This window comes from Micropterus salmoides, unplaced genomic scaffold (assembly GCF_014851395.1).
Source record: "Micropterus salmoides isolate LMB-PRFRI ecotype aquatic unplaced genomic scaffold, ASM1485139v1 Ms_hic_scaffold_9, whole genome shotgun sequence".
NCBI lineage: Eukaryota > Metazoa > Chordata > Actinopteri > Centrarchiformes > Centrarchidae > Micropterus > Micropterus salmoides.
The window spans coordinates 10,379,938-10,452,026 of record NW_024044681.1 but is presented as its reverse complement, the minus strand read 5'-3'; the positions used below and the strand labels follow the sequence as shown (position 1 = coordinate 10,452,026).

General features: G+C 40.2%; 1 protein-coding gene across 1 annotated transcript; it reads right to left on the bottom strand.

The window, feature by feature from the left end:
- Positions 1–44,554: 44,554 nt before the first annotated feature.
- Positions 44,555–66,661, bottom strand: LOC119894895 (protein sprouty homolog 3). Its single transcript, XM_038707604.1, has 2 exons — positions 65,828–66,661; positions 44,555–51,323 (listed from the first exon to the last, which is right to left on the bottom strand). Exon 2 carries the CDS (start codon positions 51,235–51,237, stop codon positions 50,317–50,319), a length of 921 nt encoding a protein of 306 aa, XP_038563532.1. The 5' UTR covers positions 51,238–51,323; positions 65,828–66,661; the 3' UTR covers positions 44,555–50,316.
- Positions 66,662–72,089: the final 5,428 nt, after the last annotated feature.

The window sequence follows — 72,089 nt, the reverse complement described above, 5'->3', positions numbered from 1 at the left end:
TTTCAGTCACAGTAAAAAAACATGAACAAAACCCCATCAAAACTGGAGGAAAGATGTTTTTACTCCCCCACCACTCAGGACGAGATTACTCCATTAATGGACCTGCCTGCCTCTTTTTCTCTCTCTCCCCCACCAACACTCTTGCAGTACTCTTCCAACTAGTGAATTATGAATGGAGGGGCCCCTTGTTTTTCTGCCTCTGGCCGGCCTGGTGTCCACTCAGTGCACTCTACTGTACATGCACACATTACATTTAAACACAGAGCAAAATGGGATGGCGTGAGGTATCAGATCAGATCAATGGTGATAAAGTTTGACCCACGTCTGAGACAAAGGTCAAGATTTGTATTTTTTTAATTTATTCCCACGGTATCTGGCTGTGGCTAGGACTTGAGATATCCGCCTTCAGCACAACTGGACACACCCCAGCACAATGGAATCGAACTGAAGCTTTATAGAAAAACAGTGTTGTTGATAGATGTAACTGTGAAATGATTACCAAAACTGTCCATTGTAAACATCCATCACAGTTTACAGACCAACTTCATGGTTCATTAACTAAGTAGTGTATTTTTTTGCTAACTATAGCTGGGAAAACACTGTAGGGCCACGGCATAAAGCCTCACCTAGTCCAAGTTTAAATTTTATACCAATACCATGAAAAATTTTTTGTATTGTTACACAATTTTTTCTATGTATTGTTTTCTAAAACTTGGTGGCAAGCTGCTGCTGCTGCATCGCTCCATATTAGCTGGTAGCTTGACGCAAGAACTTCCTAGTTAAAGCTGGATATCGTTTCTTTTTCACAATTTTATTGGCTACACGAAGTGCCAGTCATCAGCACAACTGGTTGCAATTGGCTCGGCCTAACCACGAAATAATAAGGGCTGGCCCCTCCCTTACAGCACAGGATTTTGTTGGCTGTTGTAGGCTGTGAAAGGGACATAATGGGTCGAATTAGGTGTCAGTCGAAAAGGTCAGAGTTCAGCAGCTAATTTGAATTCAAGATATTGTAGTTGTTTACATTATAATGTTATAATGACATACTAGTCACGTCTGCCGGCAAATATGAAACAATGCAGCAGCAGTCCCTGGGGATTTATTGATGTAATAATGTGTTTTGGACTAAATCTTTGATCGTCTGGACCTTTGACAACATAACAAGACCCTTTTTGTTGGAATCTAATCAATCGGTGGATTACTATGAGGCTTAATAGGTGAGTTGCGTCAATTTTGATTGTACTGGCTGGTCTGACTGAGGCGCTGATTATACCTGCTGTGGTGATTGTATCTTGAAATGGTTTGCATTGGTCCAATCACGAGGATTTTAGCTTTCAAACGGTGTATCATATGAGTATGAAGTTAACATATCAGCTGTGTGCACATACCGAAAGCTGCCGCCAGGGCAGATAAGAGGTTAAGAGGACAGATACAAAGATGGAAATAGAAAACTCAATAAAATTGTGCCTCAGTGGTTGCCATTATGTTATTTCATCTGACTCAAAGTGTCCTCCTTTAACGAGGCCCCTGCAGCGCTAATGATGAGCCGTAGCAATAATTAGCGTCATCAAAAGGACTTTCAAAGTGTTTAGCTTAATTAACTTTGGTATGTACCGCCTGTGTGTGAGTTTGCAAGCACAGACGCACACAAGAGTGCACTATCACACACAGACACACAGTAATACACATGCACACTCAGTCCTTGAAGACCCGGCCTCAAGCTATTACGCTAACGAGCCTGAGAGTTCACGAAAAGCTGATGGTTTTAAAAGTTAAATGCCACTGTGTAAATATATTTCCAGGGGATGTCCAGGGAATAATCAACTTTTAATTTAGCTGCTAATTTAGTTAGTTGCCACCGTGCTCGACTGCCTCCCTGAAGTGATTTGAAGGAAAAGAAGAGAGGAAGAGAGCTGAAAACCTTATCAGGAAATTTGAAAAATCACTATCAGAGGTTTCTTAGATTTTCTGTCCCGGGGATATCTGTACATTTGTGGAATTACAATAAGGGGGAAAAGCTGAAAAAGAAGGGGAAAAGGCAATGAGAGAGGGAGGATTTTGAAGAGTTCTGCCTGCAGAATTGCTTTTCCCTCCCTTGTTAACTACACTAAAGTTGATGCAATAGCATATTAAGTCAGTCAGTAGACTTTATCAATGCCAGGATCCATTAATAGACAATAGCCGGCAGCACAAACTGCAGTGCGAAAAAAGCTTCACACATATATTTGGTCTAATTTGATGTGCTTGTGTTTTTGTCATTTCCAGAATGAGAAACAAGAGAAAATAAATGTTTTTGTGTTTATGTTTGTGAATATCCTCAGTCATCCAGGTCATGGTTATCCAAGGAAGGTTAAAATCAGGGGCAACTGGACGTAGTTAAAGATACTCAAAGACGTTTCGCAATCTCATCCAAGGGGCTTCAGTTCTGACTGACTGGTAGGCACCACAACAGCTGTCATTACAACAGTCAGGAGCAAATGAAGCACGCGGTACCCATCACCTTGATAACTACCTCGCAGAGGTTTAATGGCTGAGATTCTCTCCAATGATGAACATAAGCTGAATGCACAAGCTACTTTACTTGATGAATGAATCTTGTTAGAGAACAATAAAGCCATACCTGGTGCACACTGTAAAATAGCAAATTTCATTCAATTTAAAATTAAATTGTTTCTTAAAATAAGAATATTTTTTTCTTTAATTTCATGTAAGCGGTGGATTTAGACATAAACACACAGCTTTGCAAACAGACTGTTAATGTGTAATACAATCCTGTTTGAATAATTGTTTGTGTTGCTGTGGAATACGTTACAAATTGCACATTTCAAAAAATGTTTCAAACAACCTGTACATGATCACCAGACCCCTCCCATTCCCTGTGATCTCATGCAGTTTTGATTAATAGGTGGCTTAATGGGATTAATGGCACACTGATAGTAATAAGGAAATTCAATTAGCATAAAGCAGCCCGAGTTGAAACAGCTGGTGTTGTGGTTATTCAAGGCTCCTGGATGGCGTGTTGCTTAGGAATGCACAAATCAAAGACTGTGGGTGAACAGGGATGTGTGTGTGTGTGTGTGTGTGTGTGTGCAAGGGAGAGAAAGCATTGGCCTTTCTCAGAGTGTGTTCAGCTCCTCAGAGGGACGAGAGTGGAGCATTGGTGGTGAAACGATGGAAGGAGGATTGAAGAGATGAAGGTGAGGATGAAGATACAAACGCTGCAAAAAATGAGGGAAGAATGATTTCATCATCAAGTCGTTTACTCCTTTGATTTAAGCTTCTCAGCATTTACCCAGAATTGGGTAAATCATCTGGCTATATAACTGTGGAACTACTGAGAGGACATGAAAGAAATTAAAACTGTAACATGGCATGCATGGGCAATATTATAGGCACAAATCAAGTTTTTTAAATTAAAATTCTTCTTTTTTTGTTTGTCTGTTCTCACAATTTTTTCTAGCTGTTTTGCAGATTCAGAGTACTTACAGTTGCTTTGCAGAAATTGTATGTATACTACTTTGCATCCAAATGTTTTGTCCACCCTGTTTACGCTAGTGACGTTAGATTATATAGTATATAGAAACACCTCAACGATATAGTTCAACGGCAACACAAATTACAGCCTCCAATATGGTCAGCACAATAACTGAAACTGGATCGTGCTTTTGGATGAAACTTGCATTAAGGTAGAATTTACTGCAGAGCTGTTGTATCAGACTGTGCTAGTTTAATCTAGGTGTACTATGTGTGTATGTACAATATGTTGTACAGATTTTAAAGCCAGCTTGGACGAACTTGATGTTGGGCTTCATAAATAAATGTGGCTCGATACAAATTTCAAGCAAAAAAGAAGGACACATGTGGCTGTTACAAGGGTTCACAAGAGGATTAAGAAGATATGGAAGAAGATAAAAACACATATTTCTGTCACATTTTCCAGACTACAGTAATCTTTTTGTTTTGTTTTGTTTTGTTAATTGTTTTTCAAGCGAAATATACACCTCTAAAAATAATCCAGTCTGAGAGAGGATCGTGCTTTTGGATGAACAGCTTAAAACTCACAGGCATCTAACTGAAAAAGTTGGAAAGATCTGCAGATTCTGTGATCAGCTAAATCTGATAGAAATCTCGCTCATATCTTGACATTTTTTGCAGCACTTTCAGTCCAGCCTCCGGTGAAGAGGCCAGGGGCTTCATTAGAGAGATCTGGAGGCCGACCTTATCAGCCTGGGGGCACACGGGAGGGGGGCGGGGGTCTATACCAAACCAAACGCCCATCTCTCTACTGGAGACGATCAGGGCTCCCCTGGGCTCCCCGCGACCGACCTCCTGCTTCTGTGGATGGGCCAGAAAAAATCAACGGCATTCCCCTTTGAACAACCTCCTCCTCCTTTTCCTGCTGCTCTGTCTTTCCTTCATACTCTCTCTCTTTCTCCCTTCACTCCCTTTCTCTGTGGACCTAATGAATGATTCATTTAACCCCTCCACCACCTCCAGCACCACCCAACTCCTCGCCTTTTCACCCAACCACCCATCTACCCGCCTTCTGCTCCTTAACACTTTACTTTTCGTTCTGTTCTCCTATTTTATTGCAAGTAGAGTAAAGTAAAAGTGTGGCTAGGGTGGCAGCACAGTTGTGGTGGGCAATAAAGGAAACAGAGGGAACAACAAAGGGAAGAACAAATGCCCATTTGTGTCACAGATTCCTCTGTGTATCCCATTAAAGGCAATGTTTGACAAATCACTTTACACAGCTTGAATGTTGATTTGCCGTGTGTGTGTGCTCAGTGTGTGTGAGGGTAAGGAGATGAAGCACTTGTCAGGCACACACTCTACGCTGAACCGCTAATGAGGGCAAGATAGTCGAAAAGCCCTTTAAATGAGGTGTAACGACACACTAGAGCTGCAGAAGAAGGAAGCCTGGCTACCCAGATAAAATCAATTACAGCCCTTATTATCTTGGAAGAGTCATTAATTTAATGGAATAATTGGTCGGGACACGAAACAGCTAATTGCCATGATGAAACCAAATTTCTAACATGAAAGGGCAAGTAAATGAATCTAGATGGTGCACTTGAAAGGCTTGCAGAATCTGGGGACAGTTTCAAAGATGGGTTTTATATTTCGGATTCGTTTTCCCTGGGCTCCGACTCACAGGCTGCTGTGAGGAAAACAGGCATGATTCAATTGGAGAAGAGATCTCTCTTAACTCTGTGTCAGCTAGAGAAAATAGAACGCCTCCTACAAGAGGAGAAGAAGAGATAGCAGGAAGGAAATAGAGCTGGGTTTGTGTAGACCGCTTTGGAAAAAGAAAAAAAAACACACACACACACGCCACCCTTCAGTGAGGAATTGTGATCACAGCATTGTAAATATTTAACATAATTATGAAAAAATGGGGGAAAAGAAAGGCTGTTTGAGAAATTGAAGATTGTTTTGCCAGACTTGGAAAAATAACGCAGACGAGTGGACAGACGAGAGGGAAGAAAGAATATGAGAACAAGCTGTATGACCTCTCAATACAAGACATGTTCATGCATTCTGTATTCAAATATATCATGAAAGAAACCTAAATGTTTTGATGCCCCAAAATGCCACACAAGTTTAAAGACATGACACAACTCCCCTGAAACGTTTGAGGATATTTTCTTGTCCTGAGTATGACATTGCAGAACACACAAAATCATACATTGATTTTTGTTGTCAGCTGCGTGGCAATGCTGTTCTCACAACATAAACCACATAATCATCATGTGTACAGTTTGTGTACAATTAAGAAAATACAACCTCTCCATGTTTAGGCAACATATATCACACACTTAATTGCTCCAGTTTTGGAACCGGTAATGGATACCTTGCCGTAGGCCTGCCTGATTTTCAATTCTATGTAGTTGCTTGTTGTCTGTCTTTCTGTAGAAGTAAAACATGTTCCTGGGGCCTACTGTCCATTTTTTAAAATACATAGTATACTACAATACTTGTTTAGCTTCGTTAAAATCATGAGGGATTTAAAAGGGTGTGGAATTCTATAAGCAACAATTTCAGTAAAACACTTTAATATATATGTTTTGTAAAGTATTTATAAGCAGTGTATACATACTATAATGTAGTTGTAAGGAGATTAAGAGGGAGGTAAGGAGTTTTTTTAATTTTAAAACATTACATGGTGTATCAACAGATCTTAAATGACATAGTAAAACCCAGTTGTAGAAACATAAAATATATGATAATAATAGTTAGAATTGTTGACAATACACCACTTGAAATGTAATTATATTTGCACACAGATACATTATAGTGTAATAAAACATATATTAAATGTGTATATTGCTTATAGATGTTAGGGTTAAAGTAAAGTCTAAAGAAACTCTACACTGTTTCGTCCTCTAACTCACCACTTGACTGGGTTTCGTCTGTTAAGCTGTTGAGGCTTAACCCAGGATGGTTTTGGGCTTGATGTGCATTTCTCTTTGTAGAAGATAGTTCTGTGCTGAAAAGAGACAAATGGGGCTGAAATGCACAAAATACTGTTGAGCAAGGTTATGTTGTGGGACTGGATTTTTAGGTTTCTCCTTTAGATGTCACTTTGGTTTTCTGTAAGAAGCTTGTTAACTTGCATATGCTTGTTGTATGTCTGTATGTGTTCCGGTTGGCAGCAGTGTTTTCTTGTGAGCAGGCAGTCTGTGTAACGTTTGGCAGTGACATCTGAGAGGCTCAAGAGACACTAGACACAACAGTCTCAGCTCCCTCCCTCCATCTCTGCTTCCTTTGGAGCAGTCGGAGCCTGAAGACGGCTCCGAGGCCAAGTGGCAGCACTTCAGAAATCAAGATGGTGGCCTGCCCCTCCTATCCTACCTTATCATAATGCCAAAACTTGCTATCAGGAGAAAAAAAAAGATTCTCTTCATCCTCCCCCATAATCAAAACACACTCCTTCATGTTGACACATAAACATGCAGACAGACAAGCACACATATTTTCTTTTGAAGAAAAAACCAAGGCCACCATTTGTTTTCCACAAGCAGCAGTTGCACTGGTGTAAACCCAAATGCAAGCACAAGTCTGATTTCAGTTTCAGGTGTTCAGACGTCCAGACTGCCTGAACAGCAGAGTGAGTTGGCACCAACCAAACGTCAGACCCGCTCAAAGCAGGCAACAACAAAAAAATGTAATAAACTGTCCCCGGTTTGTGCTGGTCTGAGCATACGGCTGCCCTCTAGAAGTTTCTCCTGATTGATGTGTGTTTTCTTCCTTTTGATCAGTGATTATCTGGGATAAATAATTTAAAGTACTAAAAAGTTAATAAAGACTCAAGAAAATCTTTCCAATTTGGACTTCTGAGACGACGGAAGAGATTTGATAGACATGAAGGATGGACTTGTGGTGTGGATGGAGAGGGGATGGGTTGCAGCTGGGGAATTATCAAAAAAAAAAAGAAATTACATGAAAATGGACAGAGGAGGAGTGGAATAGATGCAAGAGAGGAAGAGAAGCGTTGTAAGAGGAGGAGGAGAGGTGTGGCAGAACGGGCCGAGGGGAACCCGCCCCCCTAATTGGTACTTAAACACCCACGCCGAGCAGAACTGTTGCTATCATAAGAAATTGATGAATTAATTGAGTGAGAGAGATAGGCAGAGAGAGAGCAGGAGACTGTGGGACGGCAGAGAGAGAGAGAGAGGGTTCTGAATCTTTTAAGAGGATAACTTACTTGGGCAAAACAGCTGTTTATGCATTATTTGTGCGGCGAGCCATTTACCACCGTTTAGGATGAAAACCTTGGTTCCCGGGCTGCAGGAGTTGCCCGCGGGGACACTGAGGGTTTTGGGAGGGACCCGGCGGCCCATCAGTCACTGATAAGAAAGAATGAAAAATTTATTTGCTGGTAGTTTCATTTTAAAGACTCAAATATCGGCCTGTCAGTCTGCGAGATTTCGTTTAAGTGACAAACAGGCGTGCGGGGATTCAGGCAAGAGGAGGAGAAAACAGGAGGATGAGGTACGAATGGATGGATGGAAACTTTGTGGGCAAGAGAGGCTGCACTCTCTTTATCAAGTATTTCAAGAGACGTTTTTCCATTTATTTATCTTCTCAATCTTTATTCTAATGCTTCAGGTACGACTGAAGTGCAACTTAGCATCACGCATTTTTCAGCTTACGCCAATTGACACCGGAAGCAAACGCCAGACACATACCAACAGACGATGTGGTGAAGATGCAGCAGCCGGCTGTGTTGATCTAGGCAGCAAATGTCACAAATGTCACAAAAACATTGTGTTGACACGTCACAGTGGGTGCAGGTGTTTTAAGTTCTGTCGTTGTGTGCTGCACTTAAGCTGGGTCTTCTTCTTTGCATAATTTGTTAATAAAGATTTAGATTTTCTGTTGGTTCGACACCTTCTGATAAAACACATCCCTTTTGCATGGTAGTGCTACCAGTGACAGCGTTTACATGCACACTTGTATCCTGTTTATGATTTTCTGCATTTTAAGCATCAAATGATGGTTTATAGAACTTTGCAAAAGCCCTTCATCCTGGTTAAGAAAGCCCTGAATATGTTAGCTGAAGTATCTGGATACATTTGCATGTGAACACTACACCCAGATTTCTGATCACTGTGTGCCATGTTAACAGATGTGTTCTCCCCTCAGGTTGGGTGGTAGGTAGAGTAATTTGACCTGGGAGTGATTGCTGATTGTACTCATTCACAATGAAGACAAAAGCCACATCTTGGTGGTTGTTAGTGAGTTTTCTGTCCAGTGTAAAGGGGCTACAACATATGTTTCATAGAGTTAAGATAACAGCTTCTTTAGTACAGAGTAACATATTAGAAATGTTGGATTTAATTGATGCAAACTGCGAAAACAACTACAGGTGAATTAAGGCTGAGTGGAGGTGTGTATGAAGGAATGTACTGATGGATGGATGGATGATGGCCTCCTTAAACTCTGTCCAGAAGGACGACTTGACATCATCACTGTTTCACTTTGATCACTTCAAAGAAAGCCTTGAAGTCGACGCTGGAGAATCACACGACAAGCGCTATTGCAGTAAATCAGCCGCTATCACTTATCTTCAAATACCATCGCCTGTCACTCAAGTCCAAACAAACAGCGAGAGCCATGGCCCTGCGTGAAAACAACAAGACCAGAGAGCAAAATGAAAGTTGACTGGTAAATGCAAGAAAACTTCAGGGTTACAGAGTTTGAGTAGACCAAGTCTGCTGTTTGGTCTTTGTGAGTGAATCTGTTGAACTCATTGTAGAGTGTGTTATGTGATAACTGAATGTTTACACTTTTCATCATACATGCACACCTGATGACCCTGAAGTGCTTCTATTATCTTGATTTAAAGCACACTAGACTTCTGTCCCCAGAGTCAAAACAAAACATGGAGAAGCAGCGTTCAGTTTTTCTGCTTCATCTATCTGGAACAAATTCTCTGAAAACTGCAGGTCTGCTGAAACCGGGTCTGCCGTTAATTAAATCATACTTAAGGCTGTAGATTGATAACTTACACCGTACTGTAACTTCTACTATCCTGCTTTATCCTGTATTTTTTTCTATTTAACTCTTTTAAAAATTGTTTGTTTTGTGTCATGTTTTTATTTTCTATTTCTCCCTTTTTAAAAAAAATTGTATTTCAATGTCTTTTAAATTTCACCATAATGCATTTATCTTCTATGTAAAGCATTTGAATTGCCTAGTTGTTGAAATGTGCTATAAACCTGCCTTGCCTTCCCTAGATGCCAGGGCTGTTGTGTTACACGTCACAATTCTTTTGCTTCCAAAATCAAAAAGCAAAGTAATGACAGTTCTCCTTTATAGCAGTACTGCAGAATCTCTGCTTGGAAATGGCATATATTTCTACACTTACATGACCAAATTGGTTCAGTTTCATGCAGGAAAATCCTTAAAAGTGATCACATTTTCAGATTCTCTAAGCAGCGTTTAAGGGTCAAGTTGAGAGATTTAGGGAATTAATGATGAGCCTCAAAAGTAAACCAATAAAAACAAATGTCTGCCTATATACATGGCGGTCTGTGCAGGTATAAGGTTTCCCTTCTTCTGTCACCTGCCCTCTCCTCTCATCCTTTCTCCTCTCCTGTCATCAATCCTGTAAGCGTGGCGACTGCCTCAGGGCGACAGACACTTCCATGTCATGTTGGGATGCTCTGATGCTGATCGGTCCTGATGGAGAGAGCTTTGTCCCTGTTTGTTCACCTGAAGCAGTGGCACCGACATGTCACAGCACCACCCGGGAAGGAAAGTGTCTCTCATAGACACATGCACACACACACACACATTCTTGATACAGTAGCCTACTCCTGAAGATTTTGGCAGCTCTTGATTTTACATATGTTCAGTGTTGGGTAAGTTACTCAGAAATTGAGATATATTACTAGTTACTTATTACTCCTTAAAAAAGTATTATTATTACTTAACTTATTACTGGTTGATAAAAGTTACTAGTTACGTTACTATATTACTTTCCAGTGTTTCCCACAGAATGACAGGGGGGAAGGAGTCAGGAGGTGCTGCAGGAATATATTCTCCTCAATGTAGCTTCTTAATCAATAATGATTTTAATTACGCCTGGTAAAAATTTGGAAAATCAACATGTGATAATTATTCAAATTATAGGCTAATTATGGGAAACACTGCTTTCACTACCCCCACCCCCCCTCACCCCCAAACAAAGCAGTCTCTCCCGACTTTTGAACTAATATCATATTCATAACAGCGGCAAGGAGTTTGGTTTTTACAAAGCATATAGACTAGGCCTGACGTTTCTTAACGCCACTGGCAGAAATAAAAAATAAAGCAAGTAAATCCCGACTTTTAAACAGAGGTTTTACTGCACATGTAGCCTGTTTATAAGAGCAGTAGCCTATTCAGTAGTTACGAAACGTTGCGTTGAAGCCACTCTCTCCTGACGAGTCCAAGTATCAGTGGCAGTAGCTGTAACTTGTAAAAATAACTTGTTTTGTAATTGTTTTATGATGTTGTCCAAATATTTACATCCATTACTGTGGACAGAAACCCCAGGGACAGGTCTGGTTTGTAGAGGAACTAATAAAAGAAACCTTCATATACTAAAATACTTTGAAACCCAGAAACTAGTGGAGGTTAACCAAGAAGGATGTTAACCAAAAGACACCATAAGAAACAGTAGAGTTTTGAAATTTTTAATCTATTCATTCTGTACTTGCATGACTCAGATGAAGGATTTCACCCTAAAAAACCTCTGTGAATTCTGCTCTTGCATCTGACCAGCTGCTAGCTAACTAACTCGATTGCTAGCGATAGATAGATAGATAGATAGATAGATAGATAGATAGATGCACGACTAGCGGATGGACAGATAGATAGATCTATCAAGTCCTCTCACATACACACTTTGACTCTCTCCTTTTCCCACATAATGAGAGTTGGGTCCTAATGGAGGAGGGGTGGACTTTGCACAGCATATCATCATTCAAGCCGGGCGCACAGGGTGAGTCGTGATTAGCTGGCAATTTATTCTGGCGGGTGCGATTGAGAGGAAGGGGCCCTGAAATGGTAATGTGTTTAAATGTCAGAGGAAAGGTACGGTTCTCATCAACCTTTGGTCACCCGTCCGCTTTGAATATTCTTATTGCCGTCATGTATTAGTAATGAGAGTTGAAAAGTAAGTAAAATTTAACCTTCGCTGTACCTGAGGAAACTATGAATATTAACGAGGCCTATTATGTGTACCTGATCTGAAAGAATTTTAACCCCACGGCTGGCTGGCTAGGTCTCCCTCCCCAATTTCTCTATATCCATCTTCTTGCACTCCTTTTGTCTATCCCCCACAAATTCTCAATTTTTCTATACTCACTGCTGTTTTCTGTTTCCATCTTTTCCCCCTTTTCATTCTCTCTCTCTCTCTGTCTGTGTTCCCTTCACACCTTTGTTTCTCCTAAACCACTGCTCTTTTATTTTCTCATGGAATCTGTCTTCAGTCGCCATCTATCTCCTAAAGTAATTACTTTTTTGCATTCAAACATAGGTCTCTATTAAATGAAACGTGTCTGGACTGTTACAGAGAGAGACGCAAGGCTTGAGCAATAGCTGACAAGTGGTGAAAGACAGGTAGCAATGGCAGTTTTCCAACACATCGCAAGTTTTTGGGTTGAATAACTCAGTGTGCCTTACTTACAAAAATGACCAATGTGACCTTGGGGGACACTAATATTTGAACTCATAAATGCATCATAAGCTTTATTAGTATTTACATAATTCTTCTGCCAATAGACCTTTTTCAACAGCAACACAACATAACTTTTTGGCATGTCAGGAAAAGCATAGGTGCATTGGATAGCATGCCTTTAGGTCAGCTAGTTCTAGGATCCCGGTATTGTGCATGCTGATTCACTGGCGTGGCTTACTGGGACACTTGATGGAAGTGAGCCATCGTTTCACACGCGCATTTCCTGCTATCACAACTCAACATGGCCGCAGTCAAAAAGGTCTTTTTCCCTTCAGTCCGACGATGTTATAAATGACTGTAACTGTATCTATCAGTTCTCTAACAGATGGTCAGACAAAGGAAACAATAAAAAGACACATAGGTAAATACAATAAGTGATACGTGAGTGAAATAAGATTTGAAAAAAGAGATAAATTGATTATAAAATCATTTTTCTTCTTGTAACTAATAACGATAATGATTTAAAATGGACATTTTGTAAGTATATGTGGAGTAGTAGTAGTGATTTATTGTATTATTTGATAAATACTTCTCATTGCAGTCTAGATGTGTGTTAACAAATCAGATTAATGGATTTGAACAGGACCTGGTACTGATTTGACTCTTGCTCTCTCAGATTCACTTATTTTGCTCTCTCCTGATATTCTTCCCTCTTTCTGTGTCTGTTATCACTCCTTGTCTTCTCATTTCTCTCTGTCATGAGAGGGGAGGAGGCTGTTTACCATGCAGAGATGGTGTTTGCATAGATCAGGCCAAAGTGGGACATGTGTGTGTGTGTGTGTGCGTGTGTGAGTTGGATGGAGGGGGTGTTACTCCGTGGATTAAGGCTTGATCAAGGCACCATCAACACACACATTCGCACTCCCACCTCCCCCATGAGGGCCCTGGGTTTTCGGGGGGGGGGGTTGACACATCTGTCTGCAATGGACAACAAAGACAGACGAGATGTTTGCTGAAAAAAATTACAGTCTCTCTTCCACCCTCTCCCTCTTTTTTTCTGTCACTTATGATCTGTACATGTTACATCTTAAAAAACTATCAGGCAGCGAGATTACTGTTTTTTTGCAGAGATGCTGAGATGCCGTATTGTATGTTTATTAATGTAACTAGATGTCATGTGTGTGTGTTGTCATGGTCCAAGAATCTGTGGGTGCTTGAGTATTTGCAGAGGTGGCCATCAACATGTTCATGTATCAATACTGCTTTTGTACTGAAGCAAATTCCTTCTTTCATGCTGCAGAGAAAAATCAACAAAAGCTGTGTTCTTCAATAAAACCATTACTACAGACTCTTCTTTCAGACTTATTAGGGTTGGAAATAGCATTTTTTTAAAATAAGTAATAATTTTTCTTGTGGGTGCACAGCAGTGATCCATCACAGGCGGGGGCGCAGCTTCATCACGGGGCCCACCTGATACAAAGTCATTTATATGTCATGTTTACACGACATGAAAGTCCACTGAGTCCGTCTGCCTCTCTAGTCAATGCTTGTGCTCACAGCAGAAGTCTCTCTCCACTCCTCTCTGGTGAGAATACGCAGCCATTTTCAAAATAAAATATCCTGTTCAGCCCCCTGATCGTAAATCAACAATAAACACAGTTAAAATAGACAAAAAAGAAACAATTTAAATACGTAGCCTACTTAATCATAATAGAAGCACAAAAAGCAAGCCCTTATCACCAAATCAACAAACATCTAAACACTCTTATTCTGAAATGCTCCCTGCGGTATCTGCAGATGACTCCAATAATATGTAGCTGCAGTACCGGAGGCTGCAGTTTCAGGACAGTGCCATCGAGTGGAGTGGTGGTGGTAATGCAGAGCAACACAAAGTAGGTAAACCCTGTCTGCTGGCACATCGGCCTCACGGCCGTAACTGTGGTGTTAACCGGTCGACAGGCATATAATCAATAACTTGGGTTTAGGCACACACCCTGTGATGGTTAGGGTTAGGCTAATTGGCTTCGGGGACTGTCAAGAGTAACATAGCTAACCAGCCAGCTAGCTGGCAGTATCATGGTAAACAAGGGTCCTACAAATGCAGTTCCTGTCCTAGGATTGCGGTCCTGAAACTGCAGCCTCCAGTACTGCAGAGTAGATAAACAAAAGCAAGACAAGCGATCAAATGCCATGGTGAAGTGGATATCAACACACTGCATGCTGATTAGTTTTGGGGAAGATGTCTGTCTTAGGAACATTCTTAAAATCACAACGTAGTCGGAAACTCACAAACAGCGAGGATCAGTCTCTCTTCCAATGATTTGTTGCGTACAAAAGGTTCGAGACTATTCAATTTCGGCAGCGGGCGGGCATGTGCGTGAGGCGAGCACTTCACCTCACTATGACAGGGTCACTTGCTACTGAACATAGACTGTTTATGCTGCTCCCTGATAAATGTTTCTGCTGATACCTGATCAGAATAAGAAACAGATTTTTATAGGTTAACCTGTTGCTCAGAAGGAGCCTGTTATGATGTTCTGATCGTGGCTCAGGACTCTAACTTGTTTTAACAAGCTTGATAAAAGGTAATCCCCTGGCAGTGGCAAACAGCTTTGGTTTTATATTTGATATATTTATTTATATTTTACATTACTGTAACTGTACACTACAAGAAATATTTTATTGCGACTGTGTAAAGGGAATACTGCTGGTAAAAAGCACCTTATTTAGTGTTTGCAAACCACATTGAACTTTTGTGTATATAGCAGTACATTTAAATTAAAAGTGCACGATAGGCCTACTAAACACATAATAAACACATTCAGTCTCATATGTGTAAAACACTACTTGGCATTAAAGCTCCTTCTGATACACTACTTTAGAATTCATTATTCAATATATATATATATATCCTCAATCTCCTCCTTTGAGGATAATGTACCACAGACAAATAGAAGAAGTGGCTGATATCAAGAAATCCTACCAGTGGCTGGAAAAGGCTGGACTGAAGGACAGCACAGAAGCACTAATCATGGCGGCACAAGAACAGGTACTCAGAACAAGATCAATAGAGGCTGGGGTCTACCACACCAGGCAGGACCCCAGGTGTAGACTGTGCAAGGATGCCCCTGAGACATTACAGCACATAACAGCAGGGTGTAAGATGCAGGCAGGAAGTGCGTACTTGGAACGCCATAACCAGGTAGCTGTCATAGTGTACAGGAACATCTGCCATGAGTATGGGCTGGAAGTCCCAAGGTCAAAATGGAACAAAAAAACCCACCTCCTAAGGTAGTTGAGAATGACCGAGCTAAGATCCTGTGGGACTTCAAGATCCAGACTGACAAGCTGGTGATGGCTAACCAGCCAGACATCGTGTTGATCGACAAACAGCAGAAGAAGGCTACAGTGATAGATGTGGCGATCCCAAGCGACAGCAACATCAAGAAGAATGAACACGACAAGCTTGAGAAATACCAAAAGCTGAAAGAGGAGCTAGAAGAGATGTGGAAAGTAAGAGCAACAGTGGTGCCAGTGGTAATCGGAGCACTGGGGGCTGTGACCCCCAAACTGGGAGAGCGGCTACAACAGATTCCAGGTAAAACCTCAGAGGTCTCTGTCCAGAAGAGTGCAGCCCTAGGAACAGCTAAGATGCTGTGCAGAACCCTCAAACTCCCAGGCCTCTGGTAGAGGACCCAAGCCAAGCAAGGGGTGAGAGGGCGATATTTTATATTTATGAAAAAACAGTTTTAACCATTTATTGGTTTTATTTTAGTTTTTTTAAACAACAGTAAAATCACAACCAGCAGCTTATTTGCATTACAGGAAACAGCCACAGGTGGCAGAACATAAAACCTGAGTGAAACTAATCATCTCCTTATGTCCTTATTTTCTAATTTCTTTTTTTTTTATCTGAAAAACCCAAAATATCCAGCACTGAACGAGTATAATACCAAAATGTAGTGCAAGTACTGGATAATGCTCTATTTGCTATGTGTATGTTTGTACAAACTCTAAACTGTGTATCTGTTTAAATGTATCTGTATGTCCAATTTATTATTACCATTTTCATAGGATGGGATTTGATTCAGGCATTTAAAGTACCCCCTTACACACACACACACACACAGAGTCCTCCCAGTGGCTCCTCTTTCTCTTATCCCAGATAATGTCCACCAGCAGGGTCTGTTGTCCATGAAAGTGCGGCCTCCCTGTGCCTGCTGTGATCTCTGGCTAAGCCGGTAACGGCCCAGCTCTTATTAGCTCTCTTTATTGACTTGGAGAGGGGATTCAGAGCTGAGCCACTCTCATTAGCACTGGATAAAGTCATAATCCACCAACCTGCAGGGTCAGACTCACTCTCAGCACTCGGCTGCCTTCACACTCTCTGTCTCAAAATCATACTTCACGAGTTGATTCCAAGATGTTGCACTTGTTAAATGATAATGAAGCTTTTCCACTGAAACAATGATGAAACAAGAAGTTTTCCTTGAGACATTCTGACTGCACCGACAGATTATAGTGTTTAAAGATGCGCAAAAAGTTTGTGGTTTCTGTAAGTATTTGAAGTGTACAGGACTTTTAGTGACTACTGAACATGTTGGTCTCAAGGTGAAAGCAAGAATGCATGTAGGTTTAATAAACACATTCAATCTGGCAAGTATTTATTTCTAAGAGCATCTCTACCAACACTACAGTCATCACTGTGTTCACCATTACATGATGAGATGAGAAAAGGTGACAGAAACTGCAGATGTACAGTGGGTACGGAAAGTATTCAGACCCCTTTAAATTTTTCACTCTTTGTTTCATTGCAGCCATTTTCCAAAAATCAAAAAAGTTCATTTTATTTCGCAGTAATGTACACTCAGCACCCCATCTTGACAGAAAAAAACAGAAATGTAGAAATTTTTGCAAATTTATTAAAAAAGAAAAACTGAAATATCACATGGTCATAAGTATTCAGACCCTTTGCCATGACACTCATATTTAACTCAGGTGCTGTCTATTTCTTCTGATCATCCTTGAGATGGTTCTACACCTTCATTTGAGTCCAGCTGTGTTTGATTATACTGATTGGACTTGATTAGGAAAGCCACACACCTGTCTATATAAGACCTTACAGCTCACAGTGCATGTCAGAGCAAATGAGAATCATGAGGTCAAAGGAACTGCCTGAAGAGCTCAGAGACAGAATTGTGGCAAGGCACAGATCTGGCCAAGGTTACAAAAAAATTTCTGCTGCACTTAAGGTTCCTAAGAACACAGTGGCCTCCATAATCCTCAAATGGAAGACGTTTGGGACGACCAGAACCCTTCCTAGAGCTGGCCGTCCGGCCAAACTGAGCTATCGGGGGAGAAGAGCCTTGGTGAGAGAGGTAAAGAAGAACCCAAAGGTCACTGTGGCTGAGCTCCAGAGATGCAGTCGGGAGATGGGAGAAAGTTGTAGTAAGTCAACCATCACTGCAGCAATCCACCAGTCGGGGCTTTATGGCAGAGTGGCCCGACGGAAGCCTCTCCTCAGTGCAAGACACATGAAAGCCCGCATGGAGTTTGCTAAAAAACACCTGAAGGACTCCAAGATGGTGATAAATAAGATCCTCTGGTCTGATGAGACCAAGATAGAACTTTTTGGCCTTAATTCTAAGCGGTATGTGTGGAGAAAACCAGGCACTGCTCATCACCTGTCCAATACAGTCTCAACAGTGAAGCATGGTGGTGGCAGCATCATGCTGTGGGGGTGTTTTTCAGCTGCAGGGACAGGACGACTGGATGCAATCGAGGGAAAGATGAATGCGGCCAAGTACAGGGATATCCTGGACGAAAACCTTTTCCAGAGTGCTCTGGACCTCAGACTGGGCCGAAGGTTTACCTTCTAACAAGACAATGACCCTAAGCACACCGCTAAAATAACGAAGGAGTGGCTTCACAACAACTCCGTGGCTGTTCTTGAATGGCCCAGCCAGAGCCCTGACTTAAACCCAATTGAGCATCTCTGGAGAGACCTGAAAATGGCTGTCCACCAACGTTTACCATCCAACCTGACAGAACTGGAGAGGATCTGCAAGGAGGAATGGCAGAGGATACCCAAATCCAGATGTGAAAAACTTGTTGCATCTTTCCCAAAACGACTCATGGCTGTATTAGATCAAAAGGGTGCTTCTACTAAATACTGAGCAAAGGGTCTGAATACTTATGACCATGTGATATTTCAGTTTTTCTCTTTTAATAAATTTGCAAAAATTTCTACATTTCTGTTTTTTTCTGTCAAGATGGGGTGCTGAGTGTACATTACTGCGAAATAAAATGAACTTTTTTGATTTTTGGAAAATGGCTGCAATGAAACAAAGAGTGAAAAATTTAAAGGGGTCTGAATACTTTCCGTACCCACTGTAAATCAAGAAAAAAATTCTTAAAGGTGTCCTTTGCTGTTTTTGACCACTAGTAGTGCTATGGAACAAGTTTATATGAGCAGATTCTCATTTGTGCATATTTTGCTATTATACTCACCGTTAGTATGGCCGTGGCAGTTACTCGCCACGAAACAGAAATTTACCAGCAGAGGCACGGAAGATGAAGATGTTAGGAAACATTCATGTTAACATTGCAAGTTTCAAGATATTCAATTCAGGCTTTGTGAATTCATTAAACACCTTTAGACCTCAAGGATACATATAATGTACTTGTGTGAGAAACCGTGAATATTAAATAACTTGTTAACAAGAAAACTCAACAGGGTACCTTTGAATTAGGATTGGATTCTACAATTTTGGGAAACAGGGCCCACAACAGCAGTGTCAATTGATTGAATATTTAGAGACTTAGCCTAGAGCAAAATACTGCCAATTTGGAGACTGTGCTTGTGCTTTTTCACTGTGTTACTTATATCCAGAGTTACTGTCGATAAATCTAAAAGTCTTATGGTGATCTCTTTCTTTCAGCATTTGTCAGCTTGAACTTCCAAACAGTCCTGCTGTATGGGAGTCCACGTGAAAAGTTGTGTTCACATTTTTTTTCTTGTTTCAGCCACTGTAGGCATTTTCCATGGGAAAAAAATGTTTTAGTTTTTTTTAAGGAAATGCTCCTCATAGTGGATTAATTCAAAAATGCTGCTGTTGCAGTATAGTGTGGACGAGTCTTCCATCTTAGGTGTTTGAGCTTAAAGTCATCCCTTTCTGTGAATCCTGACTTGGTGGTGCACTCTTTCTGTCAGTCTGGTATCACCAACCCATGCGTTTATTATTGTAACCATGACGATGACGTCACCTGACAAAGGCCACCTGACTTTGTCTTTTCCTACATGTCCAAAAGTCATGAAATGCAATCTGTAATGTTGTTTTAGTACATATTGTTTATTTGTTATGTATCATTATAACATAGTTTTTTTAGCTCACTTCTTTATGTGGCTCGGTGGTCATTTGATCTTCTGTCTTTTCGCCCTGTAAATGTTAATGTTGTTGTAAAGCACTTTGTAACAAAGCACTCTACAAATAAAGTTTACTTACTAAAATGAGATGCAAACTACTTAAAATGCATAGACGTGACACACAAATGTAAGGCTTGCTATTTATTTGCAATCCCTTGATTTCACATTTTCATTAATTGTATTCATTAATTTGTAAAAATATTCTTGGAAATGTTCCAACCTTTCCCAAACTGCCCAAACAGTAACTTTCTAGCAGTCTTTTAATCATGTTAGATGCTGTTTTATGTCAGCCTGTCAATCACTCTCTCAGTCCTTCTGCTCATCACTCCTTCTTCCTCAGCAAGACTGGTGGAAATCTTCCTCACCCTCTCCTCCTCCTCCTCCTCCTCCTCCTCCTCCTTGTCTTCCTCCTCAACCCTCCACACTGAATTCACTCCTAGCCCTCTCCGAGCAGGGGGTTATCGATTTGCCGGTGTGATAGAGGTGGGAGGTGCGTTCACAGTGCGGCAGGGGTCTGGCTGCTTGGGCTGCATCTTTCAGAGGGCCAATCGATACGACTCCTTTTCTCCCCTTCAAAGCTTTTCATTCACACAGACAAACAGCGAGAGAAAGGAGACGTGAGGAGCAGGGGAAGGTGGAGGAGAAGAGTGAGCGACATGAGAATTATCTTTCTTTTCTTCCTTTTGCGCACTTGGCTTTCTCCTCTACCCTTCCAGGACTCATTGCCTGGCCTCAGGGTCAAACTTGGGAGTGAGGGAGAAAAAAACAGAAAAGGAGAAAAGAAGCTTTCAGGAGGGTGAAAGACAAGAAAATCATGGATAGATGGTGCAAATTATGCAAAAAGGTGGCAGGAGATGAGTAGCACTCAAATCATAAAATGATTTATGAAACATTTGGAAACATTTGGAACTTTCTGTATAATTTGCAGAAACTAGAAACTAAATATCTCTGTAGTTTTACTAATGTCATTTCACTTGTAATACAACTTCTACCTAACTACTACTACTACAACTACCTAAATACCTCAGAATCAGAAACTTCTCTTGGCGGCTTCTATTGTTCCCGCCATACTCCTAGTTTCTATAGCCTACTACATCGCTACGGTTTCCCCAGAGCCATGTGAAGAGAGAGTTGCGTCATCTGCATACAATATATTGTCAGATTTCATTAACTAAATAGAGGGGAGACGAAGAGTTTCTGATAAAAGCTGCATTATCCAAATGTTGGCCACTATGGGGGAGTAAATAATCAAAACATAATTTATTTGAATTGTCTTTCAGGCCATTTGAAAAATATAAGTTAAATTTTCATTCTATATTTAGCAAAATTTGTCTGTCTACTGTTTGTTGCTGGACAGGTACCGTATAGCGGGTTTATCAGCTATATTTTAAAAAAGCTGCCTGTGTGAGAGTGAGAACTGCTAAGACTCAACAAGCTGTAAGGCAGAGATGTTGGGATTATTTTTTTTGTGTGTTAATATAAAAACTGACCACATCCTCTAACATAAAGCTATTGTAATTGTACCACATAGTGTTTCGCTATTTTGTTCCTTCTTCCCCTCATCCAGCCATTGGCATCCATTAATTTCTATGCAGTATGGTAGTAAACAACCCAGTGAAGATTAGATCTACTTTATATAGCAATGTAAAAGCAGCTTGGTTGTGTTATTGCTGACCTCTTGTAATTTAACATCTCACCTTGCTGCAGTGATGTACAACTAAGCTCCAGGGCATTTCAGAACCACAAGACATCACAGTTGGGCATGGTTACATGTGCAACAAACTTTAAACTAAAGAAGTCAGTGAATGCTGCTTTTCAGCCTGGTGTTGCTGGTCTGCTGTTATTTTTACACTACAGTGAGATAAATGGAAAACTGCTTAGAAGTTAGGAAGATTTCAATATAATCTCAAGTCAGCGTTTGTAGAGTTGCATCTCACAGTCTTTATCACCAAAAAAACAACAGCTGACTTTTGAGTTGAGATTATTTTGTTTGTTTGAGACAGGTTTGGGGCAAAGTGTTTAACTAATGTATTAGCATATTTCATCTTTAATCCTCTATTTTATTAAGAGACCTTGAGGTTACGAGTGTTTTCCAAAATACATATTTTGTGTGTGTCTCACAGCTCTAGAAGAAGTTCTGGAAAATAATTTTCTGTGGAGCAAAAGGTTGAGATTTGTAAGGTTAAACCCTATCCATTAACAAACAGGAAACACAAAGCCTTGATAATTCAAACAGAGACGCTGCAGTACAGCCTCCTCTGGGACTGTGATCCCAGGCATCAAAGACTACCAGCTCATTGACTCTGATGATCCAAAGTCAATAATATTCCTTTATCAGCTTTAATGTATGTCTTCAACTGTGACATACGCTGAAAAGATGAGAGAATATTTGGGAAGCAATCTCACCTAATAGTGAAATATGATGCTGAATCTGCTCACAAGCTGAAGATCAGCAGAGCACTTCATTGGTACCTTTGCATTACATCTGGAGTTTTGTCCTTGTTTGATGACTTTTATCGAATATGACAGCAGTGTCAGTTGTAAACTACAACAGCGCTGTCAGTAAGTAAACTTTCCTTGAGAGCTTTTCCCGTGTCTCAGCTCGTAATGTTATCCATGGCTCGAGGCGTCAGAGACAATTACATTTTGGCGATATCTCTTCCTTTCTTCACTAGAGGTTCTCGCTAATTTGATGCTCTGGTGAGGAAGATCGTTGGCTTTAATACAAATCATGTTTCAATCGTTACTTGAAGACCTTAAGCCCTGCCCTGGCTCTCTGGAGGACCACAGTAATGAGGCCTGCTGGGATTTCAATCATTTTTACATCTGTTGAAAAATATGAGAAGAGGGGGGAAAAAATAGAGAAAAAAGAAAATCAACTAACCCCCCTCCAACCCTTTACTCTGTTGAAGAAAAATAATTTGTTTTGAGGATTGATAATGAAAAAAATATATAAAAAGCTCTTTTTTCCCTCTACTTTTGTGTTCTCGAAATTCTCTGGCCTTGAAATCTCTCAGCGCAGTACCTCGATACTTAAAACTCCCCCAACAATTTCTAAAGCCCTCTTCTCTCCCTCCCCTTGTTGCAAAATAAATAAATCTATCTGATATTAGATTTCAGACACCTCTTTATCACACAAACTCACTCTTTCGCTCCATCATCCGCTCTGTCTCTGTGGCTTATGGTATTTTCCTCTCAGAAAACAGCAGCTGTACAGAAACATTACTCCATCCCTCCTCCTCGTCCTCCATCTTTTTCCACTTTGATTCACTCTAAATGTGGTGCCCAAGGTCCATATAGGTGGGGAGACAATAAACATACAGTTTTAAAAAGTACCTACAGCTGAAGCACAATCTTTCAAGGAAGCTTGTGTGTTGCTTAATTTTCTGCACAACCTTCGTCTCATCATACTCACGAAGGTTTAGAGAAAACCTTGTGGCAAAAAAAATACATATTATAAGGCTTTTAAATTTGGAAGATGAATTTGAAAATGCCTTTGGAAACAGCTTTTCTGTCTTACTATATCAGATTTTCTTCTGGCAAACACCAGCAGCGTGTTTAGATCACTGGTTTAAGATACAGTGGCCCCAGTGTTTGTCCCCTCCTCTTAATTTCGCCTTAAATTTGTGAACATTTGCAAAATAAATGTCTGACTGCATGAGTGCAACAGTTTAATATTTTTTTTCTGATAGTTTGGATTAGGAAAACAAGCTGAAAACACCACATCTGATATGTTATCATTTAATGAAGTTGTTATGTTGAACATGCTAGCAAACAAATGTCCACTTACACATAATAATAATAATAATAATCCTTATTTGTAGAGCACTTTTCAAAAACAAGTTACAAAGTGCTTTAACAAGTGTAAAGAATAATACAAAAAAACAAGATAAGAGCATGAAAAATGAATATAAAATAATAACATCTAGAGGGCATGGAAAGCATTAGCATTAATTTGGAGTCATGTTTTTAACCAACTGTTGAATTCATCATGAATTAGTCATAGTTGCTAACTTTGACTGTCTGGGCAAGTGGCGCACAATGGGTTTATCAGATCTTTTTTGCTGGAAATTAGATTGATGAGAGTGGAGGCGAAAAACAATACAATGAGCTGGGAAAAAAAACAAAGCTATGAACCTACCATTAATATGATGTGTGCATGTCTTTCTATAAGATCTCATTGATAATTTGGTATAAGTTTCCAGGGGAAGCCAAGAACTGAGGTCATTTTCAGGTTCTTCTCTTTACAATTTTCCAATTTCAGTCTCTTTCTTCTGTCAGGAAGTTTAACTTATTTGGTGGGGTGGAGCCTGAGGCAAGGTTAGTTGGGTCAGAGTGTCCCAGGTGATGAGAAACGTCTTAGAAATCTACATTGCTAAGCAGCTGAGAGGGTAATCAAAAGTCTTGCAGCACTGATGTAATGGTTACAGAGCCAGCCGAGGTCCACACTGTCCCATATACAAAGCTCATCGTTTTCAGCACTCACAGATTTTCACAGAAAAATACCTAATTTTTTCTTTAAACGAGCGCATCAGTTAACATATTTAAACATGTTTTCAAATGGATTTTGGGTCCATCCAAGCAACAGGAAGACACTGACAGTCATAGTTTACGGTTTTGCAGCACAGACAGAAAATATTCCTTCTAGCTCAGAGAGCCTCTTTAAAAAAACAGCAAGGAATGGTTAAACTAGAGAGTGGCTCCAATGCAAAACACATTTTGACCTGGATATTTGTGCAATACTTTGTCAATAAATGTTTTTACAGTACAATTTAAAATAAACTGATGAATTCACATATTTTAAAGTTTCTTTTTGTAAATAAAAAACACAAGCCCTAAACTTAAGGTTACACATGGTAGTACAGATAACACTCATATGCAGACTGTCATGTTCTTGGGTTTTTGTGTGGTATTTTTCTGTTATTTTGATTGTGTCCATTCCAGTTTTACTCTTTGCCCTCTGTGTTTTTGTTTAGGTTTGGTTAGTTGATCATTGCCTCCTTGTTCTCTGTTGTATTTGGTTTCTCATGTCCTTGTGTATTGTTGCTAGCTTTACTTTCTGTTTTATTTTGTAGTGATCAGTTTCATGTGTTTAAGTCTAGCTTTGCTTCCTGTCTGCTGATTGCTTATGTGTCTCACCTATGTTAATTGCCCTGCCTGCTTGTGTGTGTATATATTGCCCTCAGTTGTGTTTAGTCCTTGTGGTGTCATCGTCTATTGTTGAGTGTTTGGCCTTGTGCGCTGTTTCCTGGATTACCCCCTGTGTTTTGAATTGTTTCTGCCTGTTGGATTTACTTTTGTTGGATTGTCCCTTTTTTTTGGACTCGCATTGTGATTTAAGAAGTAAGCCTGTTCTGTTAGTATTCCTGTTTTATTTGAACAAAATAAATCTTCATTTGAACTGCAACCTCCTCGTCAATGTCAATGCATTTTGAACACTCAGCCAGCCTGATACAGATAGTGTGGACTGAATAGATTGCACCCCCTTTTTCCTTAACCACATTGTGTACTCAGTATTACTGGCATGCCATTGTGATCATGCAGAAGAGAGGATTTCCTATCTGCAGTTAATGTGACAGAATGTGACACAAATATTAAACAAGCTACAATTGCATACATAGAGAAACGGGCATTTTCTGACTCAAGGTGTCTAAATGTTTTGATACCCGTGGCAATATTTGATCAGTGGATTTCTTTTTCAGAGCTCTAAAGCAAAATCAAACATATTTGAATATCAAGCTATCAGGCGGACACATCACTGAAGTCTGGCTGCCAAAGCAGCCTTTGAAGCCTCCTTGCAGAGTTGCGCCAGAGAGCCCAGAACTGGCTGCAGTGGTTTTGGCTGTATTGAAGTTAGTGGTAACACTCCACCTCAACGGTGGATCAGAAGCACCCTGTAGCGAGACACCTCACCTTGACGGCACAACATCAGAGGTGGAGCCTGCCTCCTTGGGAGTACAGTGGGGCTTCCCACATCAACACTTGTGTGTTTGTATATGTGTCTGCTTGACTGATGCATTTGGTGTGTTCTGTTGTTGCCTGTGTGCTCATCAGTCTCCTCACTCCCGGTCTGCCTGCATCGCTGCCTGACTCGCTCTGCCTGTCTCTTTGACTTCCCAGCTGTCCAATTGCTTGTGTTCCCTCCTGCATCTTAGTCCATTTCATTGCCTCTCTACTTACCTGACATACTTGTTTTATTTTGGCCTACCTGTCTACCGTCTTACCTGTCAGTTTGTTTGACAGCCTCTCTGACTGTTTGATTTCTAGTTGTTCCTCTGCCCACTCGCTTTCCTTGTAAAATATTTCTTAGATTGAAAGTCAGCATTACACGAGGAGACTGTTAAGGAAGGGTAATCATGGATATATCTGTGTGCAAAATGGTATCTGTATGCCTTTCAGCTACCCTGAACTTAGCTGTCTTCAGAACATGCTAACACTACACACATGGTGCATGTGTATCTATCAATGTAAGCATGATTGCACATCATGTTAAATGCTGCCACCTGTAAATGCTGTTTCTTTCTTTAGTGTACAGATATAACATTTATTTTTCCTGCCTGCCACATCAATTTATGCTAGTGTTGCAGTAGAGCTCTAAAATGTCTCCACATAGAAAAGGTCATGTTATGTTTCCTTTAATTGCTTCTACTTGTGGCTTTCAAATCGCAAAGTTGCTGATTGTAGCTTTAAATATTTTTGAGAGAAAGAGAGCTATAATGCTTGAAAACATCTGATTAGGAATCTGTGAATCTAAATTATAATCAAATCTGGCATTTTAAGTCACTTCAAGTCTGGAAGTTAACAAGTAGGTTAGGTAACCAGTTAGTCAGTCAAAGGCAGTTCATTACCCACTCAGATAAACAGTCAGACAGAAAGATAAACAGACATATCATAACATAGTCCATCAGACAAATAAACAGTCAGACACGTAACAGTCTGATCAACAGTCAGACAGACAGTCAGACAGTCAGCGAGGGTATCATAGGCTTAGGCCTTCTCCACTGCAGATGTCAGACACTGGCTGAGTGACAACTAACCTCCCTCAGTGCTACTTATTGATCAGCCCAGGACTCTGCTGCTGCTATACATGCATGCTCTGTGAGTGTGTGTGACTGTTAGAGAGAAGGGGGGGTCTCAGAGGTTATAAATACAGTTTTCAGTGACCCTAATATGAACCCCATGTTCTGTTCAACAGGTCCAGGCAGCATGAATCTATCCGGGCTGTGTGAATATACTGCAGCTGAAATGATACAACTGATTTATTTTCCTATATGTGGATTTTGGTGAACAAACTCTTGTAAACAAGCTTATTAGCCCAAATATGTCATAAAAATACTTTACATGTTACTTTAAATAATATTTCAAGCACGGACATGTCAGTGCCATCAAAGTAACAAGTCTTTATGTCACAAAAGACTTTATGTCTTGTTTACAAACAAGACGGTCAAAATGTCGTCAATATAACAGTGAAGTATTTTCTAATGTAAACCATCACTAAGGTTTTGATGACAATGACTGATTAAAAATGCACAATGCACACTTTTTCTGTTTGGTATATTTAAATTACAGTGCAAAGTTATACATTGCAGGAGACTGTTTATACTGTAACTTGTTGACTGAGACTGTTTTACATCACAGCACATCAGGGCCCCGTTTTAGAAAGCAGGCTTCACATACTCAGAATTTTCACTAATCCCGCTTTCTGAAACAGGGCCCAGGAAAATTAGAAAATTTGAAATGTAAACATGGGAAACACCCCTCAGGCTGATGCTCCTGTCTACAGATTCTCATCCACATCACAATGTACATCTTCATATCTTTCTAAAATATGCTCGGAGAGATTATGACAATGTGTTCAACTATTTTGCATGCAGTTACTTCTGCAATGAACTTATACTGTTTTGCGGTGTATAAGCCTATTCAACAGAGAACCAGTGGAATACAGTGTGACATAAGCAATTGATAATGTAGGAAACCGAAGACAATTGTACATAATCATTTGCATAAATGTGTCAACGCATTTGCATTTTGTTCTAAAGAATGAGAAATTGCTTTTATGAGGCGCACAAGTGACAAGACAAGTGAAATTCTGATCTGAGAAATTTATAAAAGCGACGTAATAAGAAGAACACACACACACACACACACACAGAAACAGACTCAGACACACGCACAAAGTATAAAAGATTAACTAATTAATTAATATTTTGTTTGTTGGAGTATTTCTCTTCCACATGTGGGCAGTGATGCCACACTAAAATTAGATAAAGTTTAGTGCTTAAAGTTTTACCACAAAATGTTTCAGCTTTTTTTCCATAGCTGCCGTTTTGCACCGTTAAGTGTAGAAATGAATCGCAGGAGAGACACAAAGGCAACCACAGACAACAACACACACAGCCACAACAAGACAGATTCAATTTTGGAACAACTCTCAACATGTTCCCGGCTTTTCTTTGGAAAGAGGCATTTTGGGAATTGTCTGAAATCACTAAATTAGTAATAGTCAAGGCAGGTTGAGGGGAAAATGGGGCCAAAATACAAAGCGAATCACAACACATCATCCCAAATTGGATTGTGTGAAACATCATATATTGGTGATCATATCTCATAGAATGAGAGCATCAGAATCTGCATCTTCTTACAAAACCTAAGGACCTACTAATGCACTGAACCCCAAACCTTCACCTGAGCTGCCCAGAGGCCACTGGTCAGCTCCCAGGTGTGCATGTGTTTAACAGAGTGTAAAGTGTAAAAGAAAAAGAAAAAAAACAGCATGTGTGCCGAGTCAGCAACCCCCTGTAGGTCCCAGAAAAGAGATGGCTGTAGTCTGCACATTTGGGTCTGACTAAAATTGCTGCCAGGAAGTGCTTGTTGAAGCTGTAGTTCCCCAAAGGTAGCAGCAGGCTTGTAGCAGATTGTCTCAAGCTCCTCGTTTCACAGCGTTTTAAGGGGCCCAGATGCCTTACAGCCCCAGCGAGGCTTTGAACGCCAAGTGATCATTACAGTGCTCCAATACTGACACTGTGTGGCCATAAAGAGTACTGCACACCCTTGTTGCATTTCACTCAACAGCTCTGAAACAAACTCCTGCTTTCCTCTTCTACCTCCTCTATACCATATCTACCTTTTCCTCTCCTCATCTACCTCCTTGTTTCCATCTACAACCCACCTTTTTCTCTCTTACCACTTCCTTTCCTCCTCGATGTTCTTCTTTTCTCCTGTACATTTACCTTTCCTCCGTTAGATCATAGTTTCTTACATGCAGAGGTCATTTTACTATCAGGTTTAGGGGTACTAAATTATGGAATAGTTTTTCCCACCTGGCAACAAACTCCACCTCATTAAAATGTTACAAAAGATATTTAAAAGCCCTTCTAACTGCTATAACTAATATAGAAATGAACTTACTTTTATACTATGTTCATATTTTTGTTCTTATATTTTATTATTGTTATTGTCATTAAAATTATTTTGTTGATGAGTATATGTATGTATATGTGTGTGTATATGTGTATATATATATATATATATATATATTTTCTGTTATTAGTTTGTCATTACTTTATGTAGTGAAATGTTTTTCTTTTCATAAGCTATTTTTGTTTAGATTTTACTTTTACTTTTTACATTTTTTTGCCTCTTCCTGCACATTATATAATTTGATAATATTTGTTTTTATTATTTATTATTTGTTATTGTTGTTTTTTGTTTTGTTTATTATTATATTTGTCATTTCTATGTAATTTTAACGGTGCAAATACAAGAAAATCTAAAACAAAAATAATAATATAAAATCTTCTGTTCTTCCTCTACAGTATCTTGTCCTGCACTTCTCTGTCTTATTACCTTGTTGCCTCCTCCTTCCTACCTGCCTTATCCGTTTCATTTCCCCTTAATTGCTTTCCCTTCTTCCTCTACTTCATCTTTTCCTTATCCCTCCACTATTTCCTTCATTCGTCTGACTAATTTCCATTCTTTCTCCTCTTTTCTTGAGTTCTCCTTCAGCAGAGGATGTGCATGTCCTTCTGGTCCTCCCCTCTTCCTCACCCTTGGTGTCCTCCTCCTTCCTCCCCCCTCAACCCCCAAAATTCATTGTAGAAAGTAGAGCATCTATTAATTATTAATGAGGGCAGCTCTGTGGTGAAGGGAGGCAGGGAAATAAACTTTTGTGCTCCCTGCTATTTGACAGTAGCCAAGGTTAATGTTAACTAATCAGATTTAACAAATCCTAAATCTTTGTCTCCTAAAAATCTATATTTGTTGTGCTAAAGCTATACTTCTGAATGTAGTCTTGGTGTGTATCTTGTATTATACTGGATTTAAATCTCATTTTTAATGTGTGGCCAACAATTAAAGCCACATGGTGTAAGATTTGAAACAGTTTATATAACATCACTTAATATTTCAAAGTAAGCAGAATTTAGTAAATTCTGGGACCACATTAAACTATTATTGAATCATATTAACATTTCTGGCAATTAGTTACCCAAATCTGATTAATTATATTTACGCATTTGTGATTGATGTGCCACCCATTGCAAAGCCATAGCACAAAGCTACTGCTGCAACATCCTCCACTCGTCTAGTTTCAGACTTTCCGACACAGTCTGGAGGCTGCTTGCAGGGATTTGCTCCTCTTCAGGCTCAAGAGCATTAGTGAGGTTCAACGCTGATGTTGGGTGATAAAGTCTGGCTCACACTCGGTGTTGCAGTTCCTCCCAAAGGTGTTTGATGGGGTTGTGTTCAGGGGTCTGAGCTGACTTTATGCATGGGGGCATTGTGATGTTAAAGCAGGAAAGGGTCTTCGCCAAACTACTGGAAATACTGTTGGAAACACACTTTTGTTGTGTGTTGTATTGTATGTGCAGTATGTATTAAGATTTGCCGTCACTGGCACTATACCTCAAACAAGACCCCTAACCAAAAGTCCATCCAAGATCTCAAACTATGGATGTCCTGTCTAAACAGAAGCAAATCGTTTCTCTAATTAGTCTTAGGAAAGGTCTGTAGCTGCCTGTTAAACTTAAACATAACACAGTTTTTGTGCTCTTTTACACTTTTTATAGGGAGCTGGACTAAGTCATAGTAGTCACGTGAGAATGATGCAACAATTCAATAATTTGATTGTGTTTAGGCTATGTATTCACAATATTCCTGACAGTAATAACAAGGTGGGAAGTAGTCACTTGGTACAGTGATTGGCCAGGTGTGCTCAGGTGCGTCGATGGGCGGGGTTTCAACAGCTGGCCATAGTCTGCTCTTTACCTTTTCCAAGTCTGACCGTGGACTGACACAGGAGCAACTAATACTAAAACTTCAGCCTTGGACAGTTAACGAGTTGGTCGAGTTTTCGAGAACTGTCTAAATTCATGATTGAATCCACGATCATTTTTTAAGGACTTGTGGGCGAGCTGCACGTTGTTTATCTTCTGAACTCCTCCGACGCGATCATGGACCATGAGGTAAGAAAGTTTATGCCACTCTGCAAATCCGGTTACTGATACTACACTAGCCTCACAGTTGCTTAACAAACACATGGTATTTTCCATTTGTCGTGATCACTGCTGAAACAATCGGTCAATTAGCAATTCTAGCTTAGTCAATACTTGCCAGCATAGGCTACTGGCAGTTTTGATGCTTGATTCATTGTGTAGGTTATAGTCATTTATCGAACACAGATGTCAAATTTGTCCTGTTTCCAACAATATTTTTCAGAAATAAGCCAAAGTAATCAACTGATTGATAATGGGGGAAAAAAAAAAAAACCATTATTTGCAGCACTTGTCATGACTTTTGTGAAAGTCCTGTTGAAGTCTATTTGTGCTTCATGTGACTCAGCTTGTTGTGATTTGGTTTTACACAGGAGCCTTCTACGTGCTTCTATGTTGTGTATCACTTTTTTGCTATAATGTGCTTTAATTAACCTATATCTGGCTTGTACCAGTGTTTTCATTGGGCCTGTGTTATTGACAGTTCAAAGAACAAACACAACCAACACACTAATACAGGAACTGTGGAGAGTGACATAGCCTACATGTTGGCAGAGGGGTTTGGTAGGGTGCTGTAGTTAGTGTGTAAGCTTTGGTGTGCTTTATAAAGTACGTGTGTGTGTGTATCCATATGTGTGTTCTCTGGGAGAGAGAAAAAACACATTAAGCTGAAGTTGGATATTAGTGTAAAATCAGTCTCATGTGATGAACCCACTGACAGCTAGTTGCAGTTATGTTGTTTGCTGCCTGCAATATCTCCAGAATCCCAAATGTACATTTTTAAATAGAATAATCATTGTGTTCAGCGCTCTGCAACTTTGAGCAGTTCAGCTTTATGCAGTATAAAAATGGTGATCTATGACAAGTGACATTCGCATTGACAAATGGTGGGGGGGAAGGACTAAAAAAAGGAATATTTGAGTCAGACTTTTGTTCATTTTAACTGTCCAGTTAAGACTTTAATGCTTATAGCAGGAGGAGGTTCTGCTGCTGTTGTGGAAAAGTCCATTGCCTTGGTGATGTTGGGTGGGAATGTGAATAGTGTGGATGGTGATGACGATGATGATAGTTACGATCAATAAATATCATCATCATCATTTTAATATTGAAGTACAGTGTATCATATGTGTAGTAGCGTTGATCTTGTGGTGACACAGATGCCCAGAATTACAGATATGTCATGTTTTGTTTGTTATTGGTGATGTATATTACACTGAATGTTTATGTTGCTAGGGGATGTTGTTAATAATAGCCAAGGTGCTTTATACTATCTATGGGTGCTGTGTAGCTAAACTTGACACTTGCTTCAGATGACTGGTGTAAGCCATCCTGTGCACATGTTCTATGTTATATGGTATATTTCTCATATTTCTTATGTGTTTTTTTTTTTACGCTTGCTGCAGCAGAAATTGCCCACTCCAGACAAATAATACATTGAATTTAATCTTTTTTGATGAACATGTCTGTACATGTCTCATCTAAATTTGTAATTATTTGCAGTTTAGAAAGTTGTGATGGTTCAGCTTGTTAACCAGGTGTGGCAACACAAAGACTGTGGGTTCAAAACCTGTGTGGTTCTTTTAAAAAAAAATTAGGCAACAGGTACTCTGTAGTGAAAAATAATCTTTAGTAGCAGTTTGTTGAGTTTATTGTACTTTAAGTAAAATAATTGGTACTGTGCAGAATTTGTAAATTCCTTGAATAGCATTGTCATCATTTACATTGTAGAAGTACCAATTTCCCTATTAAACCACAAGAGAGAGCTACAGCCCCACACAAAACGTAAGGCTTTGTATCCTTTGAGCCACAGTTGCAAACTGACTTCCAAGAATGGGAGACCATCTCAAACACCAAACTGATATTTGGACACAACTTCCACATGGATACACCTGGGAAAGTGCCTCTCAGAGAGGATTTACCAATATTTTTTTTAAATCTTTCTAAAATTATCTACCAACATGCATAGTAGTAGATTAAATTTTTATCACTGTAAGGCATTTATTTTATATTCTAGACTGTGTAATACATAATCAGTGAGCATATACTTAGACTAAAATACTGGTGCTGTCTTCAAAATAACTGCACTATTGAAATTACACCAGAAATGTAAGTGTGTGTGTGTGTGTTGCTCTGACTCATCACATGTTTGGCACGCAGAGAACAGATTCCCACACACTCTCTGCTCTCTGACCAAGAACACTGTGGGAAGAGAAGGAAGTGTGTGCGTGCGTTTGTGTGTGTTTCCAGCCTCCATCTTTAGACACTGAGTCAACCTGCAGGCTTTAGAAAGGACTGAATAGTCCTATTAAAAAAAGAACCACGGAAAAGGTGGTAAGACAATAATTTAAAAGACATGACGCAAAGAAGATACAGCAGAGTGAAGGAAAGACAGATGAGAGTAGTAGGAAGTAAAAGGATCAAGGTCATGGATATTTAATTAAAATATAAAAATATTTAAGATAATAAATTAATCAGTGTTCAGAAGTAACACTTCTGAAGTGTACAGCAATTTTCTCTGTTTTCTTGAAAGAAATCTGTTTAGTTGCTAAATGCTCAACTATGTTCACCAGCTAGTCTCAATCTATGTCTGTCTGCTGTTTGGTGCTGTGGCCTGTAAAACCAAAATATCGAGCTAAAACATGATTTACATTTATAGCAGGTTTAAATACTAAACTACTACAACTGATGCAGTGTGTTTGCGTGGGAGGAAACATGATTTTGGTGTGAACATTCAGCTGATCTCCCAAAACATTTGTCAGTTGTGACTAACAGAGTAAATGTATGTAATAAACAGAACTCTCAGGTATTTTCAGACAAGCCTATGTGTGTTAGACCGGCGGCGTGTTTGTGTGTGTTTTTGCACTGTGACCTTTCTTTCCTGTGGAAGCAGCGGGCAGTTAGTTATCCAGGGTCCTTGGCGGGCCAGCTGTCAAGGCCTCTGTCCAGCGTTTTCCAGCTCAGACTGTGGGAAAGTGGGAAACCTGGTTCGTCCCACAAGACTCACTAATATCTAACAACGGCCCCCCTTTCTCATCCTGCTTCCTGGACCAAACGGCTAAATATAATGCACCCAGGGCCGTAGATTCCCCGCCCTGTCCCAAAATATAGAGCCAAAATACTGCTTTGACATCAAGCATGTTCTTTCAGAAATTTTACCTCCAAGTCTGTCGTTCTGTCTTTCTCTGATGCTCTATGTTGTGTATCACGTCTGTTACATTGATGACATTACCGCAAGTATTTCATACTTACTAACAACAAGGATTTCCCCATTTATAGTAGATAAATATACCCCTAGATATGACGCAAAAGGCTCTGCTCTTTGAGGGAGATCTCAAAGAATCTGAGGAGCAAAAAAAGATTCTCCTGGGAGAACTAAACGCATATATGAACATTATTTGGGATGTCCAGAGCCAATTGGATTGTTGTTAGGGCTGATCCAGGCATACTGTCATGGCTACACTGCAAGTGCTTTGCTCCAGATGCGAATCTAATAGGAAAATTACAGTGTGTGAATGTGAAAAATCATTAAGTCGCACTGTGAATGACTGTGTTCTGACACCTGGGTTGGCAAATCTAATCATCTAACAGTAACACATCTGTTATCTCTCTTATTAGCAAAGAGCAGTTTACACTCAGCTAGCAGATTCTAATTTTTTGCCAGTGGCTAAGCGAGGCCAGTTAAAATGAAAAGGGCAGGTCATACCACCTGCGGTGAGTAACTTAATAACAGGCCAAACTAAAACTTAGCAGCTTGTTTTTTGTGCTCTGTGCAAGCTAGTGTCTGTACTAGGGCTGACTCCCAATAGCCGAAGATTTGATGCTTTGATGGGCGGCGCCTGATTCGACTGTCAATCTCGCAGTCGAAGCTTCGCAGCAAAACAAAGGTCATGCCATTTTGGCGATATGGGGGTGCTCAACGTCTCATTTTACACAGAACAACCAGTTTTCTCCCAATAAGTTAATATACAGCCTATTACAAAATACATTTCAACATTTAATGCTGTAAATAAACATGTAAAAAGAATAAAACTTCAAATAAATGTTTTTAAAGTGCGTAAATAAATCCAAAATTTGCAAACACTTGCTGAAGAGATTGAGCCCCGGCTTCACTGGTGTTATGCTGAGTTGTCAGCACCTCGCGGGACTTTCTGATAATTTATCACCGTTGATGAACCACAGAAACTCCACAGACTCTTCGCAATCGCCGTGCACAAAAACACACATGATTCGACTATCAGTCAACTATAGGCAGGACTTTACAATTCTGATTTACTATGTAAATCCTTAGTCGGGCACATCCGTAGTCTGTTTTCAGCCAAAGCCCATTTTTAAATATTTTGTTGTCAAATGACTAGTAGTTACAACATTTTTTGCAGTCTCGCCTCTCAAGATTTCAGAGAGAGAATTGTCCTTGATCAAGACTTCAGTTTCTTGTTAAAAACAAATTGTGTCACCGGGAGTCACTCCTTTCCATGATGAGTCCTGTCTCATCATAATCAAAATAAGCGCTTTTTGTTGACATAATTTTGACAAGCACAGTTGGCCCAAAAAGAATATGTTGCAGCCACTCCACATCTAATCCAAAGGTTTTTGTACCTACTAGTCATTTCAACACCAAAATATTGAAAATAGGGCCCTAACCAAGGTTTAAAAATACCGAAATTATCCTTTAAAGTCTCCTGCACAGTTTTATATTTTGTCCTCTGTAATTTCAGTTTTTTTTTCCCCCTTTTGTGGCTGTAAATAAACCAAGGCCCAACTCGGATGGATGGATGAATGAATGAATGTATGAATGAATGGCTGGCTGGTTGCATGGTTGGCTGAGTACACGCAGCACTTAACCCCATCGCTGAATACCACACCACCACCATCAGCAGCAGCAGAAGGCCATTACTGTTCAGGAAATATGCTGAATTATTCAATCACTTCCTCTCTGCATTCTCTACAGGATCCACAGTGTCTATTGAAAATCACAGAAAGGGTGTGTGTGTGTGTGTGTGTGTGTTTGTATTGATGACGTGTGCACATGAAGGGTCGGTGTTCATATATACGCGCGTGTGTGTGTTTTCAGCTCCTGGCCATGACCTACATTAGGTTGCCTGCTTGTGCTTCAGATTTACAAAGATTACAAGAACACTAAAATTGATTGATTAAATTTTTAACTTCTAGTGTCCAGTAACACAAATATATAAATAAATCATATTTTGTTGGTTTGAACTGGTATGAAAAACATAATCATGCATAATCTTGAGGTTATGTCACTGCTACATGGACGTGGCTTTTATGTACAGATATGGTTGACAGTTTGAACATAATCCAAGCTTCTGCAGAATCTGCTAATTTTGATGTGCTTGTCTGGCAATAGGGTTGAGGAAAATATTAGTCTGTACCAAAGAGAGAAAGTTGACTTCAAGCAGCATATTGGAGGAGTCAAAACACATCCAGTGCAAGAATTGTGGTTTAACTCTTTCTGATGCCAAGTTTGCCCTTTTTCTTTCTAGGTATGGCATTTTGTGTCCACATCTCTGTCCTCCTACCCCTTGTGTTTTTGGTTATTGTTGAGGTCTTCTTTCTCAACAAACCATAGCACATTTTTGTATTTCTCTCACTTTTCCAAATAAAACCAACTAAAGGAGTCTCAAATGTGACTTTTTATAAAGTGGGTGGGAACATCTTTGTTTGGTTTATCTAGTCCTTGAACACAGCTGCATCTCTGACCGGATGCCGACTTCTCATGGGTCAGCATCAAACGAGATATACGAAGATGGTGACATATAAATGCAGCTGGACATATTGACATGAACCAGCTCTGGGCCATACGGAGCATGTGTTAAGTGGACTGCTGCCACTGCTGTCAGCCTGTAAAATTTGAAATTCACTGAACAAAAATATGACGCCATGAGCAAAAACAAAATCTGCTTTGAATCAGCTTGGACAATTTTCTGCAGAACTGAGGAAATTGTTTGCTAATTCCTCTCAACTCCTCTACTTCCACATATCATAATTTGCATGAAATATCTGAATGTGAACGCAGCTATTGTGAGTTGCTAGAGTGAGGAAAAAGTGAAGACAGGCCAGGGGATGGAAGAATTAGAGTGGGAGGCAGGGATGGATGTGAATACCAGAGGGCAGGGAGAGGAGTTTTGTCATCCCAGAAGCAGAAACAGGAAGTGAGTTAAAACCTCTCTCCTGACATTTTGACCCTTGCAGATAACATTCCCACCCTCCCCCATCCCTGCAGCTGTGTGAAGCCCTCCCTGGCTCCCTAAATCTTTCTCTCTCTCCTACTTGTTTCCTGTACCCAAGTCCAACTCCATGAATCTCCCCTGCTCACTGACTCCTTTAACAGTGTTTGTTTGTCTTAGCATCTTTAGGCCTATGTGAAGTTTTATATATATATATATATATATAAAGTAGCTTCTATCGGCCGATAATATCTGCAAAACGATAAATTGATCGGGCTCTAATTTTTGGATATTTGACGATGATCAGCGATGTACACTGTTTACAAGGTACACCTAGCTGCTTTATCCTGGAAGGTTTTTCTAATATTTAGTCTACCCTCACTGAATCTGTTACAGTGCAAGAAAATGTTGTCTTGCACAACTACGTCACTACGACCTGCATGTCTTCATCCTATCCTCCCTTCCTCCCACGTGAATCTCAACTTCCTATTGGGACACGGACACACACACACACACACACACACACACACACACACACACCACACACACACACACACACACACACACACACCACACACACACACACACACACACACACACGGGATGGGTATCGCTACTCGATACCTTTTATGAGATCGACCGAAACGGCCCTGTATTAAGTATTACAGCCAAACACGCAAGGAACACATCGAAAGAAAGAGAAGAGTACACCTTTTTTCCCTCATGTGCCTGCACCACAAAACTACAGACCTGTAAGAGTCTATTAGTGATTTTTAACAGCTGCTCGCCTTCGGGTGCGGTCTCAAGCATGTTCTTCACTGTTGCCAGTTTATCACCACAAGCTTGGCTTTCCGTTGGTTTCATCTTCTGGTATCATTTAACACTTCTCTGTACATTTTTATTTGCTATTCACATAACTTGTCACTGATCGATTGCTGCGTTCTATCACTTAAATCATTATTTAAATGCCTTTGTGGTGCAGCAGTGATCAGCTGATTTTTTACTCACGGAGCCTCCGGCTGCAACTGCTTCAGGTGTAGTTGGTGTGATCAGGTGGACGTGCTGCCTCTCTTTTCTTCTCTTTGTGTCTTTAGAGACTTGTTTAACAGACTCTTTACTCGTTTTATACTTGTGACTTGTGTGTCGTTTTTGGAAGTTTGCAACTCAACAATAAAGGAAAATGTCTGTGTGGAGATCTTTCAATTCAGTTTATTGATCAAAAGTTAACAAAATAATTTTACGTTGTTTACTATCAACACACGTATCAAAAAATTACCTTAAATTTGTTTCCCACAACTTATTTGGTCACTAAACTATTTCATTCCTCCTCTCTCATTCTAGAGCTGTAGCCTAGTCTTTGCCCATACACAGGTGCTGGTCATATATTAGAATATCATCAAAAAGCTGATTTATTTCAGTAATTCCATTCAAAAAGTGAAACTTGGATATTCTATTCATTCATTACACACAGACTGGTATATTTCAAATGTTCATTTCATTTAATTGTGATGATTAAAACTGACAACTAATGAAATTCCCAAATTCAGTATATTAGAATATTACTTAAGACCAATACAAAAAAAGGATTTTTAGAAATGTTTGCCAACTAAAAAGTATGAACATGAAAAGTATGAGCATGTACAGCACTCAATACTTAGTTGGGGCTCCTTTTGCCTGAATTACTGCAGCAGTGCGGCATGGCATGGAGTCCATCAGTCTGTGGCACTGCTCAGGTGTTATGAGAGCCCAGGTTGCTCTGATAGTGGACTTCAGCTCTTCTGCATTGTCGGGCCTGGCGTATCGCATCTTCCTCTTCACAATACCCCATAGATTTTCTATAGGGTTAAGGTCAGGCCAGTTTGCTGGCCAATTAAGAACAGGGATACCATGGTCCTTACACCAGGTACTGGTAGCTTTGGCACTGTGTGCAGGTGCCAAGTCCTGTTGGAAAATGAAATCTGCATCTCCATAAAGTTAGTCAGCAACAGGAAGCATGAAGTGCTCTAAAACTTCCTGTTAGACGGCTGCGTTGACCTCAGACCTCAGAAAACACAGTGGACCAACACCAGCAAATGACATGGCACCCCAAACCATCACTGACTGTGGAAACTTTACACTGGACTTCAAGCAACGTGGATTCTGTGCCTCTCCTCTCTTCCTCCAGACTCTGGGACCTTGATTTCCAAAGGAAATGCAAAATTTACTTTCATCAGAGAACATAACTTTGGACCACTCAGCAGCAGTCCAGTCCTTTTTCTCTTTAGCCCAGGCGAGACGCTTCTGACGCTGTGTCTTGTTCAAGAGTGGCTTGACACAAGGAATGCGACAGCTGAAACCCATGTCTTGCATACGTCTGTGCGTGGTGGTTCTTGAAGCACTGACTCCAGCTGCAGTCCACTCTTTGTGAATCTCCCCCACATTTTTGAATGGATTTTGTTTCACAATCCTCTCCAGGGTGCGGTTATCCCTATTGCTTGTCCACTTTTTTCTACCACATCTTTTCCTTCCCTTCGCCTCTCTATTAATGTGCTTGGACACAGAGCTCTGTGAACAGCCAGCCTCTTTAGCAATGACCTTTTGTGTCTTGCCCTCCTTGTGCAAGGTGTCAGTGGTCGTCTTTTGGACAGCTGTCAAGTCAGCAGTCTTCCCCATGATTGTGTAGCCTACAGAACTAGACTGAGAGACCATTTAAAGACCTTTGCAGGTGTTTCGAGTTAATTAGCTGATTAGAGTGTGGCACCAGGTGTCTTCAATATTGAACCGTTTCACAATATTCTAATTTTCAGAGATACTGATTTTGGGGTTTTAATTAGTTGTCAGTTATAATCATTAAAATAAAAGGAATGAACACTTGAAATATATCAGTCTGTGTGGAATGAATGTATACATTATACAAGTTTCACTTTTTGAATGGAATTACTGAAAGCAACTTTTTGATGATATTCTAATTATATGACCAGCACCTGTAATACTACCAGTGAGGATGAACTAATTAGGATGAGGAGTGATCTGATACATTTTTCCAATACTTTTATGTAACAGTTATTTGCTTCAACAGGTGGCATTCTATGCAAGGTATCAAATGAAGTACTCTATTGGTATTGGTATCACTTTAAGGGTACTTAGTAGTTTTGGTACTGGTATCGTAAAATTTTAAATGATAACCAACCCTAACACACATTTTATGATGATTACTAACTCAAAGTTGAATTTACTTCCCACAACATCACCAGTTTTCACTGTAATTATGTGTATGTGAGGTTGCAAAGAGTCAACAATCGTTCCCCCTGCTGAAGTGTCCTTGAGCAAGACAACAATCTCCTCTCACCTCCTGGACTGCTGCCCTGGAGCCAACCCTGACCTCTGACCTTCTTTCGTTTGTGTTACTGTGTTTTTTTTTTTTTTACTTGGCCATTGACAGCTATAAACTATAGTGATGAGTGCATGTGAGGCTGATCTCGCGTCACTCAGTGGCCGTCCTGTGTTTAGCATTAGAACTCCAGTATCGTCTGTGTAAACACAGAAGAATAGTTTTTGAAGTGATTGACAGCTGCATGGGTGTTTGACGGACAGGCGGCTTTGTCCCTGAGGGGCTGACTCTGATCCCAGGGCGCACCAAGACAGTGCCTGTATAGAAACAACAAGGGCCGCAGTGAGGATGCACAAGTTGGCAAGGGTAGAGGGTCGGGCTGAGGGTGGGGGGCGGCTCCTCACCTCTGGACACCCACTGACGCACAACAGCGGGGTCAGATGTCATAGCTGGACGTGGAATCACTCATCAGCCTGTTTCATCACTAAAGAGAGCTATAAGTAAATGAAAACTACACTTGTTTGTGCCCTGTTTAAGCACATAAAAGATAAATATAAGGTCTCCATCTTCACTTCAGGAGATATTTGAGGAGACAATGAGGAGGCAGGGTCAAAAAATCATATGTGATTCAAAACACATCCTGCATAAAGAGTATGAATAAATCCCTTCGGAATTGGTATATGCAGGCTGAAGTTCTTAAATTAAGTAATAAATAAAATCAAGTAACAATCTGTAAATATAGTATGGTGCAATATCTACCATTATGGCTGGTGTGGTTGAACCTGTAACTGTTGGGTATTATCCTCCGGTATAAGTCCTTTTATAGGCAAGTCATGCCACTCGGCAGCCATGTGGCAAAGCCTCCGGGTAGCTACTTCGGACTAACAAGACCAGGGGCCGTATTACAGAAAGTTCCAATCTTAAGTCTTAAATTAAAATAGGAAGAGTCTAAAATAGGATTTTTCCGAATTTGGTATTACAAAAGCAAATCCTAACTTAAATTAGGAAAGGAACATTTACTTAGGAACTGATAATCTCTAATGGCCCCAGGCTCCTATCTGAATGAATGGGGAGAGAGCCAGAACTGCAGTTTTACTGGTCACATTACCGGGACATAAAAACGACATGACAAGAATCGGCAGTAAAATCGAATATAAAATGGCTGAAAAAGTTTGACAACTTTGCCCCAAAATAAGGTTTAAAAAGTGTTTTTCCTGACCAGTTACTGCTCATGCATCACTAATACCATGCAAGTGCAGTAGTGGAACCACACGATTGGCTGAAATATCTTTCCCACTTTGGCTGTTTAAAAGCAGATGATTGGCTTTCTAGCAGGAGGGGCAGGATAACAACCATCTTTGGCGTTACGGGTTTTCCCCATAGAGTTGTATTGAGGATGTGATTGAGTGGCGCGTCTCCTCAATAAAACGTCTCTGGGATTATGTAGTATCTAAGTGTTAATGCGATTGCACTATTATCGTATGTATAGAAGGCTGTTAAATTTTATTACACTGATATGTGTAATGTGACTGTATATGTTGTAATCTGTTAAATGTTAATGTTAAGTGCGGTTGTTGTGATGGCTATGTGATGCCAGACGCTGTGGTTTCTTGAATGCCCAAGATGAAATTCTCCCAAGGGAGACAATAAAGGCTAATCCTCCTAAGATATAACATACAGCCAGATGTATGTTCTCAACATGTCAGTTTGGCACTGTTACCCGTATGTTTTAATATGGACTTTTATTATTATAGCAAACTATGACCAAAACTGTCTATTGTAAACATACAGTACATCACAGTTGACAGACTTCCAGATTTAACTTTAACCTACAATACTTGCCGTAGTTGTGAGCGCACAGTCTCCTGCTAATAAGGTGTTTATTACTGTTGTTTCGGATGCACACATGTTCAGTTTTACCATCTGATTTAATTAATCAATTAATTAATAAGCCCAAATCTTTATATTAACTACCTGAAGGTTAAGTGACTAAACAGTTGTGACTTAATTTAAAACCAAATCAGTCTGTCTGAGTTAGTTCCAGTAAAAATAAAAAAGTGTCCATAGCACTGTGTATCAAACTATTAAGTTTCAAGTAGGTGTTGAAAGCCTTGTCAGATTTGTGAGCTTACATATAGCAGTGGAATTGAACTAGCAGCCTTATGTGTGCAGGGTCAACTGTCAGGCTACCAGATCAGCACTCGCATATCAGAGCCCAGAGCAGGTGAATGGGTTTGGTAAAAGCTTGTGGAGGGAAAAGTCCATGCATTATTGATTTTTCTCTATCACACTTTAACACACACACATTTCCATGAGTGTGTGTGTGTGCATTCAGAGAGGAAGTGTGTAAGGGTGGAATATACTAAAAGCTCTGATTTAATGTACTTTGATTTGAGATGATGAACAGAAATGTTGTGCTTTTTTTTTTCTCCAAGGCTGCACGTACATATAAACACGCACGCACGCGCACACACACACACACACACACACACACACACACACATCTGTATCCACTGCTCTGGGAAGCCATTAGTGTGACCCAGGCTTGATTACTTATTTATGGGCCCAACAGAATAAAGTGAGGGAAGTGGAGTACCAGGGGGCCTCATTTATAAAACTGTTGTTTGACATCACCTAGATCTCACCACAGTTAATTTTATCATTTCCAACAATGTCAGCAAAAAAAAGACAGTTGAGTTATACCCATAGCATTCAAAATGGTTAAATACTAGTGATCTATTGGAGGTTGGATGTTTTAATTGGGGATTGATTGTATTAAGCCTGTCATGGATGGGAGGAGTTATTACAGGTGTCTTTTGTTCTGGAAGTAAAAGTTCTGTAAATGTTTTGACTGACAGTTGGAACACTTTATATCAAAACATCAGTACACACACAAAAAAGATGAGAACTGTCAAGGTACAAGTCTATAGGCATCCAATTACTGAGCTGAAAGTCTGTTGTGTGTTCTGCTAATGATGAGCTGAAGCTAAAGATTACGCCTCGTAGAAGATTTAGCAGCTGTTCACTTTTAGATTCTGCAGCTAAAAACATTACGTCAGGCTGTGAAAGCATTTTCACCATAGACAGATATTGTAAAAGAAACTGATACTAATGCGGAGATACTAATGTGCACTTGCAATGGAGAGAAGTTTTTTGGCGCATGCCCTGCGTGAGCAATTTTCATTTTGATTAAAAGGGGCCATCTTGGAGTCTGGTATGGACTTAACATAATATATCCATGATTTTCGTGTGCCGGCTATGCCAGCTTTCATGACAGTGTTGGGCAGTTCTGCACTACTTAGTAACTTGTTTCAGGGATTACTTTTTTCAGTAACAAGTAGTGTAAGGGATTAGAATTTAACATTCAGTTATTTATTACTGTCACAAATACCACTAACTTCAACAATTAACAACACTCTGTGTTCAGTGTACAGTCTGCTACAGAACGTTAGCTTGGTGCATTAGCATCTAAAAAAAGAGAAGAAATGAGCAAGAAGAAACAAGCTTCCCTTTAAATCTTACTATATGACTTGTGGGCGTCGAAGCTCTGGAGCTAGTTTAAAGGCATCTTTGACAAAGGTAGACAGAGTAACAAAGGTAATATAGCTTTTCATTACTTTTTCATTTCAGTAATAAATAATGTAATTACTTTTTCTTGCAACTTGCGCAACACTGGTCACAGAGGTGTGAAATACTGTCCTGCTCTCTGTTAAAACACTGTGGCAGAGCTTCATGAAGACAGTTTGTTGTGCCCACTTTCACTCCTTCTATGTAGTAAATATCGAGTCGGAAGATAATCAAAGTCACTTTGAGAGGTGGGCAAAAAATAAAGCTGATTGGAACATCCCCATAATAACAGAACCTACATCAATGTCCAAATAATATAGAAATGTCACTATCCATTCAATTTAAGTGTCACTTTAGTCATAAGCTGGAGCAATTGCACGTTAAATCATTCAGTCAGTCACAAAGTACACATTTGTTCCGTTTGGAAACTCTGTTTTATTAGTTCATCTTTAGCCAGGAGGGTAGCAGCAGCCACACCACACCAAGAGGAACAAATAAACAAAATCAAAAGACAAATAACAACAACATCGGTGCTCTTCATCTCATCTGACCACTGTAAAATAAATACTTCAATCATCAACACCATTGTTGCAACCATTTAAATAAATATCCATTTAGCAATATCAGCAGTGAAAAAGAAAGTGTGAAATGCATATTGTTCCATATATAATATATTGATTTTAGACAGATTTCTATATATATTTGTTCCATATACTCTCCTTAAATTCTTTTACAACATACACAATGCCAATTTGTACCAAAAGCAATGCTTGCTAAGACACGAGGAGAAGTTTTGTGGTTACAGTGGCAGCCTGCGTACGTACAGCATCAGACAGGTTCCTGACGTGAGCTCCTGTCCTGAGGGAGGAATGTCAGAAAGGTTTGGGAAATCTTGGAAGTAAAAGATTTATATATTGGAACGCTTTATTTGTACATACAGATACACACATCGCAGTCAGCAGAAGTGAGTTATAGAAGTTGCACACCAGTAATAAGTGTAGTTTTTGACTATTCCAAGAGATAAATACCCAAAACAACCCCAAAATGTATTTTTAAAAGGTGTTGAAAACTCACAAGTGCTGTAATTGTAATGACTGTCCTTCATTTCCCATTAAATCCTGTTTAGATTCATCCTTTTCATTTATTGATGCCAAATGTGACACTCTACTGCCATCGTTGATCTAACAAAAACAAAATATCTGAAGAGACATTAGATATATACAGCATAAAACAGTTTGACTGCTTAAACATGAACTCTGACAAAATCATTTGAAATCTGACTCATTTAAAATGAGAATTATTGAAGGTTGATTTGCCTTGTACCCCACAATACTTGCGTGTATCTGTAGTACAAACAAAACATCATACTAAAGAGGTTGCGATTAAACCACGGTCACTGTAAATATAGCTCAGATAAAAAAAAAAACAATCCAGGTACAAGTAAATGTTCCTCAAATCATCACTCCAAGCACCAAGATCTGACTGAAGTTATCCAGCCAATTTAGAGAAGACAGTATGTGTGGGGGGGGGTGTGTGTGTGTGTGTGTGTGTGTGTGTGGAGAACCCATCTGAGGCTGTGACCACAGTAATGCAGTTAAATTTGAAAACAAAGTTTCCATCTTGAAAGTTTTCTGTTCACATTATTGTTCTCAAGAACCACAACAATAAGAAAGTGTTTGTTTCTTTTATCAGGCAGACAAGTTGAACCAGCAGCGTCTGCACATGGCCGCCAAGTGGTTTTCTGCTGCTTTTGAAGCATTGTTTGTCATTCACAGAGCATGCATGCAGGATAGAATGTGCCAGCAATTTATCAAAAATGTCTCCCATGACAAGCATACATCAGCGTTTTCAAAAAGCTCAGTTTATCCTTTTGTCTATACTACCACTTGGAACTGGCAATTTTTTCCACTTGTTCTGCTTTGGGTGGTTGAAAACACTTCTTACTATGGATGAAAAGTGAACATATGGGGGAAAAATTGTTTTCAGATTCATTAGCATGTCAATCTAAGTAATTTGCATTAATAGGTGTCAATTACATAGATTATGATTTTTGGTTGCCAATAATTCTAATAATGATAATGTCATAGATTACACTAAAAATGGTGCAACATTAAAAAAGCGGGGAAAGCCATGTTTGAATTGAGTGTGGTCCTCCATAGTTGCCAATCTATCAAAGTGAAATAAGTGATGGGCACAGAAATATTTGGGGCAACATCCACACATCCTGAAAGCAAACAGCAGTAATGCATTTAATTCATTGGTTTTTTTTTTTAACATTCTTCACTAAATCGTACTTATTGTTTTACTTGTTTATGATCTACTGATGAAACATAAACCATAAAACATTAATTGAATACAACATTTATGTTTCCGTATTGGGAGTCTACATTTGAATGAATGCCAACTTATCTTTCTTTGACATTTTGCTTTATCTTTTTTTTTTTTTTTCCTTCACTTTATCAATTTGTAGAGTAGTTCTGTCAACTTACAAACCCTATTTAAGCCTTAAGGCCTCAGTATGCTTCAAACGTTGTTGGTATAACTTGTTGTCCAACCACATCTACAGGCAAAAGTGTCCACACCAAGTGGAACGGTATACATCAGGACAAATCACAAAATTAACTCACACAACCTCTAAATTTGGCCATAAGAAAAGGGGTTTAAGGTGCTGCTAGACTAAAGTTTGATTTATACTTCTGCGTCGAGTCTTTGTCGTAGCCTACAGCGTAAGCTAGCCGTGCATTTACACTTGTGCATTGGTGTCTGCGTCGTTCTACAAAACGCTAGTTTGTGATGTAGCCACTGTGTTGACTTTTACCGGCCGAAACGGCTAACTTCAAGTTTAGCCCTCCGCTAACTTGAATAGTAGTTAAATGATAATCGTGCGGCTATTGTAGACTTTTAGTTTGAAATGTAATCAACTGAATGGATCACATTTTGATAGTGAAATGAGTTATTTCACGTGGGTTGTGAACACCATCCATGTTACAGCCGCTGGATTGGCCGCTAGTAAAATTTACTTCAAAGCACGCAGCACTTCCTGTCGGCTTGGAAGAAATGCAAGGCTACCCAGCAGACCAATCACAGTTCTCACGCTCCACGTGGCTCTTACATGTAGTTACATTTTTGGAGAGGTGCGCATCAGGCTACGCCTAGACTACACTGCAGATTCAACGCAGAAGTGTAAATCAAGCTTAACTGACAAGCACTTCCTTTAAAGCATACTAAGGCCTTCATTTTAAAGTGTGTCAAACTATTCTATGTCGCAAAAACTGCAATAACTCTACTTCATGCTACAGCTGCACTGATGTCACTCATCTGAGAAGAATTGTTGTACACATAATAATTTTGTTTGCTTTCAGGCCAGCAGAAAGAACAGGGAAGAACAGAACTTAGTTTTTGATGTATTTGATCTCAGAAATGTTAATCAAAAAGGTACAAAATCAAGCAATACTAAGGGACATGGTAATGAACTGATGATACAGCAAGTCCTTGTTCAGTGTTTGCTGTTAGAGTTGCCCCAAAAGATCCTGAATTGATCACAAGTGGACAGTAAATAAGTAAATATTCACTATAATGGAAAACAGCCCTAATAATATAAATCTCATAAATAAAAATAAAGCAGAATGTAAATATATACAGTTAATAGCCCATATTTACATATAAAAATATAGCAAAGTAACATTTAACAAATCAGGTCTGTGTGTAGGTAACTCACCCTGACACACACACACAGAAAAGCCTATATGCATCCAAACATGAACACACACGCATACACACGCTTAAAACCCTGACATGCATACGCACAAGCATACGCACAAGCACACACCCAACGCTGTATGTGGTGTTTTTTTATCTGCTTTGAATCCTTCCCTCTTAGAAGAGCCATGCACTGTTGTTGTATTTACGTTACCTGAAGTGCTGATTAAGTTCAGTAGAAGCATTGAAAGTCATGTCCACCCAAAAAAAAAAAAGAGCATTCATGGTCTCCATCTGACTTAATGGCAACATCGACATCCTCTGTTTCCTTTCCTTCATCCGACCCCTCTTCTTTCTCTTCCTTCCCAGGATCCCTCTCTCCATCTGCCAAACACCACAACTCTACTCATCCTGTCCCCTCACTACCCCCCCGCCCTCCCCCCATGCTCCATTCTTCTCCAGCCCATTAAGAGCTATCATGAAGCTAATTGCCAGTTTGATCAACTCTCTATGGACTAGGAACTGGAAGCTTTTAGCCCTCTGAGCGTAAGAGGAGAGACGGACGAGGCAGGAGGGATATAAGGGTGTGGGGGGGAATACGCCTCATGTCAGCTGGCTATCCCTTGTTGGATTAGTTGTAATTGCTTTTCTTCGTGTGCTGTGGTAATTTAAAAATGGAGAATAAGAGGAGGAAAACAGATTTTCATCTTTCTGTGTCGCTTACTAGACGATTTTCTGTGCTGTGAGCAACAAGTTGTACAGCGCTGTGGCAGAGGGCATCCGATATAGACCGACCTAAGCCTCATCAAGCTCATAACGGCCTTATAGTATCTTCCACGCTTGAGCTTCTGAGAAGGGGTGGGGTTAACCCTGACAGACTGCTGGGATATTCAAAGGTCATTTAAGCTGCATAACTCAATTTTTCGAGTGGCCAACTAGCCGAGTGTTGTGCAAACCTTGATCTCCAGGGTAATTGAATTGTTTCGATTTTGTTGGTGAGGCAAATGCATAGCTTCACTTTTTTGGTTTTGGAAGTTTGAAAGTCCTCTGGACAACCCCTAACACCCGAGACCTAAAAGCTGGGTTTTAATACTAAAAAGCTTAGTGATTTACATTTTAGTGGACTGGCATGTCTAGTATTTTCATTTTTAATCTGTTTAATTTTTTCTCCTACTTAGTTAGTAGCTACTTAGCCTTAAGATGTTTTGTGAATATGGCCAATGGATAAAAAAATTGTTTAAAAATCTGCTGAAAAACTGCCTGAATGCGAGTGACACGCAAAGATGAGACGATGATGATGAAGATTTGAAGATGAGAGGAGAGTGTATTAGGTGTGGCAGAAGAGGAAGAGAGATGGATGGAGGTGGGGGGCAGTGTAGGAGGTCGGTCAGAGGAGGGTGGTTGGCGACAGACTGACTTCTGGAGGAAACCTGACCAGACCCTCAGAGCTCCACTGAAGCAGCGCTGCTAAAAATAAGACAAGGGAGGATTCTTCTGCTGACAAAATAACATACACACAGGCTCTACATACACATTTTGTTGAACAGTAGGAGGACACAGACGTGCACACACACGCTGCCTAGTCACAATGGATGCACCCTCCTTCTGGTTAAATAACCTCTCATTCAACTCTAGGCTGCTGGGGAAACATTGTCAATCTACCTCACAGTGCTTTTCCTTTACAAATGAGCTTAATAGCTTTGAAATTCACGCAGTTTGTACAGTGCATGGTCCCTTTTTTGGTGTCAAACTGTTGTTACAGGTGTGTTACAAGTGTCTTTGTTCTCACTTTATGCCTCAGTGCTTTGCTCAGAGTCTGAGTCTGATATTGACCGCAGCACAGCGTTGGTTTCTTCATTAATACATCTTGAACCTTTTGTGGAGGTTTCTGAATGTAATTGTGGTCTAAGGCTTCAATCGCCCATACTTCTTCTGATTATCTCTTTCTAGAGGACAGAAACAAGGCTGGCATTGGCCATAAACATCGCCACAGGCATCTTTCCTTCCTGATTTGGTCCATCGCCCGTTTCTGTGCTCTGTGCCTTTTCTTTGCAAAGGGTGGGGAGGAAGGAGGTTCAACAATAAATAAATAGATTTTAACACGTCCAGATTACATCACAGAATGCGAGACAGAAGAGATTTCTGTCTGGAAGTCTTGGTTAAGGTTGAAGGGCAGTCCAGCAAGCACGGCAGCTTCTTCTTCTTCAGGATGAGTTTTTGTTTTTAGGCATGAAGTCTCCAATATGAACAGGCACAGTAAAGCTTTGGTCCCTCCTGAGCTGGAGAAGAAGTAAATTCAAGGTACATTAGGTGAGCAACACTTAACAATTGGTTGGTTGGCTTGTCATATGTAAAGGTGGGTCACAATGGCATTGTCATCACAATGTCGGCTGTGGCACTGTTGGCGACAGCGTAGCTTTGGCGGCAGCTGAGGGGAAATGGATTTACCTGGCCCCCATCCAGGCCTGTCATAACGGCTTCTCCAGGGCCTTGCTACGGAGTGAGGGATGACCAGGGTTGGGGTTAGAGGCGGAAATCTTGCGGCACACCGTGTTCGTGTTGCTGCATCTGCAGCCGGGGCGCGTGGATCGGTCATGGGCACACTGGCACAGGGCAAGGCACAGCCTGGCAGGGGGGTAGCAGCAGAGGCAGGGCAGGCAGAGTGCCAGCAGCCCCATGGTGCCCCAGCGGGCACAGGCATGGGCTGGAGCACAGGAGCACGGCCGGTCAGCACAGTTATCCTCGTCATCCTGGGCAGAGCAGTGGTAGAACAGGCCTTTAACACAGCACAAGCAGGTGCCGTATTCCACTGCGCTTTCGGCAGAGCACAGACAGCGCTGTCCACAGGCCCAGCAGGAAGGCAGGCGACGGGGAGCGCAGCACTCTTGGCACTTACAGCGACCACACCGCTCGCAGATGAACAAATGACGGCTGAGCTCAGCCTCGTCCTCTGTGAGGCCTTTACCCAAGGAAGCATCAGGCTTGAGTTCTCCTTTAGGCTGAGAACGGACCACCGAACTTAGGCCAGAGTGTGATGGTGTCAAACCTGCAAGTAACCGCTGGTCTGAGTTGGCGCTGGTCCGAGACATGGAAGAGCTTATGGTACTGGAACGGCTCAGGTGGGACAGATGAGCGTGCTGCTGCTGACTTTGGCTGCGGGGCAGGGCTGAGTGGAAGGAAGGCTGGGGGTGGTGGGAGTATACTCCATGAGGGTAACGGTCATCATGGGCATAGAAAAATCCGGACTGGGTTGCCGGTTCCAGTGCCACGGGCCTGTCCACATAGTCATTGTTGGCCCGGATGGCACGTATCTGGTCGAGTGACAGCACTGGGACCTGCTGGAGATCCAGCCCATCCGGCTCCATCCTGAAGGAATGAGCAGGGTCCATCCTGGTAAACCAGGCTGGGTGGTAGCAGGGCTGCAGGCCGGGGCTGGGGCAAGATGCTCCCAACGCTCACGGCACATCAGATAAACCTGCAAACACACAGAGAAAGAAAGCAATAGTGGTTAGTGATGTTGAATTGAACTTCCAACATCAAATTCCAGATCATCAAATTCAGACAAGCCTGTTATTATATAGACACAGGTTTTATTAAATTTATTGCAACTAGCTCAGCGAGGGCAGAGTACTCTTTCAAACCTTTCAGTTATAAGCCTTTTTATGTCATTGTAAGGTTACAGCATTGAGGGGATTTGGGGTAAATTCCCTCAATAGATTCCAGACCTAGCGCTCTTACATTTATAACCGTGTATGCCACAGATATAGTTTTGAACATCATTGTTATAAATAATTATCACCACAATTCATCATTGACTATCATCATTTTTATCAGTTAATTTTCTGTCAGTTAATAAATCAACTAATCATTTCAGCGCTATATGAATGATCCATCTATCCTAGACGGGAGTTTTGCTTTCTTTTACTTTAAAGTTAAAATCTGGAACCTTCTCTTATAAAGGTGTGTGCATTTATGTATCTACTCTTAATTAAATCTGTTCTAAACACATACTGTGGTGTGCAGGAACTGATGCCAGAAACAAACTGACTTTTGTTTCTGGTCTGTAAACAGAAAAAGATTTGCGAAGTGAGCATGGGAACCAAAGCCGCAATGGCTACACACCAAGTAGTACCTCCTACAGAAAGTCAAACTGCATTAGCTAAAAAACCCAAGGAAGAAATCATAGTCCAGCCCAGTGTTTGATTGACAGATGTGCTCTGAGAATAACGCACACAAATGCTGTACGCAAAGAGGATCACCACAACAGTATTACTTTTCCTCAGATAAGTGGAAAAAAACAAATCAAAACTTCGCAAAAGTGGAAAATAGGGCTCTGAAAGTTAGAAATCATAGCATCTGACAAAATAATTATTGACTTGTGTCAAGTTTGTTTAGACATTACAATAATGGTTATGTGTTATTGAGCAAGACAAACCCTTTTGCTTTCAGAGAACTGAATTAAGTTTAAAAAAAAAAAAAGCAAACAAATGTTTTGCCTGCGATTATTGGCAGAGACGGGATACAACATTACATTAGAGTAGTGTACATATTACTTTCCAAATATTTAAACAACACTTGATTAAAGATAGATTTTGGCAGCAACCTCCACACAACCATCAGCCATGTCATCATGACCACTGAGGTTCTCCACTGCTGACTCCACTCTGCTAAGACTATTATTAGCCTGCCAGAGCCAGAGAGATATGACCAAGAGGTCCACACTGTAATTTAGCATCTGTTTAAACACAGCTGCTGCTGCCATGGAGGAAACCCACCTGCAGAGAGAGAGCTGGAAGCATTGCCTAGCAGTAAGGAAGACTAATAGATGAACCGTAAAGTCACAGGTTTCATTCCGAAACAAATGTTAATAAAACTTCCAATATGTTTCATGTGGAAGGGTTAAGTTCACCTGCAAGGCTTTACAAGACTGCTCGGGTATCTGGATCAGTTCCATGCAGCAAATCAGATGCCTTATTTCAGAAGAAACGTTGATAAATATAAAGTTCCAATCAAGTAGCAACTCTCAACTCTCAACTACTACGGCTAATGAAAAAAATGTCTTTTTGTAAATTGGGTGAACTGGTTCTTTTTTAAAAGAGATTTGTTTTGAGGCACATTTGCTTATCATACTTGTAGTGTCGTTTGTGTTAAGTCAATGCTTCACACCAAGCTTCCTGACTTTTGACCAAATTTGGGTTTTCTGACTTATGCAAGTGATAAGGATGAGCATGAGATAGCATATAGTGCGCTGTGTACTCATTGTAATGCTTAGTAAGACTATAACTAAATGCTTAAAAGGTAAAGAGATATTTGAGTCCAGTAAATGCATGAACAAAAAATACTTAATCTGTTGCTCACTTTCAAGGGAACATGTGTTTCTTTGTCCTCCCAACCAATTTGCACACACTCATGTACACACACATACATGCTCAGCTATACATACGTAAAGAAACTGCAGTCTTGCCAAGTGGCCAAGGGGGAGAGAAAACTGGCTTGCTTCTCACATGGTGTCAGTCCTCTCTGAAAGTAATGAGGCCAAATGGAAATGCATTTAAAGCAGCAGCAGATCGTGGGATTAGATGAAGTAGGGAGGTTGGAGGGAGCAGCAGCAAATAACCATGTAATGCCACGTCCACATGACTAGATAGATTCATAGTTGATGTATCAGGGATCTTTTTGTCCAGATTAATGTTTCTCTGATTGTTATCGGTGTCATCGGTTTGCATGTACACTGACCTGCCAGAACAAAAGAGAATCAATTAAATCTTCTCCTTCATTCTTTTTTAATTTAATGGTGGTCATCCGATGGCAATTCGATACATTACTGCCACCCCCTGTTAAGGAGTATGGCTGAATGGAAATCCTGTTGTGATCGTTGAGGTATCGGTATGCTTCAACCAATGTGCTTGTAGGATAGTCGAACAGCATCTGAAATCCCTACATAGACCTTTCCTGCGTTGGAATTTGAGGGAGCCCAACTAGGGCTGTCGCGATAACCGCACTATTGGCCAAGTCTCCTGCGGAGGATGGCAAGCACCACAACAGCCGCAGTGTTCATACTTTACACTTCAGTGCGTGTTAAATTAATAAATGAGTGCTTCAAAAGTTCCACAACCGTATCTAGCTCTGTAACGGTTCAAGGACGGATCGCCATGTGCTGTACGTGACTTGCTACAAACAAGCTGTAAGTGTTGTCGTGTTTTGTGTTGTTTTACTGTTTAATTTAAAGGTTAGCTAACTTGACGTTAGCATATTGAGCAGCTAATGTGGCTAGCAGGCTCGGCGACGTTGGACTAACGTTGTAATCCTGAGGGACAGTTCAGAGAAACTGTAAACGTGAAGCCTCATTATAAGCTCACTAACTAACGAGCGTAGTGTGTCGGATGCCTGCAGCTGTTTTCATGTTGCTTTCTGTGGAAATTTAGTTATGACGTTACTACAGCGCAGACGTGTGTTGCTTTGGTATGTAAATTGACTTGTTAGACATGCCCTGAAGGCAACAATATAACTACGTGTGAAAAAGACACGTTCACACTACAAAAATGAGTTTGCTTGGCAATGTTGTTGACTAGCACCCAGCAGCTAGCTTTCTCCGACCATAAAGCTTCTGTTAGCGGCTTGTTGTGCAGTGAAATGAGATCCACAGACACTTACTTTGCTATATTATAGCACCAAATTACTTAATCGATGAAAAATGCAAAAATACCGCATACAGGGAAATTACTTCACCAAGTCCAACGTTTTTATGAAACCAATAATGCAACATTCACACCCACCTCATGCTTCGATCAGCCGAGTGTGGATGTGAGAAATCATGAGTCCCTTCTGAACATGTTATAGTCTCAACTTATTTATTCAAGTGGTTATTTATTTTTAGTAAAAAAAAGTTTTTAAGTCCAGATTATTGAAGCCTTGAGTACTTTTATTATGTTTGCCTTGTGTCTGTGTGTTTTTTGTAAAGATGGATCCCTCTACCGCAAACAAAATCGGCATAAATAAATGAACCTGACGATCTCTCTAAGGCTCTCTGTCTTCACACAACTACTTCTGTTATTTTTTGCATGTACACACGAGTACAACATTGTGGATGCTAATGAGTAAGACCTATTATGAATAGCTATAAACACTTTTGCTTTCAGACGTGGTACGTACTAGTTTCTTTCGACCATAACCGACCTTGAGTCCATTGTGCTTCTCTGCTTGGTCTGAGCAGGTTAATTATTTTTTTCTTGCTTCCTCTTGCTGGAGTTATTGTTACGCAAAGGTACATGTAAATGTATCTGCAGATCTAGAGATGGTGGTTATGAGTAACCAAATGCCACAGAGGCTCACGGATGAGCCAACATGCACACTTCCTAAATTTCAACAACTTGTTGGGCAACTCTGTATCAGTCAGACTGATCGGTTGATCAACTTTCTGTCGACATAAGTTTGAAACAGAAAACAAAAACATTCTTTCCACCAGAGAAGGATGTTCCAGCCCTTAACCATAGCCAATCCTTTGCTGATGAATTGAGACACTTAATCAGTTTTCTTATGTTCTTGCTGTTTATTGCTACTGGTTCACCTTTTATAAATAAATCCTCTATTTATAAACACAATGTTTTTGGGGGGGTTTTCCTAGTGAAAATAGAGAAGTCGTCTGTAATTTGTGCGGCAGAGAAACAAAACTCAAACTGTGTAGTCAATTGAAAATCCAAAGAAGGCCTTGCAGACATAGCCAAAGCAGGAGTCTGTTTGCCCCTGAGTCTGTTCTTACAACGTCATGCCCAATGTCTTCTTCCCTGTGCATGCTGGGACACCACATTAGCAGCAGCAAACAACACAGAAGATTACTAAACAGTAGAGATGGGAGATATGATCAATATCAATACCACATGTTTTTTAATATGTCATGTATAGCAAATGTATGCAAAATCACCTATAAGATAATCAAATTAATGTTACATTGAACATTGCAATGCTACACTGCCTTTTATTTCATTATGTGCATTATGTATTTAGGAATTTCTTTAGCCTACAAAAAAATAGTGGGAAAATCTACAATTCACCACAGTAAAAGTTGCTTGCTTTGTCCAGCTAACAGTCCCAAAACCCCAAATACTGTATATTCTGTTTGCTATAGAAAACAAAAAAGGCAGCAAATATTCCCATCTCAAAGGTGAGGGGAATTGCTTAAGAAAGATTTAAAAGGCTGATCAACATTCGTAATGGTGCAATGCAAATCATTTTTCTGTCGATTTGATGAATTTATTTGTAATCAAACAAAATTCTTAAGACAAGTAAATTACGATCAACATTTTTTAAATATTTGCTCTGATCCATCACTACTTTTGCCACAGAATTGTATACAAAAGATCAATGATCACATTGTATTCTTATGCTGGTATTTTAAATGGTTAAATAGGCCGCAGAGAAGTGCAGTGCAAAAGCAATAAGAGAGGAGCTAACAGAATGGGGGACATGGATGAAACCCAAGAATAGCAATCCATCACCAGGAGGGAAGGAGAGATGATTAGGAAGCCAGACTGTAAAAACCCAAAATAAAAACCCAACAACAAAAAAAACTCTTCCTGTCCTCCAGACTTTCCAAGGAGAGTCTTTTAAACAAAACTGTGGCAGCCTGAGCATAAAGGTGCTCTACGCTCCAGCGTCTCTCTGTATCTATCACTTAGTCCCCTCCTTCCAGAGGTCCAGCTATAAAGGAGCAGATAAGAAGGCCCAGGTTGGTTAGATGAGGATGCATTTTCAAATTAGTCCGAGGAGAGAGGAAAAGTCCTGGTGACTAATCTCATCAGGCAGAGCGGTGGACGCGGGTCACTTTTACTCTGCCCGCCTATCGGGCCATCTGATCGTTAAAAAGAAGAGGCCTGCCGTCAATTTCCATGACCTCATATTTACTTACTGGTTGAACCGAACACTGCTCATTGGCTACACTGAGGGCTTCAGTTGTTTTGGGTAGTGATGCTCAGTCTGGCTCTGCTGGGGAGTGTCTGTTATCAATCCTCTGGCAACAACAGCTGGGATTAGAGCGCTGTGTGTGAGAGAGAGGATGGTAGAGGACGGGGCAGGCAGCACCCTCCCCTCTCACATTACAAGTGGAGCTGAGGGCAGTGTGTGTTTTTAATGTCACGTGTACTAAAGGTTCCCTTTAGAACTGTGGTAGCACTATGGAGCTGCTGCTCGACGAGTGAATCAAAGTTTTGTCGGTCTTGTGGGTGTGCACGAAGAAGCGCACATCAGTAGTGAGATATACAGTCCTTCCCACGGTGTCACACTATTCCATTGATCAACAGGTGGCGTTAACATATCAAGACATCCTGCAGTGCGCCAACAAAAACAGGGAAGAAGAAGGTTGCAAGCTAGTAAACATGAATGAAAACAATGCTGGATATCAAATACTTCAAAAATCAGATTTGCCAATGTTTTTCTGAGGACGGAAATACACTTGACACGTTTGTTAGGACACAGTGCGTTTTGGTGGGTAACACTGAATGTAAACATAACTCTTATTTGTTCACAAGAAAACTCAACAGCGTCCCTTTGATGAGTGTGTGAGATTATGGGGAGCTAACTTCCTCATCATGGTATCCATTATTTATTTATTTATTTTCTGTGATGAATTTGGAAACATTGCATGTGTAAAATGTAAAAATGAATGTCAGCAAACCAAACTGAGAGAAACCGTCACAGACAGAGAGAGAGCTGGTGTTTCAAGAGGCTGTTGGTGGTAACCTGAGGCTGGACCTCTGTGCTGGGGGAGTATCAGTAATGACTGAGCCTCAGCTCTGGGACACAGAAACACACTCCTGCTCCATCACTATGTTCCACTGTATACATTCTCTCTTTGCTACCCAATCACCATTCACACTCCCGGGTTTTAACTGCAGTGAAAAATATCACCTTTTCTCTTCCCTGCCACATGCAGTGATGTTAGTTATGAAATGGTTTTTTTTTCAGTTGCTGGCAGGAGACGTTATACACCTAAAAGTGGGATTGTTGTGACAGTGAATTGGGCTGTTCAATCCTTTTTGGTGGAGTTAAAGTCAGAACCATCGGACCTATAGCAAACAGTGTCACTACTGCCAGCTACAGCAGCCAGGAAACTCATCCTTTCATAGTGGGAAAGTGTCAGTTATAGCAGAAACTTAAATGAAATCCATCTATCTGTTTGTTGAAACTTTTCCAGGTCCAGATATGTTCATTTAATTTGTTTTCCATCCAGCCATTATTTAAAATTATTCTATGTGGTATTAAAATTTTAATTAATTTAACCTGGTGAACCCTACAGAAACCCTGTTTTCTTCCTCTTTGTAGCTATCATTGCTCATGCTAACTATTCTCAGTTCTTCTACCTGTACCAGTAAAGCAGACACTACAGACTGTGATAGTTTAGAACAACAGAGTAGCAAAGCAGAAGTTTATCTGTATAAAATGTTGTGTATTATTATTCAAACATGAGTTTAAATACGTAAATGGATCTGTTATAATAAACAACAAATACACACAAACATCTATTTGCACTGGGCCTCATGTCTGCATTTACTGTGGTGAAACTCTTTCAAAGAGTTAAGTGTTTTGCAACATCCGTTAAGTTATCGTTGGACTAAAAAGCTGGTCTCTTTAAAAAAAAAAAAAAAAAAGAAACAGAAAAAAAGAGGTTTTAGGTTAAAAAAAACAACTCACTGATCCAGAGTCACAAGTAAACAGAAACCCATAAACTGTGCTGATCCCTTGTCTGTCCACTGACTGTAACTTCCGCTGAGTCTGGACTCGACCTCTTGATGGTCGATTGAGTTTAATGGACAGAGCATCGCTGCATCTCTCAACGATGACATCATGGTTTCAGGTTATTTTAAAACTGACCGCAGTGACCCTTTCCCTTGGAACGAGGAAGGGCTGCCCTCTCCTTTCCTGTCTTCTCTCTCAACCCTTCCTCTCACCTTCACCGCCTCCCTTAACGCTCCCCTTTCATTCCTTCCATGCTGTCCCATTCTTTACTCCCTTTACTTTTCTTGCGCCTCTCTGGTTTTCAGCCTGTCCTGTTTCATTCTTGTATCCCTCTGGAGTATTAAACATATTCTATCAGGAGAACATGGGTACTTTTTTCTAAGTTCTTTCTTATAAGTTATACTTGACAAGTGCAGCTCAGCTGTGATCATCACAGTAATCAAGTAGTTTAAAGCAACACAAAATCTGCTTATTTTTCAACTGAGACAATCAATATTAATTTAATCTCTGTGCATTGAGTTAGCAAAACAATTCTGAAAGAATTGTAAGTTCCCCCAGCGCAGCCCCACACCTAAGAAATACTTACAGAAAAGATGCCAAAAAGCTCTGTATTTTTCTTTCATAGTATATTTATTAATTTAACTATTATGTTACATATTCTGTTAATTGTCTCCTTACATGATGATCTAAATGATGTAAATGCAGTTTCGAAGCCTCCTCTACATGATAATAATTCTGGCAAAGAAAACACAAAATCTTGTACTTTAACATAATTATTTGATTTATTAATAAATCAACATGTATGCAATATTTAGATTTTTGGTGTTGCTACTATCTAACAACTTTATAAAGTTTTTGGTAGTTTTAATAATACATCATCTTTAACCGGATCTTCAAAATCTGCTGTTCGACAAATAAATAAATAACAACACATCCTCATATAGAAACAACAGAATAGGTTGATAGTTAATGTCTCCAAAACACCTAAGGCCCGGATTAGACAGATCGCGTTTTTTGCATTGAGAGGCGCTTTTTAAAAAAAATTCAACTCTGGGCAGAAAAGCGCTGGACGTCATGCGTTTTTTTTCCCCATTGTCCAATCGAATGAATGGAGGCCCTCAGTTGTGGTGACGGAAGTTTACAGTTGCTTGGATTGTCTGGAGACTACAAAAACAAAACTACAACAAACTGTCCCAGAGTCATCCTAAAATAAGCCTTGAACCGACCATCATTAAGACGAAGATACTGGACTAGCTGGTGGTACTACCAGCGGTGTATCCTCTTTCTGAGGGTCTCATGTAGCCTACCTACATGAATCACCGGTTCCCTGTATCCTGTGTGTCACCCTAATAGAATGCCGGAGCTAGCGACCTCCATTTGTCTATTTTATTAAAGCAGATGTCCTTAGCAACAAAAGACACAGAACTGTGTTGTGAATTGTGATCAACTTTCTGCTAATATGACAGTTATTACTTGGCAGCAAACCAAAGATTACAGATCGCTGGCGCTATAATCTCCTGCCTCACTTTCTGTCTGATAGGGCCCTAAAACAACATATCTGAGCGTTTTCTGTTCCCCATTGCAAGACAAGGCAGATGTGCTAGCAGGCAGGGTTAACCGGTCGATATGCATATAGTTATACAGTTTAGGCACACACCCATGTGATGGTTAGGGTTACAGTAAGAGGCTTCAGGGGGCTTTAACAGTAATATAGTTGGCTAGTGCTAACTGTAACATTAGCCAATGGTACTGATAACAATAGCTAATGCTATGAAAAAAAACTGCTAATGCTACATGAAACACTACAAAGCGCTACCTCTAACGCTAAGAATAAACACTAAAAATTCCAAAACCCCAGCGAAATTATTGCTAACACTAGCTAGCTAGCTCTAATAATACTACAAAAAACCAAAACTGATGTTGGCTTTTTGTTTCACACTGGAACCAAACTCTCTCCTGGATGAAGGTCACCTAAACATCTAACCATTCACCTTATCACCACCTCCTAGATAGAAATTTTCTCGTTAGCATATTTATATCATATACCCGGTGTCTTCCCTGAAATTTCATATGCACTTTGTCGTACGGCTGCAAGAGTAACATAAACATTTAGTCGTTTTGCGCTTCAACTACTGACCAATGTATTTGTTTTCTGTGTGAGGATGGGCTGATAAATGTAGTTAAGTAAACCAGCCCAGTAAGTGGTACAAGCATGTCCTTTAATGTAGTGAGGAAGGAAGTCAGGGTGTGACAGTCAAGAGGATGACCGTTTCAAAGTGAAAGTTTTACTGTTATTAGCTGTAACCACAAGCTTCCCAAACCTAAATTAAGTGTTTTAGTAACAATAACCACAGCTTATTTGCTGTAAACGGTAAAGTTACATGTCGTTTTGTGTGAAGACTGTTCAATGAACCACATCTCTCGTCTTGCACAATAGACATCACCGACATGTTAGCGCAGTAATGCTAGCTAACTTTTATTGCTTGGTTGCTGCTAATTAGAAAACTTAGCTATGTTCAACGCAGAAATATATCTCACCTGATGTATTTAATCAAACGACTCTTGGTCTTTTTATCACATCATCCTTTCATTTAAGTTCTTTGGCATTAGCTTCAGTAACGTTAACTTCAGTCACTGAGAGGAAAAAGTCACATACATGACTTTTGGATTTGTGGTCTTTGTAATTATGTATTTTCACAGTCTTATACCTCAACAGTTTTATACCAAACATGACTTTCTTGACTTTTAAATATATATTTTAAATTGGCTACCATACATATTTTTTCCGAAGTAAGGTCACATGGTGGTCCACCGGAAGGGGAGGGACTTAGGCTCTCTATAGGGTTGGAGTAAATATACTGGGAAAAGTAAGCTAAAACTCCCAACCCAAAGACCCACAGCAAAAAACCCAGGACCTTACAAAACCCAATCTGACTGAATATAATTTGGTCTCAGACTCAGGACCCAGGTAGTGTCTCTATGTAGGAATCAAAGTTGTTTACTTTTGATTTACTGAGATGAAAAACATGTTTGTTTGGTGTGTAGTGTCATCAAGTGTGACAGCAGTAAAAGACTGTAGTTCTTAAATTCTGACCGGGCCGTCACTATTGTGCTAATTCATCACAAAAAGCTTGTGGTAAAATAACACATGAAATGAATAAAATCCAATCAAGTCACATAAAAAAAATAATACTCATTAGTTGTGTATAAGCGCATTTTAAACCAGCAATATCATTAGGTCAAAACATTTTACTACAGTGCTGCCAGCTTTTCTGAGTATATGACTGTGTGTTTGAGGCCCGTCAGGCACTAAGACCCATGGGCCTTCCTCTTGATGCCCTGCGGGAGCACAGCAGGATTGAATGACAATAAACTGGATGAGATACCGGATGTGCCGAATCTGACCCCAACGGAAAGACTGAAATAGACACTGCAGACCAGCAAGTCCAGGCAGGGGGGAGAGAACAAGAGAGGAGGGAGGAAGGCGGCAGTGAATGAGTGAGGGATGGGGATACTAATACTGATAAAAAATGAAAGTGGTGGAGCCAGATGCAAAGAGGGAGATAAAAACAGTCAAAACAAGCAACAGCAAAGCAAAGCGTGAGATCAAGCTGGGGAGAAAGCAGCAGTCGTGTTTGGATATTATTTGACGACGCATTTACCCAAATTGAAAAACACCATATTGTCCTAGGGGGGAACTCTGTACCCATTAGGCTAAATCAAAAACAATAATGATAAGACCATAGATTCATCATGTTTGCACAAATGAAATCCTGTTTTGGTTCAGTCACTAGTGGGAAATTCTACTGAATGTGCTCACAGCAAAGGACAAATGAAAACCAGACACTGAAATGCAAAATGTCTTAAACGGTTGGATTTTAGCCCTTTTTAGTGCCGTCTATGTCGTGTTGCAGTGAATTGTGACAGAATGGCTTCAGATGTTTAGTTACACAGTGTAAATTTGGTCTGTAATGTCCTCCCTCCCTGCTAAGAAATAAAAACCTGCTCACCAGATGTTTTTGAATGTACAATGCCAAAACTCTTTTTAAAGAGTAACAATCCCTGGAAATCTTGTTTTTGCTGACCTCCAGTGGTTTAACTTCTCACCTTGCTGCAGTGACGTAAGGTGCACTCCACTACCCCAAGACATCCCTGTTGGGTGTGGTTACAGGTGCACATTTGTCAGAAACAAGCTTGAAACTTTCAACCAGAGTAGACAGCAACACTGAGTTCAGCCTGGTAAGTTAACAAAACAAACACCTCCTGCATAGACACTGAATGTTGGCAATATTATACACATTATTATATAATAATCTAATTAATGTAATTCCAAGAGTCCTGTAAATACCTATAGAGAAACCCTAACCAGACAATATACTATACTTGTTGACATGGGACTGAATTAAATAAAAGTTTTTGGCTTAAACACAAGCAGTTGGCAACTGTTAACCTGTAATACAGTTGCATCAGATTTTACGACAGTAGCAAAAAATAAGCATGTGATGTTCAGGCAAATTTAATTATGTTTAAGGTTAAGTTTGGGTTTAGTAAAACATTAAAGTTGAAAATCATCTGTTATTGGTGCAGTGTATCTTTCCACTTTGTTCATAAATAAATAGTTTTTCCATGTGCAGTGTTAGGGGAATTATGGTATGCGACAAGTGTCAAGCAGCAGGAAGAAGTCAAACAAGCACTATCCAAGTGGATGATTCCCACAGTTCTGATATCACTACGCTCCCACTGTGCTTTAGTGTTACAGGTGGAGTCTTTGAAAGACTTAATCCCTGAAGCACCTAAAAACCATGAGCGATCTAGTTTCTCCATCTAGGCCCTTTCATGGTGGAAAACATATCTCTCTCACTTTTTGTGCAGGGAGAAAATAAAAACATCAACTGTCATTTTCAGGAGCTTTTGGAAGACATTGGCATTCTGCAAGTTCAGAGTTTGGCAGCAGTAGGAGTGTGACGGGACTTTCTGAAACTTCAGATGAGAATGATTGTGTGTCAATTAACCTAGGTTCATTTTGTTTACTTTGCTTTCCATGAATCTGTAACTGATGGCAACAACTGTCTCTTTATTTCCATAATTTCTTGAATATTGAAACTGTAGAGTATTTGCTTTTTTTGTTTTTGAAAGACAGTCAACGGACATCAACTTAAATTTTTGTGCTGTTATTTTGTGTAATCCAAATTAAAATGGCATGGCTCATACACACTCAAATACAAACATAACATACAGGTGTGAGCATGTAAGATTCATGGTGGACTTTTATTCAGCCTTTTATATGTTCTTACAAAAGCAATTTTTTTAAGAACAATTTTGCTCATCCTGAGAATTATCCAGCTCATTTTATATTTATTACAAATGTTTAGAAATTAAGAGTCTTCACTTCGAGTTCGTAGAAGAGTAAATGCTAAAGCTTTTATGTATATAGTTTAATGTATTTTTGAAAATGTCAAGCATTATTACTTTTATGAAGACATACTGTTCTTTTTCTTTCATACTAAATTCAGTATAGGCTGTTTCTTTTTTACAAAGTGTTTTTACTGTGAATCTTTTCTCTCTTTCCACATGTTTGCGGTTCTATAGTGCATTAGTCAGTGCATTAGCTCCTCTGCTGTGGCATAAAAAAACCCCCTTCCATCTCCATTCATCCCCTCCCTCTCTGCAACCCTCTCACCATCCATCCATTTCATCATCCCGAGTCAATCCCCCCGCCTAACGCTACTGCTTCTCTCACTCTCATCCCATTCACTTTCTTGTGCTCCCCCCACCCCCACCCCCATCAGTCCGTCCCATCATTTGCTCATCCACCCACCCCTCTAGTCCCACCCCAGCGGAGATGGGTATTGACATTCTGCATCCGACCTTGAGGACAATCAATCCCAACCCCACGTGTCCCCATCACAGTACACACACACACACACACACACACACACACACACACACACACACACACACACACACTGAAACAAATGTTAACATGTAGCCTAACAATCTGTTAATATGACTATTTCACTTTGTTCCATTTGGGATATGAGCTCTTTCACGCCTCCAAGTGATTCAAAAGTTTGCTTAAAGTAGCCCAACTTACTCCAAAAGTCAGCAAAAAGACAAATTGCATGTTACTGTTAACATGACTTATTCACCTTCACTACCAATACAATAATCATTTGGACAAATCTGTCCACCAGGGGTAAAGGAGGTTACAGTTTAACAGGCTTGCAGACAGACATCCATCACTTCACCCATCCACAGGCCCAAATGCACAATGCGAATTATAACTGTTGTGAACACTGAGTAATAAATAGATGAGAAGTAATTTGTATTTGGAAAAAAAAAAAAAAAAAAAGGTCACAACATGAAACATTGAAAAATTTCCCCACCCACCAGCCAAGACAAGAGATGGAAAATGGGCCAGGCACAGAAAAATATCCAAGTGAGATTTCATCTTTTTGAATGATTCACCAACCACGTAACTGAACACCTATCAAATTGTGACAAGGTAGGAGGAGGCACCTTCCTGCTGCTGATTTGGATCAGTTGGGTCCATGCCTATAACAATTCTGTCCTCTTCATCTATCTCTCTCATGTGTAGCTGCAGAGGATTCGGGAGGTGAAACTGAGAGGGACCTGCTCGGTCTGTTTGACAGGGAAATAAACCGTCCATCTTTGCTTGATCTCACAAGATTGCTAATTTGTAAGATAATTAGACCCATCTTTTTCTTCTAATATGTCTGAACAGGAGAAGTAAATCCGACCAATAAAAAAAAACAAAAACGTAAAAGTTTATCTTAACATTTACCCCCAAAAATGAATTTTGGTGTTAATTCAAAAAAAGCCCAAATTTGTAGCAAAACTAGATGCAAAGTATTGGTGAGAACATCCTGTCCATCTGCATCAGGTTTCCATATTATCCCACTCAGTTCTATGGACCGCTTGTGAGATTTCTTTTAGTATGCCTTTAAGAACTTAAAGAGCCATAGTGTATGTCCCATCGCTGGGAACACATTCCCATTAAATTTGCAGTTATAAGTATTGTTCTGCAGGGAAAATCTGCCTGAATATGAAGTAAAACACTTGAAATCCCATTCCAAGATGCAAAGGCTATTTGCAAAGCTGAACAAATCTTTTGAATAATTCCATATTTCATCAAAAACAATTCCCAATGGAACTCATTCCAAGGTCAGACAAATCATCAATTGTTCATCAGCAGATTGGATGGCGACAGGATGAATTTATGCTTACCTCTGATTGGAGGGAGATCCATTCTTCGGCGGCGTGCTGGGCGTCCTGGGTGTCCGTGTGTGCGCGTGCCTCTGACAAATAAACTCTACAATATTCCTATAATATCTCTTTAATCACTTGTAGTATGTCTGTGGAACCCAGTGATGAATTTCTCTCTCTTGTGTGATTGTTTTTTTGTTTTTTTTCACGTCTTAATCTTTATGGTACTGCAGGTGATTATTTAGCTAAAATTCTTGCCTCTACAGTAATTTTTTAAGATTACTGTGGCCCCGTTGTGTTAAGGGTGTGTGTGTGTAGAGAGTGAGAAGGCTGGGAGGATGCTTTCTCTCAGTGTGACGCACCCTCCTCCTCCTCCTCCTCTTCCCGGAGCTCTTCCAGGAGCGCTCTGATCCTGGTGCGTCCTCCTGAAGTCACCTCCTCAGACACCTCCCAAAAAAACCAACCAGTTCCTTTATGCTTGCTCCACTCTCTCTGTCCAAGTTGTAAAGACATTCAAGTTGCAAGATATGCTTATCAAAACAGGCACAGGTTTGGCGTTTTGATATCGTACATGCAGTTTTCAGAGAGAGAAAAGTGCCCTCGGTTGCAAGAGGCGAAGAAGTGAAAGTACCTCCATGCAGAGTAGAAGGAGCGATGTGAAATACTTGCAGCAGCACAGTATTTTTGGTTGCTAAAGGAAGTGATGATAAAAAGGAAATGTGCAGCGGGAGGTTGGAGTGAGAGGCGTCTATAGTGAGACTGAACGCAGAACTTTAAAGAAAAAACTTCCTTTTTTTGCTCAAACTGTTTCTTTTCCCGTCCTGCTGTAGTTTGCTCTCCGTGGCCGAGAGATGAATGACTGAGAGCTGGATGCACTTCCCTCCCTCTCACGCTCTCTCTCTCTTTCTCTCTCACACTCACTCACACACACACACACACACACACACACACACACACACACACACACACACACACACACACACACACACACACACACACACACACACCCCAATCCCTCCTCCTCCTCCTTTTCTCTCTCCTCCTCCTCTCTCTCTCTCTACCCCTCCCTCTCCCATCACTGAATTCAACTGACTTCAGTTCTGCTTTATGAACATGACTGGGCAGAAGCCTGTGCTTTACCAAAACAAATGTTCATCCTTTGAGGTAACTTTGTTTTAACAGATGAATTTAACATGAGGAGGTGTCATTTTCACTAATTTATTTTATTTTCAACCCGTTTATTTAAACTAGCTTAGTTTATTTAAAGCTCAACCAGAGTTTCCACCATTTGACTTTAAGAATAGTTTTGTCATTTGACACTTTATCAGAGAGGTGTTTATTTTTGTTTGTCGTGGTGGTGCTCTGGATTACTTTGTAAAAGAAAAAAGGACTTCACAGGTCCACATTATATTCAGTTTTGGATCTGGCTGTACAGTTTCTCTTTATTCTTTTTTCTGACCCATGACCTGTTCCTGGTCAGAGCAGAAAGCAGAAATGGAAATAAGAAATTTGCGCTTCCTCACAAAATAAGTGGTTGCGTAGTGACTACTGGAGGGAAAAGTCGGCAAACTAACTGATAACATGCTACTGCTAGCCAGCGACAGTAGTCTGCCTTGTATGCATGTCAGATAAGCCGAATTCTGCTTTCCCTCCTCAACCGTGACAAAATAGCCAAGACTCTGAGGTATATTTAGTTTGTTGAACCAGCCCAACAGTGCAGTTGCCACGCTAAGTATTAAAAGTGCAACATTGACTGAACCGCTCTTTGCCACAGAGGATTCACTAATAACTGTCAGGGTGACGAATACCAAAATATTTTTGGAATTTAGAAACGGTGACATAGCTGCCGGTAATATTAGCAAACCCTCACAAGCATCGCTGGCTGACTTCCTGCTGACTCTTCGCTCACATGAATGGCATGAAAATGATTTACCAATAGCTCTTAGTCTAATAACATTTTATTTATTTAATGGCCCAACTTCATAGTACAAAGCCTCATTGCAGAGGGTTTAGAAAATTGTGCTCATTATTTACAGCCCTTAATGCAGTCTTTTTAGGGCTGGTGGGCATCACATGACCAGCATGACGGCCTCATAACAAAAAGCTTGGACACGACACCTTTTAGTGGTGAAGATGAAGTGTTGATGGTTATTATGCGGCCTATAACCTTGTTTACTGGTCAATACCAAGTTAACCACTGAGGCAAAAGTAAAGTGGATGTCGAACACAGCACCAGTTCATTTATTATTTGTACCACTGACTCCTGTCTTATAACCAAGTGGGAAGCTTCCAGTCAGTGACCTGAGGCGAACGAGGAAGTCCCTTAAACCTGCATTCTATCAAACAGTCAGCAGGGGGCGACTCTTCTGGTTGCAAAAAGAAGTCTCGTCCAAATATGGTCACGTCCGGTGCCGCTGGTTGCAAAAAATCAAAATGGCGCCGCCCTATCGGCCAAACTCGAAGCTTCAAAACGGCAGTCCACAAACCAACGGGTGACGTCACGATGACTACGTCCACTTTTTATATACAGTCTATGCTCATTACTGACTGCAGACCATGCTGTGAATCTGTTGTGGAGCAGCTTATACAGTGATGTAATGTGTTGACTTGATTGTGGTCATGCCAAAAGAGAAAAGGGAGAGGGAGGAGATTTTCATTCATTCATTCGTTCCATAAGGACAAGTGACATCACTGACAATATGCTGCATGACTGTAATATGAACCTCTTCTTTGTCCGTGTGTGTGTGTGTGTGTGTGTGTGTGTGTGTGTGTGTGTGTGAGTGAGTGAGTGGATGCTCATGCATGTGTGCGTGTGTGCTTTTGTTTCTCTTGGTCTGTGCCCTTACTCAGCAACTTGCAACCATCCGGACTATAACAAGACACACCAACGTAGGAATACAAAGTTGCGCACACACATATTAAAGTAACCGGACACTGGCCCCTAATGGGGAGGGGACTTTGTTTCCTGTTGAGGAAAATATCTGAGATGAAACAAACTGCTGATAGAGACACACTGAGGAGGTACAAAGACAAAGAAAACGTGAATATCTAAAATAAAAAAATACTTTTTTTTTTACTTCCATGTAAACTAAATTTTGTCTGTCCTTTATTTGTCTGTTTGATTTGATTAAAAAATAGCTGACAGGATGACAACAGTCCCGTTTCAAATGCTTTTCTAAAATCAGCTATCTTTTGTCTTTCTTAGGAAGACACAATCATTGTGTCTTTCACAGGTCTCTGTGTCCACAATCCATTCGGTGTTGGTCAGTTGTTGAACAGAGGGATCCTCATCAAGTGCAGACATGAGACCATTAAAGACTGAAGTTATTATAATCTAAATGAGGTGCACTGTTTGCAAGTCATTCATCAAAATGTGGAGGTCACAGCTTGTACTGTGTTGTGGCGTTTGCCACAGTTTTCAATTTTGTTTACACTTGTATACAGCTTCTTTGTTAATTTAACCTCAAAAAATCACCTAATGATGCCCTAACAACCATGCAAAACACCTTCCCAACCATCTAGTCTTGCCCTACCAAACACCCAGCAAACGCCTAGCCAAGCAAGTTGTACTCGGGTAGAAAAAAATAATTGCCTAGTTTCCTTTTATTTAGCCATGCTAGTTGCTCTATGGATGGCAATGTCTGTCTGTCGGTCTGGTCTGTCGGTCCACTGCTACTTTTTTCAAATATCTCAATAACTACTAGATGACTTTCTTTGAAATTTTGGACACACATTCATGAGGATGAATCCTACTGTCTAATGATTCCTTTACGGTGTCCGACAAGGGCAAACGTGCTACAACATTTCCATTAGGAGAAACACGCTGCAGCTGAAATGTTTTGGGATGTTTTAGCATGTTTGCTGTTGCCGGCCCCTATATCTCGTGACTTGTCCTCTAGCGCCACTAGCAAGTTTTTACATATCCCGGGAAATTTAACATCCACTAGATGAAGGGCACAGAGTTTTGTTTGGACATTCGTGGCTCATGTATTCTCCTGACTTTTCCTGTGGCACCAGCATGAAGTTTAATTTTGTAGTTCTGAAATGTTTCAACAACTATAAGCTGTATTGCCATGAAATTTGGCTCAGACATTCATGTCCCCTTCACAATGAATTATATTAACTTTGGTGTTTCCTTCATCTATAACTAAATCACCAAGTCAAAATTTAAAATCTATTTTGCTTTATGTACTTTGTGTTTAGTGCTAATTGCCAAATGTTAGCATGTGAACTACCTAAACTATATTAGCATGTCAGCATTGTGATTTAGAGCCTATTAGCATGCTGTGGTTAGCATTTAACTCTAAACCGCAGAACAGTCTCACAGATGCAGTAGATTCTTAGTCTCAGTAATAGCTAACTTAATGAACTACATCAACCACTTAGCAAGCACCTAATGATGCCCTAGCAACTGCACAAAACAACTTCACAACCTGATCTTCTTAATTTAGCAAAATAAGTTAATTAGTGCACTTTTGATTTAATTTTACATATGACTTTTAAAGATGATATCTCAACTACTACTATTTATCTGTTATTGGATTCATACTGCCCATCTCTGTACTATTTTTTTGCTTCAATTAAAGGTGTTTTCTTGATTTAAAAAAAAAAAAATGATCTGTTGACTTCTCTGAATAAATTAACTCACCAAGTACACCAAGAAAAGCTAAAAAAAACAAGTCGGTATGATGGTGAGGGTTTGTACATAAATCTTGTGTAATAAGTTTCTAAAATGTTGCTTCTCTAACACACAACTTGCATGACAATTAAGCAAAAATAACAAAATGGATAGGGGTGTGTGTGTCTGAGGGAGAGATGTTCTGGGTCAGGAAAAGATCAATGTCAAATGGCCTGGTTAACAGCATACAGCTGACAAAGTCATTCATTTCTGCCGGCGCTCCACTCTGTACGCACACTTCCTGTGTGTGTGTGTGTGTGTGTGTGTGTGTTTGTGTGGCATTCTGGTTGTGTGTCATTGTGCTGCAGTAACAAATGCCTGCCGGATGGGGAGGAGGTGTCCCACCCATGAAGCACATGGGTGTCAACTTACACAACATATTACAGTATGTCTCCCACGTGAGCAACACTGCACAAACATTTACGCACGCACACACAGACTTGCCTTTCACTGGATGCTTTTATCTCAAGTGCCTGGCTCAACAGTCAGACATGAAATGAGGGAACATTTCTTCTCACTTTATTTGCCCTTAGGTTAGTCTTAAAGATGCGCTGACGACGAATGCTGAATCACTGTGATGGCTGCAGAGCAGTGGGTTTCAGAAGAGCTGTTTTGAAGCCTGATGTTCAGGTTTACTACCCACTGTATGTTTGTCAATTTTTGGCTAAAGGGATGAACCTGGGTGGAGCTGAGGTGGGGTTAGCAAGTAACACCATGGTAAAAACAGGTTATTAAAAGTTTCATTACAGAAGTTACGTGAAAAAATGTGATGTGTAAGTGTAATATAGGAAGATAATGGATAAGCAGGAAGTGAGAAATGACAGTAGTAGAAGCGGTGTTCCATTCCACTTTATTTTAGTTCCATTATTTTATGTAGCTCAACACCTTTAGAGTTTATTATCACACTTAGCCATGCTAGTGATTGGTCTGTCAGTCCATCACTTTAGTCCAAAGAAACTGCTGGTGGATCGTCATGATATTTTGTAGACTTTCATGAGAGACATTCACCCCAGAGGATAAAGCCTAATGACTTTAGTGATCCCCGACTTCTCCTTTAGCACCAGCAGGTTAACATTTCGATGGGTTGGCAAAAATGTGATAGACATTCTTGGTTCCCAGAGGATGAATCGTAATGTCTTTCATGAACCGCTGATTTTTCCTCTAGCGCCATGTTAGCATGTTGAAGTTAGCATGTTGAAGTTAGCATTTAGCTTACAGTCACATGACTGCTGTAGACGCTAACGCCTTATGCCACTACAATGAAAATCTTTCGCATTTGGGCATTTGTTTTCATTTTGCCAATCTCTCACAGATAAAAAACTTCTTTGTGGTAGCTGCTCATTTATCAGTATTTGTTTATTTAGCACCTTTTGTTCAAGATCATGATGTTGCAGCAGATGTTAGTGTTGTGTTGCAGGTGTTGAACTACACATGTTACATGTGTTTTTACATATATATATTTAAATACAGTTTAAGTGCAGTAAATTATACAAAATCCTGAGGAACAACCCTTGCATTGTACTTTGCTTTGTCACATGTAACTGCCCTGTTATCATCCAGTAAACGTCGCAGAGACTGGGATTTATACGATTATTTCCTCATTTT

Excerpts from the sequence above, each read along its gene's own strand:
- LOC119894895 (XM_038707604.1), bottom strand. The coding sequence starts at position 51,237 with ATGGACCCTGCTCATTCCTTCAGGATGGAGCCGGATGGGCTGGATCTC.